The 72,089-nt window shown below is 36.3% G+C and overlaps 4 protein-coding genes and 1 long non-coding RNA gene across 8 annotated transcripts; 2 read left to right on the top strand and 3 right to left on the bottom strand.

The window, feature by feature from the left end:
- Positions 1-3,642: 3,642 nt before the first annotated feature.
- Positions 3,643-6,462, top strand: LOC132604110 (uncharacterized). The gene is made up of 2 exons (XR_009568637.1): positions 3,643-4,304; positions 6,224-6,462. It is a non-coding gene; the product is annotated as an uncharacterized LOC132604110 (long non-coding RNA).
- A 15,710-nt stretch (positions 6,463-22,172) lies between these two features.
- On the top strand, positions 22,173-23,873 carry LOC132604111 (protein MIZU-KUSSEI 1). Its single transcript, XM_060317455.1, has one exon. The coding sequence runs from the start codon at positions 22,367-22,369 to the stop codon at positions 23,171-23,173; it is 807 nt and encodes a 268-aa protein (XP_060173438.1). The 5' UTR covers positions 22,173-22,366; the 3' UTR covers positions 23,174-23,873.
- Positions 23,874-34,717: 10,844 nt separating this feature from the next.
- LOC132604112 (mitogen-activated protein kinase kinase kinase 5-like) lies at positions 34,718-45,765 on the bottom strand. 3 transcript variants are annotated; one of them, XM_060317457.1, is made up of 11 exons: positions 44,409-45,765; positions 42,756-43,364; positions 42,592-42,679; positions 41,438-41,500; positions 41,183-41,346; positions 40,700-40,775; positions 40,308-40,367; positions 40,100-40,225; positions 39,337-39,558; positions 39,082-39,170; positions 34,718-34,979 (listed from the first exon to the last, which is right to left on the bottom strand). In XM_060317457.1, exons 1-11 carry the CDS (start codon positions 44,789-44,791, stop codon positions 34,958-34,960), a joined length of 1,902 nt encoding a protein of 633 aa, XP_060173440.1. In that variant the 5' UTR covers positions 44,792-45,765; the 3' UTR covers positions 34,718-34,957. The 3 variants fall into 3 exon arrangements, with proteins under 3 accessions (XP_060173440.1, XP_060173439.1, XP_060173441.1); XM_060317456.1 differs by lacking the exon at positions 34,718-34,979 and adding an exon at positions 38,458-38,878 and having other exon boundaries at positions 44,409-45,764; XM_060317458.1 differs by lacking the exon at positions 34,718-34,979 and adding an exon at positions 38,710-38,878 and having other exon boundaries at positions 39,076-39,170; positions 44,409-45,764.
- Positions 45,766-47,184: 1,419 nt separating this feature from the next.
- LOC132604113 (pollen-specific leucine-rich repeat extensin-like protein 3) lies at positions 47,185-50,778 on the bottom strand. Its single transcript, XM_060317459.1, has 2 exons — positions 50,639-50,778; positions 47,185-48,572 (listed from the first exon to the last, which is right to left on the bottom strand). The coding sequence occupies exons 1-2, from the start codon at positions 50,668-50,670 to the stop codon at positions 47,402-47,404; spliced, it is 1,203 nt and encodes a 400-aa protein (XP_060173442.1). The 5' UTR covers positions 50,671-50,778; the 3' UTR covers positions 47,185-47,401.
- On the bottom strand, positions 50,299-57,190 carry LOC132604114 (uncharacterized). Of its 2 annotated transcripts, XR_009568638.1 has the most exons (8): positions 57,004-57,190; positions 55,516-55,585; positions 55,240-55,299; positions 54,117-54,231; positions 52,005-52,120; positions 51,616-51,740; positions 50,639-50,818; positions 50,299-50,532 (listed from the first exon to the last, which is right to left on the bottom strand). XR_009568638.1 is itself a non-coding variant. In XM_060317460.1 (7 exons), exons 1-7 carry the CDS (start codon positions 57,078-57,080, stop codon positions 50,695-50,697), a joined length of 687 nt encoding a protein of 228 aa, XP_060173443.1. In that variant the 5' UTR covers positions 57,081-57,190; the 3' UTR covers positions 50,299-50,694. The 2 variants fall into 2 exon arrangements, 1 of the variants encoding a protein (XP_060173443.1); XM_060317460.1 differs by having other exon boundaries at positions 50,299-50,818.
- Positions 57,191-72,089: the final 14,899 nt, after the last annotated feature.

Consider the following 72,089-nt stretch of genomic DNA (forward strand, 5'->3'; position numbering starts at 1 on the left):
CATTAAAAGTATGCCCCCACCGGCATAAACTTGTTAAGGAATTACCAAACTTATGCCGGACCCGACATACTTATGCCTTATGGGCAGACTTGGCATAAGTATGCCGGATCCGCCATAACTTTGGTAATTCCTTCACAAGTTTATGCCGGTGGGGCATACTTTTAATGGGCATACTTTTATAGTATGCCACATAAGGCGGAATTTTTCCTTAAGGCATAACTAAAAGTTTGCTTTATAAGGCAAAGTCTATACCTTAAGAAAAAGTTCTGCCTTATGGGGCATACTTTTGGTTATGCCTTAATTAAAAGTCTGTCCAATAAGACATAGTTCCTTAAGGAAAAGTTTTGCCCCATAAGGCATAACTAAACTATGCCTTGAGGAAAAGTTATGCCCCCTCCGGCATAACTTTAGTTTTTCCTTAAGGACTTTATGCCGGATCCGGCATACACTCCCCCAGCCTTGTCTTGCGAATTTTTTTATTTTATTTTATACCTGAGCGGGGGGTTCGAACCCAGAACCTCAGGTATCCAAGCGAAGGGCAAAATTTAAAGATCACAAATATGAGGGGCAAAATTTAAAGACCACCCCAAAAGAAGGGCAATCCGTGCAAAAAAATGTTTTACCTTCCAGAGTTATTAATGTTGACGGCCCAACAGAAGTCAGTTTGGAGAACACAAAAGCCTCTGACAAATTTTTTGGGCAAGTCCAGCATCTCCTTCCCCTTCCTCTGATGTACTAAAAAAAGTTTGAAAAAAAGAAGATGAATTGTCATTTTAGCCATCTTACTAAGACCCATTTTGAGTTAGTTGATTGTAAATAGTTGATAAGCTTTAAGCGTTAAAAGCATGTTGAAATGTTTAAACAAATTTTATAAATAAATAGTTACGTGTTTGGATAGAAGTGCGTAAACTATTAATAAGCAGTTGATTTGTATGGTAAAAAAACTGTTGGTAAGCTATTTTTTGTTAGAATGACTAAAATATCTTAATTTTTTGCAAAAAAATTATAATTTTAAAAGTATCCGTCAAAGAAAAGGAGAAAGGACATATACGAAGTGAAGATCGAGGAAGTTAGGAGTTTTGTTTTGGGAAATAGTTAAAATACTAGGATAAAATAGTAAAATGCTTATACGCTGAAAAGCCATAAATTGGGGATAAGAACTTTAGTGTTTACCCAAACACATAAATAAGCTAAAAGGTATTTATAAGTCAGTATGACCAATTTATAAGCTTAGCCAAACACCCTCTATCTTGAGAAAGACCTGAATATGTGAAGTTATCAACTTCTCTGAAGGGACACTTTATGTGCGTTTGTTGCAATCAAATTTGTTTTTTTTTTAACCTTTTAGGTTAAATTACCAACTTAATTTTTGTGAGTACTAATATCTTAATAATATGCAGAAAGTTATGATCAAGAAGATGGATATGCAAACAACAAAAAGGTTTCTTGCTGAATTGAAGATTTTGACGCATATTCATCTTGATCTTGGTAAATTCACTACTCATAGTATATATACTATATGTTTTTCCTTGATTGTAACCTCTTTTAGCACCTGCTCTGAGTCTATGGTAAGAAATATCCATATGGATGGTTAAACTTACAGACATTGGCAATCTTTTAACTTATTTGTAGTGCAATTTTAAAAAATTTGGTGAACATTCCATTTTTCAATGATAAACTTCCTTTCCAGATTTTGCATTACTCAATATGCCAATCCATTCAGTGCTCTGAGCCATTTAGCTAGCTAATGTGATACTTTTCCTTATGAAAGTCAAGAATGGGGATTTAGTTCTGCTGTACTTGAGATTTATGGAGAATAAGAGTTAATATTTCACATGTTGAAATCTTTTCGGTACGTTTGATAGGATATTGTACTGAAGGATCCTTGTTCTTAGTATACGAATACGTTGAAAATGTGTAAATTTTCTAAGATTCGTTGCTCAATTTACTGCATGCTCTGCACCTAAAATGAAGAGACTTGCGAAGGCTGATCCGGGTTGGTTGGTCCGGGAAGTCAAGGGGGAGGCAGATCGTGTACAATGTCAATCCTATATTTGATGTCGATTCATCCACACTTCCATTCTCAGTAAAGGAGGGCTAATTGCTTGCTGGTTGGGAGCTGTATGAGCAGTATTGTGCACGTATGATTCCGTGAGAAAGTGACAAAAAACATGGAGAAGAATCTCTACGTTAAAATCAGTTGTAATCTTTTTTAACTAATTTGGATTCTATACCTAGATCTGTTGAGTTAAGCAAACACGCAGTGTTCAAGGATGTTTCCCATCCTTATACAGGAACTAATATAGTTAGCTATCAATGGATTAAATGTATCTACTGTATCTGTTTCTACTGTCATCCGTATCTACTGCTTCATATCTACTGCCTTATATCTGAGATATCATACTTCAACTTATTTTGTCACGTAAGCTCAAATATGTGAGCTGTAGCGTTAGGCCCGTGCATCTGTATCTAGTTTAACTTATAAATCGAGGTTTCATCGGATAATTAATTAAAAGACGATTTATTTTATGGAATTGATTTTCAAATAAAATATTTTATGTGGAATATTTTCACTCGAAACCAAACAAAGTTGTCTCATTTTTTTTTTACGGAAAAATACTAGTCTTAGAGTGTGTTTGGTACGGAGGAAAACATTTTCTAGAAAATGTCTTCTAATTTTTCTATGTTTGGTTGGTCAAAATGTCTTGGAAAACATTTTCTCTAGGAAAATAAATTTCTTAAAAATGAGGAAAATGACTCCTTAATGGAAGTCGGGAAAACAAGCTCCAGAAGTAACATTATGGGTGTGTTTGGTATGGAGGAAAATGTTTTCTTGGAAAATGTGTTTTATGAAAATAAGTGAATTTTTACTTATTTTCTCATGTTCGGTTGGATAGTGGAAAATAGGTGAATTTCATACTTATTTTCTCATGCTCGGTTAGTTGGTAGAAAACATTTTTCGGAAAATACCACTCATGCTCCACCAACCCCACCCCAACCCCACCACCCCATACTACACCAACCCTCACACCCAGCCCACCCCCACCCTCCACCCACCCCAACCAAATCCCACCCTCACTCAACCACGACCCTCCAACCACTTCATCTTCACCCACTCCTACCCTACACCGCCACCCAATTTCGTCCCTCCTTTATTCCTATTTATCCCCTTGGGTTTCCAAATTTATTAATGAGCTAAAATACTTTATTTTCATCACTATTTTAACGCTACTACTATTAATACTATTATTCTTTTTTATTGTCATCTTGACTATTTTATTATCAACGACAATAGTATTATTTTATCACCATTTTAATAGATTGTGGTTATTTCATATCAAGATTCGATTTGTTAAATTAATTATAAATCCATATTTTATTATCTACATACATGGTGGGGTTATAATATTAGTACTTTATTTTCTACATATTGATCGTCGATTGCCATCACATAATAATACGTTGCATTTGCCATTAAATTAGAAACCCAATGAATTTACATGGAAGAGGAATTTCAGCCAAATAAGCGGCCCAAACTTACTCAGCCCACGTTTTAAAATCTCATCAACCCAGCCCAACAACACCTGACCGGCCCACTTCTTATTTAACCCCTAGTGCCCCTAAACCTATTTTCATTCCCAATCCTTTCAAAACGCAGCAACACCAGTGAACCAAAAGCCCTTTAATGGCAAAACGACACCCCAACGTTTATGTCGAGCCCCAGCTGGCAAAAATCCATTTCCGGATAAAATTCAAACATCTTTTATCGTCTCCAGCATATGTTCGGCCATTTATGGAGTTTGACCATTAGCTTAAGCATAAACATCTTTCAAACGGCTCTTGGGAGCCAAAATCTCAGTTCGTGACCCTCTATCTCATCCCTTTCCTCTTCCAAACAAGAAACCATTTTGTTTTCAGCCATGACAGATTTTTGCCTTGCCATTTTATATACGATCTGGTCAACAAATGGCCAAAAACTTTTGAAATTTCTGAAAAGGAGACCAACTTTAAAGATCTGATTCGGATTTCAAACGGATATCACTCCAGATCCCGCCCAAAAACAAGTGGAAAACCCTAGGGTTTGTCTACTATATATACACGGCCTTAAGTCCAAGCAGAGGGGATAGAACATCTGCGCATATTTTTCAAAGTTTTTATCTCCTAAGATTACCCCCCTTGAATCTCGGTTTATGCTTTAGTCGTAATAGAGATTTAGAATGCATTTGGGTTTCGAGTCTTGAATCTAATCATAACGAGAGAGTAGATTCGACGCCGACGACCTCAGTTCACTGCACCCACAATAGGTAATACTCGATCTTGTCCTTCCTTCTTTTTCTGTCGACATTAGTTAGGTTGTAGGGAAAATCACGTCTTTGGATTTTGTGATATGTTTGCATAATATACGTCGGGATTTTGGAGGAGTATGTTTAAGTTTTTTTTTTTTTTTGTGTTTAAATCCATCTGATTTCATACATGTTCAATATATGATCTTTTTGGTTGGTTTAGTTTAGTATGTGAGTTAGTTCACTTTAAGTTGTGAACCCATGTCGCCATAGGAACTGAATAGTCCAGTTCACAGGATTAGTATACAAACATATATACACTGTATATAAAAGCAATATATTATTGTATATCCTGGACCATATTTGTTGTGTTGCTGTTGTTGACTAAACTCAATTTTACACTCTACCTGTTCGACAAAAAGCATGAATCAAAACTTAGTCCATTATATTGTAATGGGTATTTGATAGAAGCAAGAATCTTTATGCAGATTATGTTTTTGTTTTCGGCTGGTTGTTGTTGTTTTTTTTAGCTGGTAAAGTTTGAGTGACTTTGATTGAAGAATTTATTTGGGTAACCAACAAGCTTGATCTTTGCTTCTGACTTGTTAAAATTCTCACAATTCTTGATCAGATATGTTTAAAATTTACCAATGAGGCTGTAACTCTCCTCTCTCACTCAATTAGTTAAAAACCAGCTAGAAGAAGCAGAACATAGTGCAGTGCCAAAATCTGCCCTGTTCCTTCCTTGTGCTTTCAAACAAAGAGGACTTAACTATTTTAACTTATAGGTTTATCATTTGAGATATGAAAAGGGTGTTAACCTTGCTTATGGTTAAATAGCCTGAATTTTCGCTGACTACGATGAGTCCTGCCTAGATTTCATATTTACCAACACTTGGTTTTACCTCGCTTACGCTATGGGGAGTTGGGTTTAGTCTACGGTTGATAATTTGAGTTGGTTAACTAATTGTTTGGTTCGAACTAGGGCCTTCCCTTTATCTTTGGTTATTCACGCTAAAGCACTGGCCCATCACAAAGGATCAGTTCATGGTCTATATTGGGATTAGGATCTAGTTAAAGAGTTTGATAGTGGCTTTTGATTGAAATTATGTTTCCTGTTAGTGGCTTTCGACTGAAGTTCTGTTTCCTTGCATAATCCAGCTTAGATTCTAAAACTGTTTTCAAGTGCCTTTATTGAAAAAAATGACTCCCTACATTCTTTAACTTAATCATGTGTTTAGACAATCCTTAAGAATCCTCCTTATGTCTTTGTCTGCTTATAAGATTGAAGTATGATTCGTAATCCCATCCTTGCTTTCTTTCTCTTATGTGAACTAGCATAGGATGTAACATGGAGACTGTTAGTGTGTTGGGTTGCTTTGATTAGTTTAAATTATCCCTAAATTCATATAAATAAAATCTGGCTTGATTGCGTGTGAGTAATGGGTTTTATAGTTGAAAGATCCTGAGGTCTATTTTTTTTATCCCATCTCTGTCACAAGAATCTTGTCAACATTCGGAATTGCAGTCGCAGGGGTGACCATAATATCTGGCCTTTATACTTCAATCAAGAAATAACATCAGTGGATCACTTAAATGTCTTCTTTCATGTATTTTAGAGGTCATACGTGCTTTTACGTTTAGGTGCTGAGATCGGAACATCCAATTCCTAAGTTTTTCTCTGTACAAAACAATGCTTAACTTTGTTAGTGTTCCTTGAGACGTCGATGCCACTTCGGATATAAAAACTGTACCTATCCTTTAGAATATACGTGATATTCATTTTATGCCAAAACATTCTAGCCATGGTGAACTTGGTGGACATTAACTTGGAATTAATTGTTTGGCGGCATCTATTTTACTTTCCATAGTTTGTTGAGAATTAAATTTCTCTTTGCTAATTCCTCTTATTTTCTGTTCTTTGTTTGCATGAACACCAGAGCCGAAGAGTCTCACTTTGAGACTCAACGACGCCGCTATCACACGGAGCCCGTGCATCCTCGGTCATTTCCAGTTTTACATCGCTCAAAGAGAATTACAAAATAATCAAATCTTTCTGTCGGGAGTTTATTTTGGCTGATTTATTTATTTGTTGATGATACTTGTTTACATGTTTGGTGTGACTAACATTCTACCTAGTTGTGTGGTTATTATAAAATGCTTAATTGCTTTATTTTAACCAAGCCTCATTTAGGATGTCTTAATCATCAACTTAGGTCTTAAATCAAGCGGAGTTCAATTTTTCCTCTTGTGCGTTTGGTACCCTTTTAGTTAGAAAGAAAAGATATGCTTTCAAAATATCACAAATTTTACACACTAACCCTTTTAGTTAGAAAGAAAAGATATGCTTTCAAAATATCACAAATTTTACACACTAACGTTAGCTTGTTTGAGAAATAAAGACAAAGCCAACTAATTTTTATGGATAACTTTTTCACTTTAGCTCTTTTCCAACATTTGAAACATGTATTTGTTAAAACAACCTTTGCACGGTTTATATTGAACTAATAGTCTTTCTAAAACCTTAAAATTTCCTTAATATTAATCTTACAATGACTTTTTTTAATTTGTTAGTTGGTATAACTTATTTTCTCCAAATATTTATAAAACGTTACACCATCCCGCGCTTTCTTCAGCTTATTCATAATTAAACTCTTTTATGCAAATTATTATTTCCTACAAGTTTTATTTTAAATAGCATTCTTATATGTTTATCTATAACTTTAGCAATACTTACAAAGATATTTTCTTAATGTTGTAAAATATTACATCTACATTTTTTTAGCCTTAATTAATTAACATAAGTCCGGTCGGTTAACCATTATTAATGGATTTTAAAAGGTGCCTAATATCTTCCCTTTAGATTAGTTGAACCCTTACTTAGATCTTTTGGTTTCGTAGACATTAAAACGGAGTTAACTTTAGATAATTACTTTAATGAACTTTAGGTGTCCTAATTCACCATAAATAATTAGGTGGCGACTCCTTAACTTTAATTAACCCCGGAATTACCGGAATGTTGTAAACTATTTTGACTCCGGTTAAATAGGGTATAACAACTTGGCGACTCCGCTGGGGATTCACTTAGGTTCTAACCATAACAGACTTAGCTTAAATGGGCTTTGTGTGCTTGTTTTAATTACTTTATTTATTGTTAACTGTTTGTACATGCTATTAATTGTTTGTTTGATATAAACTGTTTAAGTGTTACTGTTTTGATATAAACTGTCATCCCGTTTCACTTTCCTCCACTCCTGGAAAATTCACACAAATTCACACACTTAACGCGGTTTCTCGGTTCGCGGCCGTGCACTATTAAATCACCCTCTAGTTGGATCGATCTTGTGGATTTAGTCGATCGGCGGTGCAGTCGACAACCACGGACTTTCCACTCCCAAGTTGTCCACTTGGGAGAGCCTTGCGTCATAGGAAACCAACTCTTAGTCAACCTAGAGTAAAGCTAAACCAACACCCTTCATTAGGAGCATACATTTCATGACCTAGGAGGTTTAATACCCTTGGTGTATTAAACCCATTAGATGACTTTACCTAAACGTCCAAGTGGGTTCACGACCCCAAGTGACACTAATCATACTTTATGTGCATGTTTGAAGGATTATTGTGCCTAAATATTCACTATTTGCTTTAACTAATTAAACTTTAGGAGGGAGGGAATGACTAACGTTTCTATGGCAGGCATGGATTCTACATTGGAGTATGTCCGCGATTAACGACTGACAAGAACCGAGAACATCGCAAAATGGAGCTAGAAGTTGTATTTACTTTACTTAGATTAGGAAACATTTTATGTTATACTCATTTGATGTGTAATAAATATTACATTACTTTTGTACTTTATTTTCGAAAATAGAACTTGTTTAATTAGTCAAAAGCAATGGGATGACGTATTATGACACACTTTACCCTTCAAACAAACGTTAGGCCTACCTCTGGCGCAAAGAGGTCACATGCATATTAGGACGCGTTACTGTTTGATATACTCGTTTACATTTGTTTGACAACTTGTCTGACTTTATTTGCTACATGACTTACTTGACTCTACGTGATCATGACTTTACCTAGATATGTTAATGAGACTGATATCATTTGCATTTTATGTTTCCTTTTTCTTATTATGTTTCTTTTTATTTTTATTTCCAAAAGAGTTGATTCGTGTTGACACTCGAGCTGGCCGACCATCCTTACCTCACAAGGTCAAAGACGTCATCATTACCTCGACGAAGTTGGGTTGTTCAAGGAAAGGAAAATATTATGTCTGATCCAGCCGCATCTATTTCAACTGGTTTGGAAAACATCGCGATCTCTAGTGATCCCCCCGAGACTTCCGAACATAGAACTACTATTCAACATGATGAACATATCGCCCGCTTGACTCAAGAGATTGAGGACCTACGTGGAGAACTGAATCGGGTTAGGGACTTGACCAATTTGTCCGTCACACTCCAAAGTCCACCCCCTAAACCTAGAAATGTCGCACCAAACCCACCTCGTTTTCCATCACTTGAATCTCCAGTTCTTGAACATTTTCCTCCACGAAATAATGCACCCACCAACAACAACTTTCCTCCAATCACCCTCGCAAATCCACCAAATCCATCATCCGTCTATACCCCTCTACAAAGTCAACCACCCACTTACACTACCTATGCTACTCCTAATCCACCGCTCGTCAACCCACCAAGTCAATCGCTAGTTCATACTCCTTATGTCCCTTTATCCACCAACACTAATCCGCCACCTGCAACTACTCCTCTAAACCCACCAAACCAACTACCTACAAACACCATTTATAACACACCACCCCCAGTCCAAAACACTCCCACCGTCCAAACTTATGCAACCCAGCATATACAAGGGGCACATTTTATCACTCCTAATGCGCAATATGTTCCTCCGGTATATGCAGCGGAAACACAAGCCTTTACCAACCCAGTAACAGTCAGGTTCCAGCCCGAGGTGGATCAATACGAGGAAATGGAAAAGGAGGCAAAAGCAAGGGCAGATGATATGTTGTTAAAAGAGATCCGCAGTCTCAAAGAAGCAATGAGAAACCTTCAAGTTGCTAGGGGAAGCAAGAGTGTAGAATATGAAGATCTGTGTGTTCAGCCTGACGTCGATTTGCCCGTAGGCTACAAGCCGCCGAAATTTGATACATTTAATGGAACAGGCAACCCTCATACGCATTTAAGGGCTTATTGTGACAAATTGGTTGGATAGGTAGAGATCAGAATATAAGGATGAAGTTATTCATAAGAAGCTTATCTGGTGAGGCTCTTACTTGGTATACGCAACAAGATGTCCGTAAATGGCGTGGTTGGAGTGATATGGCACAAGACTTCATGGACCGATTCAGTTTCAACACTGATATCAAAATAGATAGAGTCTACATGACTAAGTTAACTAAGAAGTCAACTGAGTCGTTCCGTGAGTATGCACTGCGTTGGAGGTCAGAAGCAGCCAGGGTTCAACCCCCGATGAGTGATAGAGAAATGACTGCTACCTTCATTTAACGGGTGCAGGGCGGCGGGGGGGGGGGGGGGGGGGTGTCGTAGAAAACCAAAATAAAATAAAAAGAACTTTTCAAAACTTTTTCTTTCAATATTAATTTTTTGGAAGGGTGTTTTGGGGGGGGGGGGGGTGTCGTGGGGGTGGGTGGCGTAAAAAATCAAACAGAAAATCTTTTTCTATTTTTTTTTAAGAAAAAAAAATAATATTTCTTAGAGAGGGGTAGGGGGGGTGTTCCACGAGACGCACAGGACGCGATAGGGAAATTATTTTCCCCATCACCCCCCACCCCTACCCCTTGACCTTCCCATAGTACCCCACTACCCTAAAACCCCCACTCCCCACCCCATACACCACCCAAACTACCCCTCACCCCACACCCCACCAACTAACCACCCCTAAACCCCCGCTATCCCCACCCCCACCACCTCACTACCTTCCTCCCCACCCCTATAAACCACCTACCCACCCCTACCCTAACCCCTACCTCTCACCTCCCTACCACCATCCCTACCTCTCACCTTCCTACCACCACCTCTATCTCTCAACTTTGCAAAGCTAGGCACTTTGTGAAAACAGTAATATTCAAAAATAGCAACTTCACAAAAGTACCAGCTTTTTAAAATATTACTTGCGAAAAGTAGCTACTTTTAAAAAATAGTTGTTTTGCAAAAGTAGTCACTTAAGAAAATAGTCACTTTGTAAAAGTAGTCACTTTTAGAAAATAGTCACTTTGTGAAAGTAGACACTTTTTTAAAATAGTCACTTTTTGAAGTAGTCAATATTCATAAATAGTCATTTTGTGAAAGTAATTACGTTTAAAAACTAATTACTTTGCAAAAGTAGCCATTTTTTAAAAGTCTCTTTGTGACAGTATTAAAATAACCATTTTTGCAATGTATCCTTTCTAAGATAGTGGCCACTTTTGTAAAGTAGCCATTTTTTAAAAGTGACAAAAATGGCCAGGTTTTGAAAAATGATAAAAAAAAGTTGCTATTTTTGCAAATTTACATTTTCAGTCGTTTTGCAAGAAATATATTTCTGCAAAAATATCCATTTTATGTCACTTTTCAAAAAATGGCCAATTACAAAAATAGCCATTTTTTGTGTCACTTTTAAAAATGGCTAGTTTAGAAACATAGTCATTTTCTGGGTTGTCTTTCAAAGTGAAAAGTAGTCCTTTTTAAAAAAGGCCACTTGCAAAGATATGCACATATTTGGTTATCTTATAAAAATAATCACTTTGTGAAAGTAGCATCTTTTTCAAAATGCGGTGTGTGTTTTTTTGAAGGGGGGTGGGGGGTGGGGGGTGGGGGTGTAGCAGGTGAGAGGTAGTGAGTTGGGGGGTTGGAGGTGCGTGTGGTTGGATTGGCATTTCCGTCAAACTAAAGACAAGAAAATAAGTAGAAAAATCAATTGTTTTCCAACAAATCATTTTCTAGGAAAACATTTTCCATCAAACCAAACACCCCCTTAGCCTAGTTGATTTCCTTTTTCTCCTTTTTGGATATGTTGCGGCCTCATGCCAAGCGGAAGCGGAGTTAGAATTTTGAATTTTTGGATTCAGTATACTAAAATAAACACAACTTACTAGATTCTTAATAAATTATTTATACATATTAAGTGAATATTTAAACACAAATATAAAGTTTAAGCTAAAACTACTAAATTTTACCGAACTAGTAAATGGAACCGTAACTGCACCCCAATATCATGTTCTGTGGTTTAAAGCCACATTTTATAGCGGGAAAACATGTACTTACTCAAAATCGTCTATTTACGCCTAACCATTGTCTAGATAATATGTGTTCGTATCAAATTTTGTCACTTATATTCTGGGGCAGAGCTAGTCATGCGTTGGAAGTGGATTCGACATAATTCACCAATTTTGGTTTAAGCTATGTATTTTTCTTAAGAAATATATTTAATATGTATAAATTATTAATTCAGAATCCAGTAATTCAAAACGTTAAAATTTCAAACTAATAAACTTTAAACTCGAGCTCCGCCTTAGCTAATATTGTGATTAAATAATGTACATTCACTTTAATGTTTTACTTAATTGTGATTAATTGATGTAAATATTGAGTGTGAATAATTTTTTTGTCTTCATAATGCTGACCTCAAAGTTCATGTGATTTCATGGCGCAACATTCATGGAATAATAAGGTGGCAGGGCCCAATTCTAAGTGGCAGGGTCCTCATTTTTTGTTTCATTTATTTTTGCTCAAGAAATTACTAATGATGGGATTAGCAAACACATGGGAGCCTCTTTATATTTTTAAAAACTTCGGAGTTCAGTTTTAAACTTTTCAAAAAAGCCCGTTTCTCTTTATCTCTTTCTTCTTCTCCGAAAATCGTTCTTTTACTCACAAATTCTCTCATTCCTTCATCTTTTATGTGTGTAATTGTCGTTGAAAGCTAAAGTTGAAGTATATAGACATTTTGGTTGCTGAAAAACGTGAAAAAGGAGCTAGAAACCATTGACGGCCATTAACAAAGCTTCGAAGCTCTAATTCATAAATGTGGGTTACCGCAAACGAGCATCGTTTTGAGTTAGTGATACCTCAAAAAAATCGGAACATGTAGGAGAATTCATATCTGAAATTTGAAGCAATTTCGTTGAGATTTGACATGATTTTGGATTGATTTTATAACAACTGATTTTATAACAACTCTCAAGGTTGAAGAAGACGATTGTTCAAAATTTGGATTACCGCAATCAAGCTCTATTCCACATGGGTGATATCTCAAAAGAACCGGAACGTGGAAGGGAGCTCATATCTAAAATTTGAAGCAGTTTGGTTAAGATTTGACATGGTTTCGAATCAAATTACAGCAATTGTTCGTCCAAAAAGAAAAAGACGACACTGTCAGAAATAGTCTAGCTGAATCTTTATTCAGGTCTAAAATAGGTTTATTAGCATCTTATAGTTTCTACTAAGCTTCCGCATTGACTATATAGGATGCTAATAAACCTATTTTAGACCTGAATAAAGATTCTCCTAGAATATTTCTAGTAGTGTCGTCTTCTTCCTTTTGGATGAACAACTGCTGTACTTTGATCCGAAGCCATGTCAAATCTTATATATATAATGCATATATACAACAGTTGTTATATGGAATGTAGCAGCTGCCAATGCCTAAAAAAACCGAAACATCGCAGAGAATTCATATATGAAATATGAAGTAATTTCGTTGAGACTTGATATGATTATAACCAATGCAGAAGCTTAGTAGAAACTATAGGATGCTAATAAACCTATTTTATACATGGAGAAAGATTCTGCTTGACTATTTCTGGCAGTGTTGTCTTCTTCCTTTTGGACGCCCAACTGCTGTAATTTGATCCGAAATCATGTCAAATCTTATATATCTATATTATATTAAAAGCATGAATTCCCTAACTTGAAAGTTAAATTACCAAAATATCCTTCTTAAAAATTTAATTATCCTCTTTATTTAACAGAAATTGCCACGCAAAAAACAAAGCTTAACCAACGTGTCCTAACCATTATGAAGAGAAGCCGCCGCTTCATATATACACTATTTTGAAGAAAACGACACATGTTTCATATGGTAGTGGTAGACAACTACTCGCCTGTGCCTCTTATTGACATTTTCTGGTTCATTCTTCCGCATCCGGAATCTGGTAATATGTTTTTCTCTTCCCACCATTTTTAGTTTATTGTTCACGAATAACGCAATCAATAGGGAAAAAATGAAACGATTTACTGCATTTTAGAGAACGTTTATCTAGAGAGTCAAGGGGAAAAACTGGTGTAGGAAACGAAATAAAGTAGCAAGACACGATAGATTAATGAAATTTAAACTGAGCAAATTTTATGGCTTTAGTGTATTAAGAGTGAGTCTATAATCCATTATAAATATTTAATTTGGATCTTTCTTGTGGTTTAACTTTTCTGTTAATTTAACAACAATTCACTAACAATTATGTTACCTACGCTACTTATGCTTGAAAAATATCTCTAGAAGTTTTAAAACCGTCCTCCTAAAGTGTCCTTATTCAGAAGTTATTTTTATGTCAAACTTATTAAGACCATTTATTAAAATCAAAGAACTGAACCTTCATGAATATGCAGGGAAATTTCTAGGTTTCATAATATATCCATACTCATATTTCTTGCGAAAAAAATCCAAACTTTCATAACTTTTATTTTGTGCTACTTAATTCTAGAGAGTGGAAACTTGATGTGCTTTTTGAGAGAGGTATTATTTATTATTTTGTTTCGTTGAAATTCATATTTTATTACAAGGGTAGTCTTAATTTGTTTTTGTAAGAAAAAAGAGGAATTTAGGAGCAGGATACTAACATTGACTTATGATAAAGGTTTAAATTAGGAAAATTATTTTATGTTTGTGTCGAGGAACACCAACAATTCAGTAATGAGCTTTGCAACAATTTTATGAAGAAAAGCTTCAATATTTCTGCTTTGTTTTGGCCAAATTCTTGATGTTTAGTTTCTTTGAATTTTCTTTTGATGATTTGTTTGTGTTTTTCAATTTAAAGAACTTTATTTGGTTATTTGTAGGATCAGGCTTATTATACAACAACCCAGTGTGAACCCACAAGTGGGACTGAGAAGGGTAAAGTGTATGCAAACCTTACCCTACCTTGAGAAGGTAGAGAGGTTGTTTTCCAATAAACCCTCGGCTCAAAGAAAGATGAAAAGGAAAGGTAATAGCAACAAGCAAGCATAAAAGTAGCCAGATAAAAAAAATCTAGGAATGCGAAAATACAAGAATAATATCAACAATCCGGAAATGGAAGGAATCAAGCTTATTATATGATACATAATATCAAACTGCTAAAAGTGTAACTTTTATCGGATCACACTTCTTGCGATACGTATCTTCATAGATTCTGAAAATATCTAATCATCTTAACCTCGACAACCAAGTCATTTTACAATGATCCACATTAATCATCCATATAAACTTGTATTTTATCTTTCATGTACAATTATTTACTCAAAGCTTTATTTTAATAATAGTATTAATATTATTTTATAAAATGTGCACTTCATGACTTGGCATACACGTGCAACGCACGTGCCGAGAAACTAGTATAATACATATATAAAACAGTTGTTATATGGAATGCAGTAGCTGCCAATGCCTAAAAAATGGGAACATCGAGGAGAATTCATATATGAAATTTGAAGCAATTTCGTTGAGATTCGACATGATTTTGGATCGATTTTGTAGCAACACTCAAGGTTGAAGAAGATGGTTGTTCAAATTTTGGATTACCGCAATCGAGCTCTATTTCACGTGGATGATATCTCAAAAGAACATGAACGTGGAGGGGAGCTCATATATGAAATTTGAAGCAGTTTGGTTAAGATTTGACATGATTTCGGATCAATTACAGTAGTTGTTCATCCAAAGAGAAGAAGACAACACTGCTAGAAATAGTCTAGCAGAATCTTGACCAGGTCCAAAATAGGTTTGTTAGCATCCAATAGTTTTTACTAAACTTCTGCATTGACTATATATATAAAATGAGAACTGAAAAGGGTCACATTTTAGCCATTAAGAAGCTATTACAGTTATTATAAGAGACTACGATTTTTGTAAGCAACCTATGGTTTAGATGAAATTATCTTGAAAATTGATGAATTAATTCTTGAAACTTATCATTGTTGGCATTTAAATGAATATTAACAAAATGATAACATCATTGTTGATATAAATACTAATATCAATGAAATAATATAAGTTGTTCGCTATAATTTAAACATTACAAGTTGCTCGCACAATTATTTCACCTATTGCAATAAAGACAAGAACATTTCACCTTGATCAGGTGTAATAATGCTATCAATTTCAATATAGATCATATGTAGTATAGTAACCATTTGCAACATGGCTAAGAAAAATATGTGATGTTCACATGTAGTTATGTCACCATATCCAAATTGTTACATATAGCTATGATCGTCATAACTTTTTCTTCAACAACTATAAACATTACTCATTAATTATCATTATTTTAGATTATTATAGTGTTGTTTCACTAATTTAATGGTGATAACATATTGTTTAGTTACAAATATAAGTTTTATAATCTAAACTTAGTTCACTTCTTATTAAAAAAAATCTGTTTTGGTTCCAAAAACAAGTGTTAGGTTGTAGATTCTAAAAACATGTAGCTGGCTTATCAACAAAGTGCAAGTGTGGTAACATAGTTCTTTTGAGGACCCATTCTCCAGTCCCAAAGCACCTCATTAACTAGCTTATTACCAATCTCCAATTCTTGAAAGGCCAAAAGGAATTGCTAGGATTTGATGTATAATGACATCTTTGTGGTAAAGACATGAGGCAGACTAAGCGGTACAAGACATTCATGAAGGCATAATCATCAGTGAATGTATTTCTGTTGTTAGTCTATGCATAAACGTTACCCTTTTATTTTGCTTTTAATGAATGTCTTCTGCTAATAATAGTTCAATGGTCTATGCATAGACGTTGTCTCGTCTATAGTTTTGTTATAAATCTGAAATGTTCATCTTCAACCTCAACCTCAAATCTGAAATGTTCATCTTTTACTTCTAGCTCAAATCTGAAATTTTATGCAAAATCACCTTTAATCTTCTCCAAATTCCCTTAAATTTGAGATTGAGACTCCTCAAAAGATCCCCAACAAAACCCAATAACACCCGCTTGAAATAAGTCACTCCTTCATAAAACCAAATTTTCAAGTTTGAAGCTCAAGCTTCAACAATGGCTATCCTTAAGGTCAAATCTGAAATTTAATCCAAAATCACCTTAAATCTTCTCGAAACTCTTTAAAATTTGAGATTTAAACTCATCAAAAGATCCCCAACAAAATCAAACAACACCCACTTGACATGAATCACTCTTTCGAAAACTCATTTTTTCAAGCTTGAAGCTCACAGCTCCAACAATGGCTGTCAAATGGAGTATATTCCAAATGGAGGAAAAAACGTGGAAATGAATTGACAGGGGAATATAGTTTTATATTTATTTTTTTATAAGGTAAAAGATATATTTTTAGATTTTTATTTTGGTTTATTTTATTATTTCTTACTTTGGATCAATAGTCTATTTTTTAAAACTTGGGGGCTGGTATAAAAGCTTGGAATAGTTATAATTTTATTTATTATTTTTTTTAAATCGTTGGACGAAAATGTATTTTTTATAACTTGGGGGTTTGTTTTGAAGATCAACTAACTTGTCTCCACTTAATTAGTACTAATCCTAAAAAGAGTCCTGCCACCTACTCCCTCCGTCTCATATTACTTGTCCGCTTTGCCCTTTATACGCCCTTTAAGAAATCATAAATAAAAATATACTTTTACAACATTATCCTTATCTTTCTTCAATAAATTGTACTCTAATTAATATTATTTACTTTAAAAAATAATTATGCTAAGGTCAAAATAGGAAAAACTTTAATTAATTCTATCTTAGTTTTGTAAATGAACAAATATTTAAGGACGAATACTTTTAATAAGGTGGACAACTAATATAGAACGGAGGGAGTAATAATTAGAACTTGGGGTGGGTCCAAATTCCTAAAAAAAAACCCTAGCTTTGGGATCAGCAACCAAACTTCCCCAATTTCCATTGACATTGCCACTTTTTTTGTTTTTTTCAATCTGTCCATGTGATATATGATAAGACTTAAGAGTGTGCCATTTAGTAGGCCATTGTCTGTCCATAATTATATTGCGATCCATTACACTAAAGGAATTTGTGGCCACATTGTCTATATGGTTATATGGACTTATGGTATAGTAGCATCAGCCATCATAATTTTGGTTGAGTAACCAATAAGAGAATCAATTTTAATGGCCTCCATTTTGACATGATGTGTGACTATATAGCATGTAATGGTAGCAGACTGATTATATGAGTTGTGGAAAAATGTCATTGAAAGGGATCTGTCCTAATTTAATGTTTACATTATTAAAATACATTAGTTTTGGTATGCAAGAATGAAAAGCGATTTTGACATAAGTATACGTTGTTACTTGTTATAACTGATTAAGTTACTCCATATTGGAGTGTACATCTTTCAACACTAATTGAACTTTGCAATCATGCATGCTGGACAGTAGGCAATCTGAAGAATTGAAATATCAATAAAATCTAATCTGTTTTAACATGTAAATTGTTTTATATTTTAGGTTACTAGTCCCATTATTAATTTTCTTGTATAGATTATTATCTTTTACTAATATGATATAATAACTTTTTTTTATATACTCAGATGGTAAGCGCCCTCCACTTTCAACCCGAAGGTTGCGAGTTCGAGTCACCAAGGGAGCAAGGAGGGAGCTCCTGGGGGGAGGGGTAAATATATATATATATATATATATTTCACCGAAAATACAAGCATAGCCGACTTCTGGAAAGAGTTTAAGTTGATATGAAATTTGTAATTTTGATAAAGTATGTTACCTGCTATAACAAATAAAGAAGATTTGATAGTGTAACTTTTTGTTATACTGATGATATTTATTGTTAAAGATATAATTAAATAAATAAAAGTGTGCTCTCTCTAATAGCTTAATCTTTTATTGAGATGACCACACAGTTCAATATGGTATCAAATTAAAGTAGGCAAAAGTCCTGAGTTCAACTCTCATCGCCACCCATTATAAAAAAAAATAAAAAAATTCCACATGTTCGGCTCATGAATCAGGCCCAAATGCATGTTGAGGGGCATATTAAGAATATAATTAATTTAATAAAAATATACGTTCTCTCTAACAATTTAAGTTTTTAGATTAGAGAATTATAATCTTCAATTTATATATAACTTAACCTCTTTGAAAATAGAGCTCATCAAAGCACCTCTTTTAGGCTCAGTGATCAGAGTCTTAGAGAGATCATAAAGTGTGAAAGAAAAATTGAGATACATATTTGATGGAGTGATTGAAAAGTATAGTCACTTTACACACACACACACATATACATATGTATCAAATATTAAAGTGAGTATCAAATTGACAAGAGGAACTAGCAATAAGCAAAGTTTGGGGATAGATGAGTTGCACCAATAGTGAAAAAGAAAAGCATAAAGGGAATTGATGTTGATACTCCATGTGACAATCAGAGAGGCACATGCAAATCCCACACTAATTAAGAAAAAAAGAGAGCACCTTTTCATCCTTTTTCTTGAAGTGTTTTTCTTCTCCTTCTCCCCCACCCCACCCCACAATAAATCAATTAATTGGTGGTCCGACCATAAATATATCCTTATCTTATCACGTTCCAACTTCTTTTTAATATTTTTATTCCTCAATGAACTTGGTCACATCAAACATTTGGCTTAGCTATGGACCGTTTTCGTTGCGTTTATATATCGTTTTCAAAAAATTTAATCTCCGTTAGTTTCGTGTAATAATTGTGGCTTGTTAATAAATATAAAGATGAATCCAAAATTTAGAATCACGATGTTTAGAATAAATATGATACTATCATTATATGTATGTACATTTTTCCCCATATGTGTCGATAGTTCCAAGTTGAAAGCAATAGATATAGCTAAAACTGTAAAGTTCATCCTAAATTTGTCTGTGCTTGTTATTAGTCTTCATGGGGGGAGATAAGGAGGCGGAAATGGATTCATCTCAAAATTACACCGTTTATAGAGATTTTTGTTTTTTGTTTTTGTTTTTGTGTATATATATTAGATATTGAATTTCCCTTTGATTTTTTCTCTCATTTACTGTTATTATTTTAAAACTTTCTTGCTGAAACTTATTACGATATTTGTTGGTTCAAAATAATAGTAGTAGTATTTTTTCCTCGGTAGACCATTACTTTAAGTATTCAATTCTCAGACCAAATCCTAGCATTTTAGCAGCAGAATGATAGGAGTAACTATTCGGCAAAACTTTATACAACTTTATTTGTATAAAAATATACTTCTATAAATCTAAATTTTTAATAAATAATGAATAAAGTAAGTTCTTACAATTTGTACATGTACTTTTTATTCTTTTTGTAAAAGGAAATATAGAAATTTGATTGAGATGAGAAGACTATCCTATGATGTTTCCATCCATGTTAATAAAAAATGCTATATTATGATGTCAATGAGAAATCTTTTTATTTATTAATATCGTGTATGTTCATTCGAAATTTTAAACATTATACTATGCAAAGATAAATGAAGACACCCGATAAGATATTATTCGCAAATCGAATACGTATTCCAAAATAGAAAGAACTTATCCCAAGGCCAGAAACAGGCCCCTCAAAATAAAATGTCCCAGGAAAACATTAATTAAAGAGCCCCCTTTTTTCGTCATATAATTTATTCCAACTTAGATTCCGTTTAATTTCATTTAGTGGAATTGTAAATCTGAATAATTCATATTTTAGCACTTGGCCCGTGCTGAGTCCGGTCCCAAATCGACGTTAAAAATTTGTAAATATTTTTAAAAAAATTTTCTGCTCTTACTTCTCTGTTTTTGTAACATCAGTTTGACACTTTCAAAAATGTTATTATATGATGAAATCAATAAAGTTAACTTATAAATAAATATAAATAATTAAAAGTCTTGGTATAATTATAAGATACTTTTGTAGATGTTCTTTCAACTATACAAAAAGAATTTACTGAAAAGTCAATGAACTTAAATTGTTCTTACTTTAAATTTTTCTTTTCTTAATTTAATTAACCATTTTATGAAATATGCATTGTAATAACGGTTTCATGTTGAAGTTAATTATTTTGTCCTAAATTAATATAAGATATTAATATCCAATATTTCACATAATATTTTAATATTAAAATATATACTTTTTAGAATTAACTACAGTTTTTTTTCAAACATTTTTAGAATATATATAAAAATAAAATTTATAGTTCCTATTTTAATATAGTAATTTATTAGATACATTTTATGTTGAAAGTGTGTGCATGTAAAATTTGATTAGTTAACTACAATACTTTGGAATTCATTTTTCGATTGAGACGGAAGGACAATAATTTACATTTTTTATACTTTTTAAAGCATTTAATAATGATATAAGTTATTTGTTTTTATTTTCTTAATTTAAAACTTAATTCTACCTTAAGTGAAATCTTTGTTAATTACTAATATTTGTCAGCATGTACGACACAAAATTACATGAGAAATAAAAAAATATGTTTAATCTGATGAATAAAAGTTTAAAATAACGAATGATAAATGGTAAATAATATCAATAAATAATAAATAATATTATAAGAATAATATTTTAACTCAATCATTAAGCCTATTTTATGATAGAATTTGAATGACATAATAAATTATAACATGTATATAATAAATTCTTAAGAAACATATAATTTAAAAATAAATTTAATATAGTAATATTTTCACATAAAGGACTCAAAAATGCATGAGTTTGTTTGTGGGGGCCACAACCTTTTTCATGACATCATTACTTTTACCGGCATGACAAAAGTCCTTAAAATCTATAAAAATGTGTGAGGATTTGCAAAGTAATTAAAACTTATATTAGGGGTAAAAAAAGACAAAAAATTCATGTGAGGACCGCAAAATTTGAGATCAATAGTAATGTAACCAATTATTTGTTTTGATTAATTCAAATTCTGTGTAGAATCTTAAAATTATTAAAACATTCATGCAACAATTATGTGAGGGTATATCCTATTATCACTAATATATATATATCCATTATCATTGCGCAATTACAACCATCAGCCTCCAAGATAAATTTATCATCGTCAATCATTTACATTGCCAGACACTTTCCTTACCAATCTCCACCACCAACCTCTAATGTGTATACGTACTACTATCATCAACTACCACCATCAATCACCATTCCAACCATTTTTCCGTCACTAGCAACTACCATCATCAAGCAAACGATAATGATAGTATCTTGTTCCTGAATCGGTGACTCACTTTTGCTACCATACGACCACTACCAACAACCATCTTCATTGTTTGCTACCACCGCTCAACTCAACGTAACATTAGACACCGGTCCATAACCTATCATTGCTAGCCTACATGCAGCAACTACAACTACAAACCGATCTCCATCACTCACTATTATCATTGCTATCAACCACTACCGTCACTGGTCTTAGCGTGTGTTTCATAAAGAAAATAATCTCTTACAATATCATGTAGATGAATATTTTCTTATAGATACAATACTTAATTATTCTTTTATTTTAAATATTATTATTAACTTTTTAATAAGCATAAATTATACATTTTCAAAAATATAAAAATAAAATAAAAATAATCCTAATTATCTAGTTTCAAATCTAGATAAAGTATCTTAATTGCTATTGTATCAGATTTAGACATTTCAAGTCTTTAAACAAACAAAACAAAACAGGAGGGGTCCGGCCTTAACCAACTAGGAGGCATGTCTTCCATTCCCCACTTTGAAAAGATCCCAAGAGCAATCTAACCAACAATAAGCCTTTTCCTAACTTCTCTTTTATCCTTTTCCCAAAACCTTACATATACATTTATAAATAACAATACCTTAAAATCATTGATCTCTCATTTCCTCATTTCAAGAAAATGGCCTTCCGATTCAAGAACCAAAAAACTAAATCATCTTCAATATACTCTAGTCCATTCCACCAAATGGAAAACCCTCCCTTATTATCATTGCTCCAACGTACCACTACTCATCACAATTGTACGACAACTACTACTAATACAAATACAAATACAAACACAAACACCAAAAAATCAAGAAAATCTTCTAGTAGTACTAGTGGTGGCATTTTTCGTATGTTTAAACTCCTCCCCATGTTAACAACCGGTTGCAAAATGGTTGCCTTATTAGGTGGTCGTCCAAGAAATAAAATGTTAACCGATAAAGCCACAACAATTACTTTATTTGGTTACAAAAAAGGTAGAGTTAGCCTAGCAATTCAAGAAGACCCTCATAGACCTCCGATTTTCGTGATCGAGCTACCGATGCTCACCAGTGCTTTACACAAAGAAATGGCATCGGATATAGTAAGATTGGCACTCGAGAGTGAAACTAAGACACATAAAAAGAAAGTGTTGGAGGAATTTGTTTGGGCAGTTTATTGTAATGGGAGGAAATTTGGGTATTCAATAAGAAGGACTAAAAATATGAGTGAGGATGAAACTCATGTGATGAAACTATTGAGAGGTGTTTCAATGGGTGCTGGAGTTCTTCCTTGTCCAGTACATGATGAGAAGGAGAATAGAGGTGTTGATGGAGAAATGACTTATATAAGGGCAAGATTTGATAGGGTTGTTGGATCAAAAGATTCAGAGGCATTTTATATGATTAATCCTGATGGTGCATCTGGTCAAGAATTGAGTATTTTCTTCGTAAGAGTTCATTGAAAGTACTTGAGAATAGTATGCATGTCCGGTGCGTTCTTAAACAAAGTCTCAAGTTTGATGTTCAGAAAATGGAAAACGTCTCGGTATGGGACTTTTAACTTCCCGTGGACAGAATTTCCCACATGGATCGGTTCTCAATGGGTGATTTGGTTTTTTATATATGATTTTGGACAATCATCACTTCATGAGCTAGCTTTTTAGGTCTAATTAGGCTCAATGCCCATTTTACATGGTATCAGACCTATTTCTATTCATGATTTATCCGATATTGGGCCCATGTACCATATATGTTGTCCACACTCTAGTTAGCACAGGTCTACTGGTCTAGGCGTGCAGGGTTTCAAAATTTCTCCCATCGATCGGTTCTCAATGGATGATTTGCTCTCTTTATATGATTTTGTGCAATTCTCATTTGATGAGATAACTTTCGAGATTGAATTATGTCCAAGATTAATTTCTTCACACCGTGGACCTACTGAGTGCAATTCCAAATTAATCAAGCAATGAGTTTTAATGTCTACAGTAAAAAAATAGTTTGTACTATATAAGTCTTAAGGTTTAGGTAAAAACATAAAGGGAAAGGTAAATTCTTTTTCCCTTCAATCTGTTTCTAGAGTAGTTATTGGAATACAAGGTGATTCTAATTGGTTTTGACTTGTACTTGTATCGAAAAGAAAAGGGGTAAAATAGTTTATCTAGATCTCTACCCTAAAGTTTGTTATATGGAAAATTTTGCTGTTTTCATGTTTAACGTGTATATATAGTACTTCAAAAAAAAAATTGATGCGCCAATTAAGAAAATTAATGGAGTACATATCAAATTATCGAAACTTGGAATGAAAATGGATAACTATTCGATACGAAGAACAAAAGAAACATCAATTCTCATTAGAAGTTCATTGGATGGTGCTTACTTTGTTCTATTTTGTTATAACATTTTAAACTTGCCAGTAAATTTTATTTAGATATTTGAGTCAGTGGCAGAGAATTTCTATTAAGAAATTTTAAAAATATAAGGAAGTAAATATATGGAGAAGCAGAGGGATCCAACATCTACTATATACACATAAAACATAATTTACAGTGCAATTTTTCGCCGAAAGGGGTTCGGATCCCCCTAGGCTCAACCTTGCTTCGCCCCTGATTTGAGCTGTGACATGTTTTAGAACACAAAAATAAGTGTTCCTATATTAGTCACTTTCGGCTTAAATTTGAAAATTCTTTTTGCAGATGTTATCAAACGTTTATTACGTAAATAAGTTAACTACATAAAATATGTAACCTCCTTAGTTATACACATCAGCCTCAATCGGAACAAACTTGAGGGTTTACGGCTTATTAAGTCTAGTGCGTATAATTAAGGTACGTGATATATTTCAAGTGGTTTACTTATCTACATATTGAGTGCTTGAAAACACACGCAAAAGTTATTTTAAAATTTGAGCCGGAAGTGTTAAAATAGAATCACTTTATCATGTGTTTATGTGCTCAATTAATGAAACAAGTCATAGTTCGAGTCTCTAAATAAAATTTACTTGCAAATTCAAGTACTTTTAATATATACGACCTTTTCTTTTTATGTATGTATAACAAATGATGAATTGCATTCACAAAAATGTTGCTTTCGTCACTACCTGAACATATATAATGGCCGTCAAACTAATAACCCCAACATCAACTCAGTTCCACAAACATGAGCAACCGCCTCTTTTTTGTTTTTGATTTTGGTTTGTTTTATGTGTCTTTTTTGTTTGAACTTTTTACCTCTGCATTACTTGCCCAAAATTGCCGAATGAGTTATTCTGCAAATTTAAATAATGGCAAACATCTTTATTGATATTAATTTAAAACCAGCAGGGGCGTACGTACCATTGTTAGTGCGGATTCAATTGAACTCGTAATTTTTCGACGCAGATCATAAATTTATATATAAAAATTTACTAAACTTGTAATAAATAGTGGACATGAACCCATAACTTTAAACATAATGGGCTCAATATCAAAAAGCTCAATAGATAGGACCCACAAAATTTAAATTCTGAATCCGAATGCCGGAAGTGCTTATAATAATCGCCCCTTCAAAGTAACAAAATAAAAGGTAGAAAGCTGCCGCACTTATAAGAAAATTTTAACTATTAGAAATTGTGTCGATAGACTTACGATTTCTTAAAATTCATGTAAAAGGAAAAAAAACCTATATAGACAAGATTAGTTATTGAGAATTCATATAGCTGATTCAAGTATGATTAATTGAGGCGTATCTTTTGTTCCTGTCTTTATTGTTGTTTTTTCTGTGTATGAGTTGTCATTTCCTTTTAGATTACGTCAATGCCCTGCTTCTTTTTACTGCCACTTGTAGATGGGATAAGTATCTTATAACTTTGAATAATTCCTCCTTTCAGTGATCATCCACATTTCACTTGTATTGCTACTTTTGTTAGCGTGAGTTAAACCCACAATCTTGGTATTGCGAGCTTGGTCCACGCATTGATTCACTTCTTTAAAGTCTTCAAAATTTACTAATCCAACTAATGCAGATATGCTATGTAGAGTGCATTTAAGGCAAAAGTGTAATCTACTAGTGTACGTTTCTCCTTTCACTGATCCGACTAATTCAGATTTATGTTAAATTCATTTCAGGGAGAAATGCTCCCTATTAGGTGTTTATTTTCAGAATTTCAGTGTTCAAACTCTAGACTTATGTTAAAGGTAAAAAAATCTCATCAATTCCAGTATACTCCTTCGTGGTAGTTGATTCACCTTTTTGACAGATACAGGCGGACTAACTCGAATTAAAAAGAAATAAATTAAAATTTATTGGAAATATATTTATAATATTAAGCACCAAAAAGACTTACTACTTTCATACAAAATTTAGCCATTTTACATTCTTCTAACATAAACATCTGATGTTGAGACTACAATATGAGTAAACATTTTGCTCATACTATAGGTGTCAAGACCTCTACATTTATCCAATAAGATTCACCTATCATTCAGATACTTATCCAGCTCGAGATCAATTTTAAATAATGAAACAAGTCTCTACTACGCAAGGAACAAAAAAAGATCTTTACTTGCACGCTAAAAAGGAGATTGCATGTCAATAAATACCCCGTTAGCACTCTTGTTTACCCCGAAATTGGGAAACCAATTGAATTTGTACGCGGGTATAGGATATGTGCTTGGATCTTGATGTATATTTGATAGCGGAAAATAAGCGTGTGAGTATTTGGCGATAAAACGGCTAGTAACGGTGATTTGCTTAATTTGCTACGGACATGAACGTTTAGAAGCCATATTGAATACTTAATGGAAGAAACACAACGTAAATGGAAACAAACGGCCTTGGCCGGATCAGATATTGAGAGAGAGATTGCATATATATTTTTCTATTACAAGTGTTCTTGGAGGATGAAGAAGCCAACCCTTACAAAGGAGGGGGATGTGCTCTATTTATAGTGTGACCTCCATGGGTCTCATATGATGTGAACTAATAAAATAATAGCAACAAGGACAGCTCTGCACAGATTTGGTGGGATTAGACTGACGGCGCCGTCTGACACACGCATGGTGGGTAGTTGACCAGGACAGGACGTTACTGGCGCGTGACCCGCGTGCAACGGCCACCCGGACCAACGGCTACTCGGACCAACGGCCACACGGACCAACGGCTACTCGGACCAACAGCCGTACGGACCGACGGCTATACGGACCAACGACCACGAATGCTCGGGTCACCGGGCTTGGTCGTTCCAATGACGAAGAAGGCAGATCAGTCGGCCCCCTCGCTCCACCGGTTTGCCTCGCATCCGGTTTTTGCCGTATACAGATAGCCCCACACTTCCCGGATCTCTGATCTATCGGAGTAACGGGGAGTGGATAACTTCCGAAACCGGTGGCCCTGTCAGCTCGTCGTTACCTTCTTATTTCTTCGTTTTGAATGTTTGCCATTTATTTTGGTCATGATCGTTGGTCCGTTTTAGGACAGGTCGACTCATAGTCGTTAATTCACCGTGCCCGTGGGACTTATCCGATGCTTCATAAGTTCAGATGTCTCCGAATTACGATAGGCATTTTCTTCAGGGTCGGTATTTTTTCAGCTTTGGCAAAGTTTTTGATGTAGCAGTCCCCGTTTTGGGGGAATTTGCCGAGCTTTGGCTTGGGTCATTGTGACCTTGTCGCCTTTGTCGAATTTCGGGCACAATCCTCGATATAGAGTATGTGAGTGGGGCAGTGCCGGAATACGGCGGTTACCATCGGGGCGAAGTCCTTTTAACAGAAAGACACCCAAGATTTTGTTATACCAGCTTTTGATGACTTTGCGTTTGCAAAATGTTTGTACATATGAGAATTTTAATTCCTTCTGCCTTGTTGTAGTAAATGAAAAATGGGGCACGATTCATTATGATCGTTTAGTCCTTACATCGGAGGTTATGGCCGGTGGCCGGGCCTTAGTTTTGCCGTAGCAAATGTTGAATGGGACACGATTCATTATGATCGTTTGGTCCTTACATCGGAGGTTGTGGCCGGTGGCCGGGCCTTAGTTTTGCCGTAGCAAATGTTGAATGGGACACGATTCATTATGATCGTTTGGTCCTTACATCGGAGGCTGTGGCCGGGCCTTAGTTTTGCCGTAGCAAATGTTAAATGGGACACGATTCATTATGATCGTTTGGTCCTTACACCGAAACCTAATGCAGAAGGTCCGGTCTTGATTTGTTAAGCTCCTCCGTTTTCCATTAACCGGGGTAAACCTCGATGTGGGTATAAGTCCCCTAGTGCTTATCCGAGCGGCAAGATCAGGCGAGCGCTATCAAGCCCCCACTCGTAGGCCGTGACCCCGAGTTCCCGACCGTTTGTCCTTATTTTGTTAAGTAACACGTTGTACTTGTTGCCTCATTAAAAACCTTGTCGAAAAACCCATTTTGGGACAAAACCGTACTAAGGAAAAGAGTGCAACACACGTTTTCAGACCTAGATCCTAACTTTATCCGGTACTTGACTTCCTGCAAAAAAGAAACAGGTTAAACATGAGGTGTCCATACCTTAGCAGTAATATCCCTTCAAATGAGCCACGTTCCGGTTGTTGCACAATCGCTACCGGTCCACGGATTCCAGCTGACACGAACCTTTGCTCGTTACCTTGGTTATCTTGTACGGTCTTTCCCAGTTCGGACCCAGTTTTCCTCCGTTGGAATTCTTGGTGCTCAAGGTATCTTTCCGAAGCACCAAGTCCCCAACTTAGAAATGTCAAAAATTGGTTCTCTGATTGTAGTACCTTCCCATTCTCTGCTTCTGGGTTGCAATACGGACCAACGCGTTTTCGCGAAGTTCATCTGTGAGATCGAGTTTCACAGCCGTGGCCTCCTCGTTTGACTCTTCGGTGGTATACCTGAACCGGGGACTCGGCCCGTTTATCACCCCCACCCGGAGAAATGACTCGGGCCATCCCTTGATTTTTCCGACCTGAAGCTTGGTTTTCGAGAGTATGGCCGATACCTTTCCCTCGATGGTCCGGCCTCCGGTTCGTAATTCTTTCGTGATCTCTCCGAGCTTTTGTCCATTTTTCCGGGCTCCGGGGGAAGATCGAATTGGTCATCCTCTATCCGAATTTTTGACTCGTATCGGTTATGGACATCCGCCCAGGTCACAGCCTCGTATTCTAGCAAGCTTTCCTTTAATTTGAACGAAGCCGTCGAGCTGTGAACATTGAGCCCCTTTGTGAAATCTTGTGCGGCCCATTCCTCCGGAACCGGGGGGAGCTCCATTCGTTCCCTTTGGAACCGGTTGACAAATTCACGCAATAGCTCCTTGTCTCTTTGGGCTATACGGAAAATATCCGTCTTTCGAGCCTGCACCTTTTTGGCTCCGGCGTGTGCTTTTATGAAGGCATCGGCGAGCATTTCGAAAGAAGTGATTGAATGCTCGGGCAGATGATCGTACCAAGTCAATGCTCCTTTTGACAGAGTTTCCCCGAACTTTTTCAGCAACACGGATTCGATTTCATCATCTTCCATATCATTGCCTTTTATAGCACAGGCGTATGAGGTCACGTGTTCGTGAGGGTCCATTGTGCCATCATATTTTTGGATATCCGGCATTTTGAACCTCTTCGGGATCAATTTCGGAGCGGCACTCGGAGGAAAAGGCCTTCGGATGTACCTCTTTGAATCCGGCCCTTTCAAAATAGGCGGAGCCCCCAGGATTTGATCCACCCGGGAGTTGTATGTCTCCACCCTTTTTTTGGTCGAGTCCACCCGCTTCGCCAACGTTTCGAGCATTCTCAGAACCTCGGTGGATGGACCAGCTCCGGAGCCATTGCTTTCAACCATCCGTGCCTCATCTCTTCTGGGTTCAGCAACACTCTTCGCCTTCTCCGGGGTCGTTTTGCCTCTTCCGTTTTGCAGCTGGGCTATTGTGATTCCCTGTTCGGCAATCGCCGCTCTCTGTTCCTGCAACATTTCAAAAATTAAACGCAAGTCAATATTATCATTCGGGGTATCCGGTTCTTTCCGGACTTGTGTCCCGGACAAAGTAATTGAATTGTTAGTATTTAAAGGGTCAGTGGGGTTTGGCAATCCTCGTGGCCCGCTGCCTTCATTTTCGGCCACGATCTCGTTGTTGTTGACGTGACCAGATTGCCCACTGTTAGCCATTTGGTTCGTTTCTTCCGAGACGGACAACAGATGTTTTCGATTTTGATGGGTAAGATAGAGATCAAGATCAAAGACCACTATTATCCTAGCCCCACGGTGGGCGCTGTCACGACCCAGCCCCGTAGGCCGCGACTGGTGCCCTACTTGGACACCCAAACAGACAAACATATCAAATCGTAACATACTTATCCAAATCTAATCACATACAGATAACGTATATAGGCACAAATATCACACGCTGCCTCAAATTATATCAAACTGTCTTAGACATATTTCAAACGCAACCATATGCATATACATGTATCAAAAAGCCGGCAAGGCTGTCGAATGTATCAAAAGCCGACAAGGCTATCAAATGGCACAACGGCCCGAAACATATACAAATGCACGCCGACAAGGCTGCCATAGCGAATAGGATCATACAAACATATCTGAACAGAAGTAGGCACACACACCCACAAATACGTCTACAGACCTCTAAACAGACAAACCGAATCATATGGCGGGACAGGGCCCCGCCGTTCCCCTGAACAAATACATATATACATAGCGAACGAATATATACCAAAATGTGTGCTCTGAAATGAGAAGAGCACTCCAAACAGCAGAAGAGGGTGTCCTAAATGGGTAGATCACCAAATTGTGCGTCTGTACCTGCGGGCATGAAACGCAGCCCCCCGAAGAAAGGGGGTCAGTACGAAATATGTACTGAGTATGCAAAGCAGAATATACAGAAAGCAAATCTGAGACATAAACGAAATGGAAGTACCAAACATAAGTGCAAATCCAACATATCAAAATTTGCTTACTTTAAAAAAATATGTAAGTAATGCATAGGGTACAGAAGAATATGGTCGCCCACCCGTCAATGGCGCCATAACACAGCATAACACCAGAAAGTTTCAAATCTCCGTATCCCCGTCACATATCACATCACAACATAACGCCATACACAGCATAACACCAAATATATGTGGAACCCGACCCTCATTAGCGAGTAGCTCGGAGAACCATAACACAGCATAACTCCGGAGTATATCAAAGTGCGCACGATAACAGAACCGGCCCGGGAACCGGCGAAAGATATAACAGAACGCACGAGCAGAGTCATGAGTAACCATATGCATAAAATCATTATCATAGACTCAAATATAAGTAAATGACCATACTTGAAATTCGAAATGATAATCATACCAAATTCTTTCAAAAGTCGTCCGAATTACATAAAGGAAAGTCGCGGGACCCACGGACGGGTATTGACCCGAGCCGGGCCCGCCTATGGAAAACATACTTATCATACGCCATACAAACTTCTACGAACATATCAAAGCAATCCGAGCCTTTCTGTGAAAGATATGGCGTTCAAAAAAAATTCGAAATTCCTTAAAGTGAAATCTTTTTATGCAAAGTTCGGAAAGCGATTATTTCAAAGACATAATGGTTCATATTTCATCAAATCATACATAAGAGTGCCAAGGGATACATAAGGGTCATAACATGCTCGGATTTCGAATCTTAGAATTTTCCTCAAGGCTTATAATCTAGCCTATTGAAAACTAAGGCATGCCAAAAGAAAGAAGGGTTGCGCTTTACATACCTCGTACGCACTCCAAGATAGCCAATCTAAAGTAAATCCCAATCTACGCCTCGGGCTCCCCAAGGTCTACAAATATGCCAACGAATATCCAATCATTAGCTAAGGGCACTTAAGCCATTCATTCCAAACTAATCAGAAAATTCTACAGAAAATTCGGCAGCACTTCCCCTGTAAATAGGCCATCCCGAGAATTTATCTCGCTCAAAATCAACAACAACAACCACAATAACCAACCTAGTAACATTGATAACCAATTCGAAATGCAAAATAATAATAGTTAACTCTCTTTTACATCATTCAACAACTCTCATAAATTCAACTCGACGACTTACCTTCAAGCCAACATCGATGCTTATATATTTAAATACTAACCCGAATCCATACCAACAATACTTAAAGACATTCTAAGCAATTCATACAACATTTCCAACAATCCAAAAAATTTCCCTTCCTTTCCACATAATGTAACTCTTCCATTCTAACTTCACACCATCCAACTAATATCAACATTTTTCCATATTCATTAACTAACTCAAGATTACCCAAACATATTTCAATAACATTTTAAACAATATCCAAGGATTTGAACCATTCCGCCCATTTCCATATTCCATTCGAAACTTCTACAATTGCAATGAAACCACCAAATCGCATTGTTTTCTTCCAAATTCATTTATAACAACCATAGTTCACATTTAGCATCTTACTTTCATAATTGCATAAAAATTATATAAAAATCACTTAATTTCTCATAACAACATACAACCAATTTCAACACCAACTCAACTCGTTAACCCTTTATCTACGTCATCAATGTCACAACGACACCTCTAACAAGCTAAATAAATTTTAATTCACCATTCTCTTTCATTACTATGGCTCACGGCCACACTCCTCTTCACACACCCACACGACCTCTATAAAGTTTCTAACCATTAATTTCCTTCATTCTCATCACATAACCCATGATAACAACAACAATAATCATATGAACATAATCATACCCTCAATCCTTTCAATTTAGCAAGGATAGCAATATGTCCATAAAACAACACAACTTTAAATTTAACCATTTAATTCCTACATAATGCTACTAAAATCAATTCCTCATTCTTACTCAAAACACCCCCCTTACACGGCTCAATTTATAATTCAACATCAACATACATAACCCGTTTGTATTTAACACACATCTACCAAGCTATACAAGTCTAAACTACCTCCAAAACATGTAGAAAAGAATTAAATCTTACCTTAGAGACAAGCTCTAATTTTTCACCATGAAATGTCTTCAAGAAAGCCATGGCTACCATGAGCTCCATCTTTTTCCTCCTCTTGATCTTCAAATCTCTCCAATTAATTGTGTAGAAGGGGGCAAAAATGGGCTGGCCGTGAACAGTGCCCGTGAACAGTGGCGGCGTGAATAGTAGCGGCATGAACAGTGTGCGTGAACAGTGCGGCGCCGTGAACAGTGCGCCACCGTGAATAGTAGCGCCGGGAACCCCTCTCTCTCTAAGCTTGAGAGCTTCTCTCACTAACTCTACTTTGATGGATGAGTTTTGTGAATAATGGAGGAATATAAGTCATCTTATGCCTTATATAAGTAGCCCTTAACATTGACACATGTCCCACTAATTTACTTGTCTAACTTTAATTAATCAATTTTTGTGATAATCAAAGTTGAAAATTAAAAGCTCTTATTTCATGTCCGAAAATAATTCCTCCTTTAACTTGAGTCGATTTGCTTGCGGATAATTTGTCGTATAAATGTACGGGGTATAACATCCTTCCCCCCTTTAGAACATTCGTCCTCGAATGTTGAACTGATTCTGAATTCTCAATACTTTCTCAAGTGTTCTCTTAGTTAATTATGTCCTTCACATACCTCTTCTGTTTGTCGACTTGCTTTAATCCATTATAACACACTCCAGGTCCTTACGTAGTCATTCATGTAGTATATCCTCTTTCTGTTGCTTCCCGATGTAATAATTCCACGTCATTGCCTTCACTCTCCTCTTACTTCGCTGTCCGTTGTCAGTTGTATTGCGAGCTCTTCCGTTGAAATATTACTTTCTTCCTTGTGCACTTAGTCTTAACTTGACTCCTTCTTCTTCCAATTAACTCCTCCTCTTCCTGTGTTCGCTTTCACTTTCGTTACCACTTGACTTTTATCCTAAATTTTCCCTATAGAACTTTGTAAGTCTTTCTTATTTTATATTTACTTTCCCGTTTCACACTAATCACATCATAGCCTCTAGTTACTTCCTTGCTAGGCTTCACTCAGTTCTATAACAATCCTTATGGTTTTCATATTACATCCTGCGGACTAGGCGTACCTAACCCTTCACCTTTTCTGATTGATCTTGCCCTATCGGTATAAACTTTCAAGGCACATTATGAACCTATATTTCATTCTCCTTTTTACTTATTCCCGGGAAAATTTGGGCAGAGGTTCCTCTGTATTTCTTACTATTCCAAAACCTGTACACAAGAAATACCAACCATGCCTCACAGGGCCAACACATATACGTATTTATATATCATATCATATCACATCGTAGCCACACAGGGCTAACAATTACAAATAAAAGTATACAGATGTCGAGACTTACCTCACATGCCCACCTCAAACGGCACCGGTGACATTTCCCGGTTTATTTTCTTTTCAACCTTCAACTTTATATTTCCATCATACTTCAAATAGCTTCCCCCGACATACATCTTTCATACACTTGTTTACCTGAGTACTGTGCAGCTTTCCATATCATCAGTCACTTTCTTACGTCGATACCATCCTCCAGCTGAAATTAAAGGTTAGCAAAAAGGAATCCATTTCCTACAGCTGGCTCTATCGCACGATCTAAGATTCAAAGAAAGGAAACACCCTAAATGTCCTGTAGCTTCCTGTTTATAGATGTGGTGCACAACACACCGATAAACAAGACTCTACTAAACACGGTCTGTAGACACTCCGAGGAAGGACCGCTCTGATACCACTTCTGTCACGACCCAGCCCCGTGGGCCGCGACTGGTGCCCTACTTGGACACCCAAACAGACAAACATATCAAATCGTAACATACTTATCCAAATCTAATCACATACAGATAACGTATATAGGCACAAATATCACACGCTGCCTCAAATTATATCAAACTATCTTAGACATATTTCAAACGCAACCATATGCATATACATGTATCAAAAAGCCGGCAAGGCTATCGAATGTATCAAAAGCCGACAAGGCTATCAAATGGCACAACGGCCCAAAACATATACAAATGCACGCCGACAAGGCTGCCATAGCGAATAGGATCATACAAACATATCTGAACAGAAGTAGGCACACACACCCACAAATACGTCTACAGACCTCTAAACAGACAAACCGAATCATATGGCGGGACAGGGCCCCGCCGTTCCCCTGAACAAATACATATATACATAGCGAACGAATATATACCAAAATGTGTGCTCTGAAATGAGAAGAGCACTCCAAACAGCAGAAGAGGGTGTCCTAAATGGGTAGATCACCAAATTGTGCGTCTGTACCTGCGGGCATGAAACGCAGCCCCCCGAAGAAAGGGGGTCAGTACGAAATATGTACTGAGTATGCAAAGCAGAATATACAGAAAGCAAATCTGAGACATAAACGAAATGGAAGTACCAAACATAAGTGCAAATCCAACATATCAAAATTTGCTTACTTTAAAAAAATATGTAAGTAATGCATAGGGTACAGAAGAATATGGTCGCCCACCCGTCGATGGCGCCATAACACAGCATAACACCAGAAAGTTTCAAATCTCCGTATCCCCGTCACATATCACATCACAACATAACGCCATACACAGCATAACACCAAATATATGTGGAACCCGACCCTCATTAGCGAGTAGCTCGGAGAACCATAACACAGCATAACTCCGGAGTATATCAAAGTGCGCACGATAACAGAACCGGCCCAGGAACCGGCGAAAGATATAACGGAACGCACGAGCAGAGTCATGAGTAACCATATGCATAAAATCATTATCATAGACTCAAATATAAGTAAATGACCATACTTGAAATTCGAAATGATAATCATACCAAATTCTTTCAAAAGTCGTCCGAATTACATAAAGGAAAGTCGCGGGACCCACGGACGGGTATTGACCCGAGCCGGGCCCGCCTATGGAAAACATACTTATCATACGCCATACAAACTTCTACGAACATATCAAAGCAATCCGAGCCTTTCTGTGAAAGATATGGCGTTCAAAAAAAATTCGAAATTCCTTAAAGTGAAATCTTTTTATGCAAAGTTCGGAAAGCGATTATTTCAAAGACATAATGGTTCATATTTCATCAAATCATACATAAGAGTGCCAAGGGATACATAAGGGTCATAACATGCTCGGATTTCGAATCTTAGAATTTTCCTCAAGGCTTATAATCTAGCCTATTGAAAACTAAGGCATGCCAAAAGAAAGAAGGGTTGCGCTTTACATACCTCGTACGCACTCCAAGATAGCCAATCTAAAGTAAATCCCAATCTACGCCTCGGGCTCCCCAAGGTCTACAAATATGCCAACGAATATCCAATCATTAGCTAAGGGCACTTAAGCCATTCATTCCAAACTAATCAGAAAATTCTACAGAAAATTCGGCAGCACTTCCCCTGTAAATAGGCCATCCCGAGAATGTATCTCGCTCAAAATCAACAACAACAACCACAATAACCAACCTAGTAACATTGATAACCAATTCGAAATGCAAAATAATAATAGTTAACTCTCTTTTACATCATTCAACAACTCTCATAAATTCAACTCGACGACTTACCTTCAAGCCAACATCGATGCTTATATATTTAAATACTAACCCGAATCCATACCAACAATACTTAAAGACATTCTAAGCAATTCATACAACATTTCCAACAATCCAAAAAATTTCCCTTCCTTTCCACATAATGTAACTCTTCCATTCTAACTTCACACCATCCAACTAATATCAACATTTTTCCATATTCATTAACTAACTCAAGATTACCCAAACATATTTCAATAACATTTTAAACAATATCCAAGGATTTGAACCATTCCGCCCATTTCCATATTCCATTCGAAACTTCTACAATTGCAATGAAACCACCAAATCACATTGTTTTCTTCCAAATTCATTTATAACAACCATAGTTCACATTTAGCATCTTACTTTCATAATTGCATAAAAATTATATAAAAATCACTTAATTTCTCATAACAACATACAACCAATTTCAACACCAACTCAACTCGTTAACCCTTTATCTACGTCATCAATGTCACAACGACACCTCTAACAAGCTAAATAAATTTTAATTCACCATTCTCTTTCATTACTATGGCTCACGGCCACACTCCTCTTCACACACCCACACGACCTCTATAAAGTTTCTAACCATTAATTTCCTTCATTCTCATCACATAACCCATGATAACAACAACAATAATCATATGAACATAATCATACCCTCAATCCTTTCAATTTAGCAAGGATAGCAATATGTCCATAAAACAACACAACTTTAAATTTAACCATTTAATTCCTACATAATGCTACTAAAATCAATTCCTCATTCTTACTCAAAACACCCCCCTTACACGGCTCAATTTATAATTCAACATCAACATACATAACCCGTTTGTATTTAACACACATCTACCAAGCTATACAAGTCTAAACTACCTCCAAAACATGTAGAAAAGAATTAAATCTTACCTTAGAGACAAGCTCTAATTTTTCACCATGAAATGTCTTCAAGAAAGCCATGGCTACCATGAGCTCCATCTTTTTCCTCCTCTTGATCTTCAAATCTCTCCAATTAATTGTGTAGAAGGGGGCAAAAATGGGCTGGCCGTGAACAGTGCCCGTGAACAGTGGCGGCGTGAATAGTAGCGGCATGAACAGTGCGCGTGAACAGTGCGGCGCCGTGAACAGTGCGCCGCCGTGAATAGTAGCGCCGGGAACCCCTCTCTCTCTAAGCTTGAGAGCTTCTCTCACTAACTCTACTTTGATGGATGAGTTTTGTGAATAATGGAGGAATATAAGTCATCTTATGTCTTATATAAGTAGCCCTTAACATTGACACATGTCCCACTAATTTACTTGTCTAACTTTAATTAATCAATTTTTGTGATAATCAAAGTTGAAAATTAAAAGCTCTTATTTCATGTCCGAAAATAATTCCTCCTTTAACTTGAGTCGATTTGCTTGCGGATAATTTGTCGTATAAATGTACGGGGTATAACAGGCGCCAAACTGTTTACCCCGAAATTAGGAAACCAATTGAATTTGTACGCGGGTATAGGATATGTGCTTGGATCTTGATGTATATTTGATAGCGGAAAATAAGCGTGTGAGTATTTGGCGATAAAACGGCTAGTAACGGTGATTTGCTTAATTTGCTACGGACATGAACGTTTAGAAGCCATATTGAATACTTAATGGAAGAAACACAACGTAAATGGAAACAAACGGCCTTGGCCGGATCAGATATTGAGAGAGAGATTGCATATATATTTTTCTATTACAAGTGTTCTTGGAGGATGAAGAAGCCAACCCTTACAAAGGAGGGGGATGTGCTCTATTTATAGTGTGACCTCCATGGGTCTCATATGATGTGAACTAATAAAATAATAGCAACAAGGACAGCTCTGCACGGATTTGATGGGATTAGACTGACGGCGCCGTCTGACACACGCATGGTGGGTAGTTGACCAGGACAGGACGTTACTGGCGCGTGACCCGCGTGCAACGGCCACCCGGACCAACGGCTACTCGGACCAACGGCCACACGGACCAACGGCTACTCGGACCAACAGCCGTACGGACCGACGGCTATACGGACCAACGGCCACGAATGCTCGGGTCACCGGGCTTGGTCGTTCCAATGACGAAGAAGGCAGATCAGTCGGCCCCCTCGCATCCGGTTTTTGCCGTATACAACTCTAACGGGATATTAGTATTTCATAAATTTTCAACTAAAATACAATGTTAACGGTAGATGTCATCTTCATGATTCTATTGCCAGTGTGCATAAGCCTTTAATAGCTCAAATAAACATCAATGGTAACACAATTATAGTCGATGTACACAGGATCAATCCACTGCATAACAACTCCAATATGCAGAAACACTGCAACTTGTTATGCCCTTTTTTCTCTATCAAGCTAGCCTAATATGTACACAAGTTTTCATATACACAAGTAATAGGATTGAGATTTCCTTTCCTAGAATCCTGGGGAAATATAAACACTTTCTATTTTCACCAAGGAGAAAACTTATTATTGGGAATATTTGATGAACTAGGATTCAGCTCTGGCGAAGAAATACTAGGAAGTATTTCTAGTGTAGAACGAGGAGAGTGGTGAGAAGCTGCTCCATAATCACACGTTACAGAATGCGATTGGTGACTTGTTTCGCTGAAATAGAAACACAAGTTCCTTTTGTATAAGATAAGCATATAATGGTCAATGGAGCACAAGTCCCAACTCAAACTGACCAATTGGAACAATCAATATTAATATCAAAAACAAGGATGATAGATGATTTCATTAAATATATAGAGTACACTTGACATAACCAAACATTTACAAAAGAAAAAGGACTCGAAAGTTACCATTACCCGTTATGTGGAGATTTTGCGTGCCTAGATGATATTCCTGGTGAAAGTAGATTTAATTCCATAATATGGTTTGTTGAGTCCCTTGGACTCTGCAAAATATCGTAAAAAAGGTAATGAATTGAAAGTTGAAACAACTCGAGTATCAGAATTTAAGTTATAGACAGAAAACAGAGGACGTCTAGCAAATAAAAGTTAGAGAAACAAAAGAGAGATCAATAGCATTATGTTAAGTATTAATCAGCTTGTAGCACTCACATGTAATTTCATCCGAGAAAAATCTTCTGAGCAACCTGAAACGGTCGCACTATGTTCACGCGAATTAGCATTACTTAGGAACGGATGTTCAAGTAACATCAGAGCTGTTGGCCGATCTTCAGGTTTCCTCTGAAAGCAGCACCGGAGGAAATCCTTTCCTTCTGAAGACAATGTTTCAGGTACAGGTGGCGATTTGTTCAGCGCACTGAACATAGCTTTCACCTAAAAAAATGAAAAAAGAAAAAGACACGGTTTCTTTAGACATCATTACTGGAATGACTAAAAATTTGGACTTCCGGCCTCTTCATTGAGATGCCAGTTGACCTTGAGCTATGCCGCTTGGACTCTTCAAAAATACTACGGGATTCACGGGATGCGTGTTAGATCGTCCAAAAGTAGTACATTGTTGGGGATGCGACACGAGTACGGCAACATTTTTGGAGAATCCAAGCAACATAGCTTCTCAGGCTATTGTTCGTTTTTTAAAAGATGGTTCACCAAAAAAGATTGGAAGTAATTAAAATTGTCTCTCAATAATTTTATTAAGCATAGAAGGCTTTAAATAGCCAATCTCAAAAACATAATCTGCAGAAAATCTGCATAGCAAAATAAAAAAAATTAAACTAAAATATCTCAACAAACTAAAAAAATCTAATATAAAATTAAAATTCAAAAGGGTAGATTCATCCTAAAACTAAAATTCAACAGCTATGATGCTATTATGTAAAAACCTAATAGCTCAAAGTTTGTTAACGTGGCGTACCCCGTCTAATCCACTCCAAGGGGGTTCTCCAGTGAACATTTCAATGACGGTACAACCCATACTCCATATATCAATAGCACAGGCAAGCTCTGGATTGGCATCTTTCCGTATCATAGCCTGCATTACCTGCACGAGACGAAAAAGAGAAAACCTTAAGAACAAGCAAAAGAAAACAGCTAGCCAGTATTAGAAAGTAGCTTAATAGTACCTCCGGAGCCATCCAGTGCGGACTCCCTTTCAGAGATAGATTAGTTGCACAGCCCGAGAGCTGAGAAAAGAGAAGCAGAATCATGTTACTGCAAAATAATGCTAGATGACAAAAATAACATGAAACTCAAGAAAAGTAATGCCGTTTTTGCTTTTTCCATTTCCTAAAGGATCCAGTCGCCCCAGTAGCAATTATGCTTCATTTAAGATGAATAATGCTGGAGAAACAGAAGGAAAGCAGTAATTGGAAAGCATTCAAAACTGGCAACCTTACTAGCCGAAACATATACTACTCATTTCATACAACAGTTCACCAGAGAACTCAAAACACTACAACAAAGTAAAGAAAGAGATTAGCATATTCTATTAAGCTTAAGAAATTTCAGGGCGTACATGTTTTGCTAATCCAAAATCTGCAAGCTTGACAATTCCCGATGCGTCAACAAGCAAATTTGCCCCCTTAATGTCCCTACTCAACGAAACCATCCAAGCCGTTAGAGTTACGGTCATATCAGCTAATTAATATATATACTACAAAACAAAAAAAAACTGGTGAACGTCGTCGCTAAATAGCTCATAGATAATATAATTTTTTGACGATCTGTCGCTAATACGACGCCAAATAGGATTAGCGTCAGCTTTTGTTGTTTAGCTACAGAGTTTGACTGTCGCTAATTCCTGTTTTTCTAGTAGGGTTATATAACCGGATAAAGCATTCATTCCAGTCAATAAGAGATCAAGCCAATGAAATTCCTCAATCATATCCTAAAATACAAAACAAAAATTGAAAGAAAGAGCTTTGTAGGCTTTAGTATCCTGTAATGGATCATTAAATAGCAACTAACATTATCACCTTCGTTAAAACAGGCAATTTACCTGTGTATCGTCTTAGTGCTATGTAGGTAAGCCAGCCCTGATACTATATGCCGTGTAAAATTTCGAACTATTGACTCTGTCATAGCTCCACCATGATCCCGGACATACTTATTAATTGATCCTGGATGAACATATTCCAGATATATGCAAAAACTGTCTTCCATCTGAACAGCAATAGCACTTTATCCATTAAAATGTTCGAAAAGAGATACTCAAATAGTTGGTATAAGATGGTACGAAAGAAGATCTTCTTACTATTTCACTGCCGTAATATTGGACGATATTTGGGTGCTTTAAATGCTGGAGAACTTTTATTTCCTGAGGCAAAATCAACAAAACAAATGTATACAATTAAATATATTTCTTTATAGCATATCTCATAGCATAAATTGGTGAAAAGTACTTAATAGCATTTGCTGTTACATACAAAATTCTAACCTTTCAGTGTCAGATAATGCCAAAAATCGTGCATAAGCAAGTAGCATAAAATCATTGCCATTTGAAAAGTCAATTCTCTGAGTCCAAATAAATTTGCGTATTCTAGATCTATTTCCGTTTAATACAAGTAATGAAGTCAAAGAACATTAACATCAATAAAGTTAAAGTGTGTCTGAATGAGTTACAGTACTGATATTGAACTCTCAACAATAGATAATGTAGGAAGAAATTTGTATGACCTTGATTTGATTAAGGAGGTGCTTATATAGCATGCTCAAACAGTTTAAAGTTCGGTTTACTTAATCATAGATTTGGCATCTAAAATATTTTCTCTCCATATCCCGCATCGTCATACAGATGCACCGGTCCGTAGTTGCGAAACTATGGTAAGTGAAGGTGTTAAAAGGGGCCGGGGTAGACCTAAAAGTTGTCTTGAAGGACCTACAAATCCTTGGCAGCACTGCAGACTTAGCTAAAGATGGGGCACAATGAAAGAAAAAGATCCGCAAGATGATGTGAAATGAGATTAATGGAATTGAAAAAAAAAAAAATGAAATGAGATTAATGAAGAAGTAGAATTCATATATAGCTGACTCTGAATTGTTTGGGACTGAGGTGTAGTTGTTGTTGTTGCATATATCTCATAATTTACAGTGTAAAGATATATTTTAAGATTGTATTCTATAAGCAGGACATTAGGAGCCTGTTTGGATGGGCTTATGCCTATAAGCTGTTTGCAGCTTATAAGCTAAAAAAAATAAGTTGGGGTAGTCTAACTTATTTTTTTTGGCTTATAAGCTGTTTTCAGCTTATAAGCTGCTTTAGATAAGCTAAGTCAAATGGACCCAATTATTTTTGTGAGCTTATTTTAAGCACAAAATGACTTTAAGCTGGCCAGCCAAACACTCAAAAAAGCTGAAAACAGCTTATAAGCAACTTATAAGCCAATCCAAACGGGCTCTAGGACTAACCTGTTCTAGCTGTTTTATGCATTCAGCAGATTTAGGATCATCTGGATTGAGATCGACTTCTTTCATTGCACACAAAGCACCAGTTTCACTATAAGAGGAGAAAAGAAAATGTTAAATCGACAGCCAAAGTAGGATCTAGCAAAAAGGTAACTTTAATACAGTACCGGTTAGTAGCTTCATATACACTTCCATAAGTACCACGACCTAAGAGTTTCCCCTTTTGCCATTGACCTTTTACATATGGTATATCTGGTTTATCTATATTGTTCTGACTGGTAGGTAATTGTGGCTGTTGTGAAACTCTGGGTGGAAGGGGTAGCGGGTGCACATTATTGCCTTCGGGCCAATCTACAGGACTTTCCGGGAGTGATTTGTGATGTGAATGCAGAGAACCGTTTTGGTGGTTCCAAATTCTGTTAACTGGATGTAATCTCGGGCTACTAAGGGGAGAATGATCAGCGCTCTGTGTAACCCTAGCAGTTGAAAGTTGGATAGAATAACCTGCATGTCTATCCAAAGAACTGTCGGGGGGCGATGATGCCTGATGAAATGTAGGACGGAAAAGGTCTGCTGTGCCATATTGTTTTGGGCTAAGATTCGGACTTGTAAAACCGCTGCCTGGAGCACTTCTAGCAGGAACGTTAAGTCTGAAATTCTCTTCAACGCCTTCAGAATTTTGATCCTGAGAGAAATGCCGACGGCGATAAGTTGGAGTAGATGATCTTTTATGCTTAGAGTTTCCCGTCTCTACTGGAGTTTGATGAGAAGGATCCCTGCAACATGCAATATATTTGAATTTTGACATATTTCTAATTGGATTTGTTTTTACAAAATCATAATCTCCAAGTTAAAGTGTTGCAATCTAAACACAAAATCAGCAGCCTCCATCATTTGCTATTAAGACTAAGCAGGACTTAGTAGCCTGTTCCTTTGCTTTTGGGTTCCCAGGCGGAGGGGGTATTTATCATTTCTGATTACTTGTCTTCCAAGAGAGGTCAGGCACAAGGGATCAAGAATTCTTCTAATTCGGTTCGACAGGAAACACCAAAACGATGCCTTTGAAAATGTTAGACCAGGTATTTCTCATCATAACTACTGTTTTGAAAGTCATATTCAGCATCAACAACATTCATTATGATAAATCTATAAGCTGTGAGTTACCTCCACAGCTCCACAAGCACAATAATTTGGTGCATGAGCAGATTCAAACATCAACCAATTACCTACAACACACCTTTTGAACATAGCAAGGGTAAAGAAAAGGAAATAAGCTTTTAAACACTACCCAGAGGCGAATCCAGGATTTTAAGAGGATCGGTTCACCATTGCTGCTAAGATTATTTAAAAAAAAAAAAAGACGCAAAAGTGCATTAAGTTGTGTTCGATCCTGCAACCTTAAGGATTAAACCCAGCACTTAACCAGTGTTCCACTCAATCTTGTTTGACCATGTGTTCCTTCAATTAATATTAGATATTTTTTAAGAATTATATACATAAGATACTGAGTTTAGTCGGGTGACCATGTGTTCACGTGACCCATTTTTCCTACCTAAATTCGCCCCTGACACCACCTACCAGAGTTTCACATAGCTAATTTCAGGTCCAGATAAAAGAGGATTATAGTTATAACAAATTGACTATAGTGCCAAACTATTATCAGTTCTAGCACTTCTATCTAAACTCGTAAGAACTTATAAGTATGTTTCATTATTTAATGCTTATCAACTACTTTAATCAGCTAAGTCAAACAAATTATCAAAATTGAAAACTTTTCCTCATCAACAGCAGAAATACCGAACAGAATAAAAGAAACTGACCTTATGACAGCACAATTTGAAGCATCCCCTTGGACTCTGGCAGGCATATTAGCATCACTAGTACTTTGTTTCTGAACAGAATTTAGCTCAGGTAGCGGCAAAGGCTGAGGCTTGACGGATTTAGACCAGTGACAAGGCTTCTGATACCGAGAGGATCGAGACACTGGTGACCCTGAATTCTTATAGCAATCAGGAGAAACTGGCATGGATTGAGAGCCAACATTTGGGTGCAAATCAATATCATCATCATCAACATGTCTCAGTTTACGCAGCCGAGTAAGCCGCCTTTCTCCACCTCCATAACTTTTGGGAGACTCGTGTGAAGGTGAAGTAGATGCAGAGGAACTTGAAAACAGTGAAAATGCTTTTCTTGTAAAAGGCATCTCAATTGTTGAGACGCAAATTCAGAATTTAGAGTCAGCGGATTCAGAATGAGTATTAATATATCTACTTATGGATCAAGGAGAAAATAGAACAACATAATATGCTTCTATTACTAAAAAGATGTCATGGAGAGAAAAATCCAAGAATTGCTTGTGGGGTTGTTTGACTTGTCTTTAAGGTTTTGTTGTTGAAGAACTTAGAACAATATGCTTCTATTACTAAAGACATGTCATGGGAACAAAAATGAGCAAAAATTTTCAAGAATTGCTTGTGGGGTTGTGGGATTTAGGGGTTCAAGAATGGATGATGTGGTTGTGGGGGTTAAAGGGTAGTAGATTTTGTTGTTAAAGAAATTAGAACACTAAGCTTTCTATTAGTACTAAAAACAAGTCATGGGGACAAAAATTGAGAAAAAACAATCAAAGAATTACTTGTGGGGTTCAAAATGAGTATTAATATGGAGCATAAATAAGAATAATAGGCTTCTATTAGTACTAAAAACATGGCATGGGGGCCAAAAATTGAGAGAGAAAATCCAAGAATTGCTTGTGGGGTTGTGGGACTTAGGTAATTGAAACTCTTCAAGTATTGCTTTGTGGGGTTGTAGGGGTTAAAGGGTAATAGATTTTGTAGCTGAAGAAATTAGAACACTATGCTTCTATTAGTACAAAAAACATGCCATGGGGACAAAAAATGAGGAAAAAAATATTTCAAGAATTGCTTGTTGATTCTGGGATTTAGGGAATTGAAACTCTTCAATAATGGATGATGAGGGCTAAAGCCTTAAAGGGTAGTTGGTTTTGTTGTTGAAGAAAACCATAGAGAGTCGTCTCTTGCAGGCATTACACACTAAGAAAACTCAAATTCTTTTTTCTTAATTTTTTGTCAAATGGTTGAATCTCAAAGTTCACTTCTATGTGATTGGAAGTCAGAAACACGATGGCTTATTTTGTTTCTTTTTGGTGAAAAGTCGATTTGTCAGTATAAGATATATGAATACGTGTGTGAACATAACAATTTAAAAAAAAAAAAAAAGAGTTTTCCATTCTACGATGTCAATTGTCAAGGTTGACTAGTATAAATCGACGTGTGAGAATAGAAAAAAGCACACGTACTTTATAAAACGACTTTAAGACAATGAAGTCAGCCAGTCATGAGTCACCGCTGGCCTTTCTTTCTTTTTTTTATTGAACCAAAGGAAAAGGTTCAAATATGTTAGCATTGAACTTTGTGAAATGGTTCAATTTTGTCATGCGGCAATAGTTGGAAGGAAATATGCCTCTACCGTTATAATAATGTTCTAGATATGTTCTTATTTATTAGAGAAAATGAGAACTTTTGTCCTCTTACAATTTGAATAGAAAAAAATGATTTTTTCAGATCTATTATAGATAAAAAATGAAGACACTAGATACTTGAAAACTTCCTCTCTTGAGATGACATCATCGCAAATCTCCCCAATTTCTTGAATGATAGACATTAGATACTTAAAACTTCCTTTCTTGAGATGACCTTCATGCCGAGCCTCACTTATACTCCAGCCTCATGCGTTAAGTCACTAAACTTGCTCTCCAAGTATTCAGTTTTGGTCTTGTTCAACCTGAATTTGAGGGCCAAAAATTAAAGACCACCCCAAGATAGGGACATCCGTTTGAACCTCTTGTTCATCGAGAGGCCCATGGATACACTTCCTTAATTCATATGATTCATAGTGAGGATCCATAATTATAAGCGGATCCAATTTAAATTATGTATTTTTATAGTAACCTCAAGTTAACATATAATAATAATTAGATTTATTCCCACGTATTTATATATATGTAGTAAATATTTTTACATATACAAGGTGTGAGAAAAAATACTAAGTTTCCATGAATCCCCATGTACCACTCTAGATCCTCCCCTGGATCCATTTATCCTCCCAGAAATTAATATGACTCTCATCTACTCCACTGCGGTTTAGCGGTATATCGTCACAATTCCACCAGTAAGTCAGTTTGCATCTTAGTTATAAGGCTTTGCCTCATATTTCAAACTGATATGCACTTTAATTTTTTTTCCAAATAGTGCAAGATTAAACACATAGTGTAAACCATGCATATTTCTGTTAGTTTCTACTATTCTTTTGGTTATTTGCTATTTCTTCCAAAAAAACTTACTGTATGTAATTACGTGACAAAAAAATAATATATATATATATATATATATATATATATATATATATATATATATATATATATATATATATATATATATTCAAAAAAAAAAAACATATATATATATATTTTGAATCTCAATTATACATGTAACCAATATATATAATTTAACTTGTTATAGAAAATTAGTTATGTTTTATAAGTTAACTATCTACGCTTGTAATTGGAGTATTTCAGTACCTGATTGTAGAAAATTTTTATATTTATAATTTCATATACAAGTTCTTCCAGAACAATATTCCTATCAGTTCAAAGAAGAGGTAAAAAAAACAAAGAAAAACATCACCATATATTAGGTACTTCGACAAACAGAAATACAATGATGTAGTTCTACATGTACTAAATATTGTACGTACTAAAAAGGTGAAAACGAGACAAAGCTTCATTGTTTGATTAATATCCTTGGAAGATTGGCGGAGGTGGTGATGCGTAAATTGAACCAATATTTGGTGGAAGGACAACATGTTCGAAAGGTGGAGGCGGGGACAACTTTGGAGAAGGAGGTGGTGGAGATTTTAGTGGTGGTGGTGGGGAGTGGACAGGCGGTGGTGGAGAATGAACTATAGGTGGTGGTGGGGAGTGGACTGGTGGTGGTGGAGAGTGGACGGGTGGTGGTGGAGAATGTACTGGAGGTGGCGGTGGAGAGTGGACGGGTGGTGGTGGGGAGTGGACCGGTGGTGGTGGAGAGTGTACGGGAGGTGGTGGCGAATGTATGGGTGGTGGAGGAGAGGCAACAGGTGGAGGAGGAGAGTGGACAGGCGGTGGTGGAGAATGTACTGGAGGTGGCGGTGGAGAGTGAACGGGTGGTGGCGAGTGCATGGGAGGTGGTGGGGAGTGTACCGGAGGTGGTGGAGAGGAAACAGGTGGAGGAGGAGAGTGGACAGGTGGTGGTGGAGAATGTACTATTGGCGGCGGTGAGAAGACTTGTGGTGGTGGAGAGGAAACAGGAGGAGGAGAAGCCTTCTTTGTGGTGGGTGGTGGAGCATGAGGCTTTGGAGATGGTTTAGGGGTGGGTGGTGACTTGGGGGTAGGTGGAGGATTAGGCTTTGATTTAGGAGGTTGAGATTTTGGTGTGGGAGAAGGTGTTGGTTTTGGTGGCACTTCATTTTTCTTACGAGGAGGAGATTTTGATGAGGGTCCTCCACATTTAGCCTTACTACAATCAATTGGCTTGCTCACAATAGGCTGACATTGTTTTTGAGACTTTTGTTTTGGTCTATCAGGCAAACAATTGTTTGTATCATCGAAAGTCACATCTTTCCTCGTATGTGGTTCACAACTTTTGGCCTCGCCATTGAAGTAATTGAACGAAAACTTGAAATTCTTCAAATTTGATGAACTACATAGATTCTCCGGAACAAAGCCAGTTAAGGAATTGTGCGAAAGATCCAATTCTTCAACATGTGAAAGACCATTAAGGGTCTTTGGCAATATCCCAGAAAGCGAATTCCCAGCAGCATTGAACACTGTTACATTCTTTAACAACCCGACCTCAACAGGCAAGCATCCACCAAGATCGTTGTTTGAGAACACGATCTCATCCAAGTTCGACATCTTTCCAATGCTGTTAGGAATACAACCATGGAACTTGTTATTGGCAAACGTAATAACAGAAACCGAAGAATTTCCAAGAGTCTCGGGGATGGTAGATACGAATCGATTGTCATTCAAGAACAAAGCATCAAGATCTTTGTCAAACAACTGTGCAGGCAACTCTCCTTCAAAGTTGTTAAACCTTAAATCCAAGTACTTAAGGTTAGGCATGTTTAGAACAACCTTAGGAAAAGGACCAACAAGACGATTATTACTAAGATCTAACTCATGCAGCAATGTAAGCTTAGAGAAACTCTCTGGAACAATTCCACAAAATCTATTGGAATTTAGGTGAAACAAAGCTGCATCTGTCAATAATCCTAATTCTACAGGAAGATAGCCTGCTATATCTGCATGATTAAGATCAATCCCAGCAACAACAGTTACATTAGGATCATCTAGAGACGGCGAACAGAACACACCCTTATAGTTACAAACATCTGGACCTTCCCAATTGCTAGTGAATTTAGAAGGGTCAGAATATACAGCTTCTTTCCATGCCTTTAATGCAATGTAGGCGCGTCTAAGCCTGGAATTGGGAAATGTGTATTCTACCTTCACCTCGAATTCATAGTTATCGGGTAAATTACCATTTTCAGGAAGTGTTGAGAGTTGTCGTCGTGCAAGAAATGATGCTTCATGGTCAGAGAGTGCACAAGAGAAAGAAAACAGAATCAAAGAGAGCAACAAAATGAAGAAACATCGATACGCCTGCATTTTTGGAAGGGAATTTCGGACTAACAAGCTGCCTCGGAAGAAGCCCAAGGCTGCCCTATGGAAGATGATTTGCAAAAGAACTATCTGCTAAACACAATAAGAATTATGAAAGATAAAATATGTTCATCATATGAGAAATGAAGATTAATTTTTTCCCTCTTTTGGTGGGAGATAGTGTTGCAGGTTAAGGTCAAATTATGTCAATGCAGTGTTTGAATTGAGTCATTAAAATATTCACTTGCATGAAGACAAGGAGTGTATTTAGGGGGAAAATGGAAGGCCAATGGTGATGAATGCTACAATGAATTTCACCACAAAATAATAGAGGAAACAAAGGTAAACCTTAAATTGCTCTAGGCCGTTGGTTTACAGCTAAAAGTATTAACAAGAAGAAAATGAATGGATCATTTTATAAAGAAGTTTGGAAGTTTATTTTAGCTTAACATGATTTCCTTGGACTACCATATTAATTGATAAATGTTTAAACTTAAATACATTTTTATAGCTGTATCTATGGTGTTTAACATAAGTAAATATTGAGGACGAAATGTTCTTTTCATTCTATATCACATTTGGAGAACTTTGAGAAAGACGACGTAGTCAATGTCTTTTAATGTTGCATCACTTATGTAGCCAAAAAGTTGAATACCAGCAAGGAAGTTTTAAAGTAAAAACAAAAATAAAAGGGATGTATGCTTATAGTTCAATGAGTTGTAAATGATTTTATTTGTCATTTCCAGGTTACGAATCCACACTAAATATATAGAGTTTTCTCTAATTGATGTATAAATTCTCCCAGGGTGTGAAAATTTACGTACTATCTGTATATAAAAGTTAAATCCAAGTTAAAATTTAAAGGTCTATAAACGTACATATAATGTGAGTTCTTTCCAAAAATTCACTCTAACATACTCGTGACAACACATAAACCCATGGAATTTGTGTCAATCAAATGCACAATAGTTATCCATGCCACAAAAGACAACAAACGTCACGAAAATGAATTAATAATTCTATCCATACAGAGCATTTTTGTGCAGTAACATTCGTGAATAATGATGGAGCGCAGAAATGGACTAAATATTCAGACATGCAAATGTCAATGATTCAATATACTCTAATCTTCATAAATCAATACATGTCAAAATTGCTAACCAACGAATTCCCTCCAGGTCGAATTTGTTTGTAAGACATTCCAAGGTTAAGAAGCCTGACTTGCAGAGTGAATGATAAAGGGCATAACGTTGTTATTCAATGAAAAGTGTTAGTCCAAATACCCTCGAAATATCTTGAAAAAGTAAGTTACTGGACAGGACATACTCGTCACTGAAGAATCGTGTGCCAACTTCCATGAGGAAAAGCCATCGAGTAATCCCTCAGTTAGACGGTCTCTGGCATGCAACAAACAACTGCCAACTGATAAAAGCAATCAGCAATGAGCTGAATAGCTCAAAGCCTACCACTTTTGGAAGGTGCCAACCCAAGCCTCGCCTCAGATAACTGCAAACACCATAGTAGTTAGCTTAGCAAGTCTGTTTCTTGAATCAGACATGAAAAATACAACTAAAACATAAGCAGTTATTTTCTTTAAGTAGAAGTCAGATCAGGTTCTCAGCTTGAACATTCAGGTCAAATTAATGCTAATTTTATCAATGCAAACCAACTCCCTGTCCAACCCATTTTATGTCATTTAGTTTCTCGAGCATTAAAAAAAATGTTTCTCCACAAGTATCTTGGGCATTTTCTGATGTTTTAAAATTAAAATTGACACAATTTTACAATTTATGTGCAAAGACAATCCTAATAGCGGCAACTTAATGCAATGGCAAGCTGTCCATTTCAGAAATTGGTCCATTTGGACTGTTACACAAGCTATGTCAATTAATGGGACAAAAGAGATACGTTTGATACGATATAAATTTTGAAAATTCTGTTGAAAAGAGAACTTGAAATATTCCAAACTAGAGTTAGTTTGTATTATAAGACAGACAGTTAATGTAGATTTAAATGGTTTAGTTTGTATTATAAGACAGACAGTTAATGTAGATTTAAATGGTCTTTTGTTTTGGTAGTAAAATGGTCTATGCATAATGTATTTTGCTAATTAGTATCACCCTTATTTCCAGCCATAGCCATTATCACTGTACACAAGAAACTTTTTATTTCTAACGCATTTTCTCCAAGCAATTGAAGTATTTACCAATGCAATCCAAAGTTTGTACTGCTTCATTCATGTGAAGCAGCTACTTAGGATTTGTATTCATTCTGAATTAATTCACTATAATAAGGATATAGACCTGGTAATGGATGGCATTGTTGCCACAATCCCAGCACATGCATATATGATAGGTATCAAAGTCTTGGGTTTGTTTTTCCGAAGCCACATAAGAGAACCCAATGCTGCTAGTGATATACTGAAAACCTGAAGTAAGAAATAAGGCCAAATGTTACAAGTCAAAAAGAAGAAATGATGGGGAAGACATGATAGATTTCATCACAACTCCATAATATGTGATATTAAATAACGAAGTCGATGTTCTCTCTTCTCCCTTCCTTGTTTCCTTTTTGTTCTTTCTCTTGGGCAGGGGGAGGGGGGAGACATGGGGGTTACAGGGTTGGGTATTTTAGGGAAGGAGGTGGTACACTGCAAAGGCTAATAAATTGACCCGGAAGAATAAAACTCTACCAAATTTGCATTTGCTTCTAGGCCTTGTAAGATGTAGTCCCATGTGAACTCCAATCCTCTAGCACCAACCCAAAGAGGTGCCAATCTATGCAGAACAGAATCAGCAAAAGCCCACCCTGTGAACATAAAAACAATGACGTTAAAAGCAAGAAAGTTGCAGCAATTTCAAGAACAAATATTCTTTCTTTTTCTTTTTGATACATAAATTTATTTCAATTGCTGCTCCTTGGTTTAACTTCACAATCATAATAATAATAATAATAATAATAATAATAATAAATGGTCAAAATGTCGACCCCGCCTCTCGTCTAGTATTTCATGTTTATCATAACCAGTATAACAATAAGATCACCATGATGGAACAAAGAAAATTATGTCCAACAAACGAGAAAATACTTTTCCATGTCACACCTTTTTAAGTTACAATACTGTTATTGGAACTCTCATTCTCAACCATACAACTCCTTTGATCAGTTATGCCTGCGGCTCTAGTAAAATTTGAAAAGACGCAATATGACTACCTTTTTCAGGTTTTTTTTTTTTTTTGATAAGGTAAAAGTATTATTAAAAGAAAGGTACCAAGAAGGTACACCAAATTACATCGGAAACAGACAGACCCTACAAGAGTAACATATTACAATTTTCCAAGAGAATCCAAAAAGTCCATATACTGATCCATGTTCTCTAAAATATTCTTCTTACACCATACGAACAGATTGAGTAGACAGAGGTTCTTAATTCTAGAAATATGATTCTTTTTATTGTCAAAGCAAGTACTGTTCCTTTCTCTCCAAATAGTCCAGAAAATACACAAGGGAATGGTCCTCCAAAGTTGCTTCTGGCTCTTTGTTACTTTCTGCCCTTGCCAGCTCTCCCATAGACTTCTAGCATCTGAAGGCATAACCCAAGCTACACAACACAGACTCAGTATAAGTTCCCAGCACTGTTTAGCACAACTTTACAATGGATAAAGAGATGATTGACTGATTCCCGCTCCATTTCACATAAATAACACCTGTCGCTTAAATTGTATCCTCTTCTTTGCAAATTATCTAGAGTCAAACATGCATTTCTAATATCAACCCAGCCAAAACAAGCTACTTTGAGCGGTGCTCTTGTTTTCCATAGCATTCTCCATGGCCAATTTGGTTCAAAATGATCAGAACATTCCTGCAGCAATTTATATCCGCCTTTAACGGAGTATTTCATATCATTGCTCACTGTCCATAACAAAGCGTCCTCTTTATCTTCCTCTACCACTGCTGTATGCAAAAGCTGTAGAAACTGCCCTACCTCTTCCACTTCCCAATCATTAAAACCTCTCCTAAAATGTAATTGCCACCCACTGGAGGAGTAAAATTCTGAAACATTACCTACTTTGTTAACAGAGCAATTATACAGAGTTGGAAATCTGTTTTTCAAGCATTCCTCCCCCAGCCAAACATCAGATCAGAATTTAATCTTAGCACCATTCCCCAGCTTCAGCCTAGTATGTTGTTGAAACTCATTCCACAATTTGCTAATGTTGCTCCAGATACTGCCTCTAGAAGCATTATGAAACAAAAGGAGGGCTCCGTGTATCCTTTCTGGCATATTTAGCATCTATCAAAATCTTCCACAATGTATCATCACATTCATTATACTTCCACAACCATTTATACATCAAATGGCTTGCGCCTTAACAAACTTTGCCACAACAAGAACTAATCTGTCAAGATGAAAGAGGCTAGTCCAATTTCTATTCTTCTTTTTAGAATGGTAGCAGTAAAACTAGTCCAAATTCTATTCACTCGGATATTTCGTATAGCAACCCAATTCAGATTCACAATCCACAAAGCATTACAGAAGAAGTTAAGATAAATGAGGTGGTAAATTCAGCCAATAATACCTATTATCTGCCTTCCATTTTATAAATACGCTTTACCTTCTAAACAATCCAGTGAACCAATTAAAAAAGGCATTCACCAAACTGTGTAGGCCAGCATTTTGAAACAATTCCTAATTCTCAATTGCTGGATTTCCAGCTTACTTGTCAGGCTAATAGGTTTAATTACCCAGTAATCAAAATCTGACTAATTCATGTTATTTCAGGAAAAGTTAAATCATACTCACCTAGTCCAACAGCTTGAAACTTATGATTCTGCGAAATATTTCTGTGTGTTAACTGTGTCAATGCAAAATATAGGCCTGCAACATCTATAAACCCGAATAAAGCTTTCAACAATTCCTACAAAAAGGAAAGGAGCAGTTTATGATCAGCTATTAGCAAATTTTCTCTGAATAAAAAAATAACAAAAAAACATCACCAAATTGCCAAAAATGGGATTTAACTTTCTTTACGACACATCAGTTATTCTCTCCAGCAAATAGAAATGACACCACTGATCAGCCTCCATTGAAAAGCTTTTAGTGCATGGAAGACAAGAAGAGAACATATGGTGACCATTTGATTCATCATTGACCCAAGTTTCTGTAACACAATCAAATGTAACATTGATGCCAAATGTAACATTGATGCTTTGAGTTCCGGTTTGTTTTGGTTATTTGTTGTGCTCAGCACGGATTCAAATTCCTAGGAAAAGAAAACAAAAGAGGCATTCCTCCTACCACTTGAGATAACAAAAAGAAAGAATTGGAAGGGGCAGCTTTGTGGGTTCCAATTGAGTGTTTTTCACCAAGTTCCAATTTCTCAGGTCATACAACTATGCTAGATGGATAAAATCAAATGGTTGGGAAAAACGATGGTTGAAGAAAAAGAAGACTCAAAAGTACTTCAACCCGAGTCTACATCCAGCAAACCTTGAAATATGGGTCATCTATGGACAGATAAATTCAATTGTGCCCGACCCATTCAAATAAGACCTTTATTTATCTGTAGCTGTTGATGAACTAAACCAAAAACTACGGGTTCTAATCAATCGTAATTAAAAAAATCGACAAATAGACGTGACAGTTTATAAGCTGCAGTTCTCAATCTGACTGGAATCTTTCACCATGCCATGCCACCAGTATGATTTTAAGGTAAAACGGAAGGGAAAAAAGAAAGAGGGGACCAGGGTATGATAAAAGCTAGCAATCCTACTTTATTGAAGCTATGACTATTATAGATGAAACATCAAAACAAAGATTGATCCTCGACAGCAAGACAACAGCTAAAATGCCAAAAATAAGATGATAGCGGTCGTCACGGTCATTATGATAATGGAAACATATTAAAAGAGGGATAATGAAATACCTGATATGGATCAAAACTGTCGCTTTCAGATACATTAAGAAATGTTGCTAGACAAACAAGCTGAAAAGGAAAAGAATCTAAATGAGCTCGATGGCGATTCGAATAAAACAAACAAAAGTAACATCCTGGAACTTAAGTCCATATTCTTCGACATTGTTTCTGGTTAAATTGGTACTCAAAGCTAAAACTCAATCCATCTCTTAGCTTCCTTTTCTTCATTTAAGTAAAAGTAGTATGAATCCGTAGTCATGGCATAATCGAGCAGTAATTATTTACCTTTATTAGTGAGGTAACAAGGTAAACAACAGCAGCTCTTATTGAAGTCCATAGTGTATCATACTCGGACCTGCATAAAAACACCTAAGTCTCAATATCTGTTCCAAAATATCCTTTTCAAAAATAAAATTCTATTCGGAATTATAGTATTGGTTTATAGAGGCCATCCTTCCATGTCATGGACATCAAGGTGATAAAAATGTTCTTGATTCTAAAATCACAGATTCAATTAGAAATAGGAAGAAGCATACTAGAACAACTCACTCAAGAAGGACAGAGATTTATCATGCATAACAGCAGTCCAATTTGACTTAACTTTTGAAAGCGGACCATCAAATGATAGAGTAGACAGAATACTATCAAGTATCAGATTTAAATATTAAAGTCTAAACACTGCCACGAAAGCAAACAAGAAGCAAAAAATTATGGTATGCCCTGATACAATTTCCATCACTACTGAACATATTTAGAAAAATTAGGAGCAACCGAAGGAATAAACTATGTTGCTCGGACTTTTCCAAAATGTCACTGTGTGTGTGTCGAATCCTCCAAAAGTAGTGCAATTTTAGAGGATCCGACACTAGTGCGACATCGTTTTTGAAGAGTCCGAGCAACATAGGGAATAAATGCCCAAGAGAGAAGGTCATGATTCCTCTGTTTTGGTTCTTATTAGCAAAAGATGGTAGCTTGAAATGTAACGAGATTAAATAGCTATAGAATACTCCTTCTGTCCCAATTTATGTGATACTTTTTCACTTCACGAGATTCAAACTGCATGAACTTTGACCAATATTTTAAGATGTAATTTTTCACCAAATTGATATAAGAAAAGTTCCAACTTATAGTACCTTTCATGTAGTTTTCAAATATATAAATTTCAATCTTAAAATATTTACTAGTTAATCTAATCTAATTTAGCTTCAAAGTTTAGTCAAATTGACTGTCAAAAAGCGAAAAGTATCACATAAATTGGGACAGAGGGAGTATTAAACCTACATAGCTGCATAAGTAAACTATATACTCGATCCAACATTAATCAGATAAACAGATTGCCAAATTCACTATTCGCTAGAGACGAAGCTAAACCCATCACAATACCATTCTTAAGAGACAGAACACCACAAAATGCTTCATTTTTTTGCATAAGCTTTTTCCATTTAACCATGGTCAAAATACACTTAAAACTTAAAATATAATGATAAAACATCAATAACAGTGTTTAATCAGTACCTATAAAGATAACATCAATTGAATAATTTGACTAATGGAGTATTACCAATCAAGAACTCTTCAAACTGTTCAACATTAATTAAAAAAATACTAAATTCAGTGCAGCTGGCAGTAAATCAATCATAGGACATAATACAGGACACTAAACATGAGACCCCAACTCAACCAAAAAACATAGAAATTGAATCAAAACCCAAATTGGCTATTTAAGTAAATTTGGGCTATTTATGAAAAAAAAAAAAAAAAAAAGGAACGTACAAAGGGGTAGCAGAGTAATAAACAGCATGAGGTCCAAAAGTTAAGATTGCACAGTTAAAGAAGTGGAACACCGTCATCTTCTTCTTCCTTCTTCCTTAGTAGAAGAGAGATCTCAAACCAATGTTGCTGATATTTTTTGTGTTCAGCAAGATGGATCTCTGCTTAATTGGGCTCTTTGATCCACTTTATTGGGCCACTTTTCTTATTTTATTACATGGGTTTTACACTGTTTACCTAGGCTAATTCGCAGAATTGCCCTTTTTTTGGGTGGTCCTTAAATTTTGCCCCTCATATTTGCGGTCTTTAAATTTTGCCTCTCATATTTGTGTTGTTTTAAGTTTTGCCCTTAGCTTGGATACCTGAGGTTCTGGGTTCGAATTCTCGCTCAGGCATAAAATAAAAGAATATTTTCGCAAAGCAGGGCTGGAGGGAGTGTATGCCGGATCCGGCATAAAGTCCTTAAGGAAAAAACAAAGTTATGCCGGAGGGACATAACTTTTCCTCAAGGCATATTTTAGTTATGTCTTATGGGGCAAAATTTTTCCTTAAGGAACTATGCCTTATGGGGCAGACTTTTAATTAAGGCATAATCAAAAGTATGCTTCATAATGCAGAACTTTTCCTTAAGGCAAACTTTTAGTTATGCCTTAAGGAAAAGTTCCGCCTTATGGGGCATACTTTTAATTATATTTTATGGGGCACATTTTTAGTTAAGGCATAACTAAAAGTATGCCCCATAAGGCGGAACTTTTCCTTAAGGCATAATTAAAATTTGCCTTGAAAAGTAAAATAAAATAAAATATATGTCTCAAGGCAAAGTCTGCCCCCTCCGGCATAACTTTAGTTTTTCCTTAAGGATTGTATGCCGGATCCGGCATAAAGTCCTTAAGGAAAAACTAAAGTTATGCCGGTGGGGGCATAACTTTTCCTCAAGGCATAGTTTAGTTATTCTTTATGGGGCAAAACTTTTCCTTAAGGAACTATGCCTTATGGAGCAGACTTTTAATTAAGGCATAACCAAAAGTATGCCTCATAAGGCAGAACTTTTCCTTAAGGCAAACTTTTAGTTATGCCTTAAGGAAAATTTCCGCCTTATGGGGCATACTTTTAGTTATATTTTATGGGGCACACTTTTAGTTAAGGCATAACTAAAAGTATGCCCCATAAGGCGGAACTTTTCCTTAAGGCATAATTAAAAGTTTACCTTGAAAAGTAAAATATATATATATATATATATATCCAAGCGAAGGGCAAAACTTAAAGAACACAAATATGAGGGGCAAAATTTAAAGACCACCCCAAAAGAAGGGCAATCCGTGCAAAAAAAATGTTATTTTATTTAAAAAGAAAGAGGATTGTGCCCTATTTTCGGGGTAGTCTTTAATTTTTGTCCCTACTTCTCATTTAATAAAAATTTATGGATCAAAACATCTTTATCTATGATCTTGATACGCTCAAATTAAACCTTTTATTAGCGTAAAGCAGACGATATCAAATATAGTAACCCAATAAGGTTGGGGTCAAATCCCACAGGGAATATGGTGTGAAAATGTTACTAAAATTGTAGAATGATTTATTTAGGCCTAATGTCTTACTCCGATGATTTTGTAGAAAGTTGGTTGTTTATGACTAATTGCTAACTAATTTCTTTGGATTGTAATATAAAGGTTGTGTCTCCGTCAGATAAAGTGTACAATTACGGGTATTGATCTTGATATACTTCTAATGGATCGTTATATGAATGCACTTAACCTCTATTTGAATCTCTACTGTTTCCCAATAAATAAAGATTATTTCTTTCTACGATTTTCCCAAATATAAGAAATTTGATATGAAGAACGGTTAATTATGTCAAGTAAATTCCTCTTATTCCTAAGTGAATTTATTAAACAAGGATTAACGCCTTGAGTTCTTGTTATTTATTCTTACCAAACCCTAAGTACTTTCCCAAGTTAGATAAAGTTTATGGCTTTAATCAATGTTTGCAACCATTGATTATGAATGAAGAACGAAGTATAAATACACCCTAACAATTCATTATGCATATATCAATCACAATTCCCAATCACAAAATACCCATCTTTGGGTTCACAACCTTAGCAAGGGTGTTTAGCTACTCATGACAAAGAACAAGAAATAAAAGATTAAAGAATTCATAATTGCTTACTTTTAATGAAAACAGAAATTAATGAAAACAGAAATTAATAATACTTGAATTGATGTTAAAAGCTCCAAAAACAAAGAAGTATTCAATGCTCTAAGTCAAGAGTCAAAGTATAACAACTGATAATAATTAAAACTCTACATTGGACTATTTATAGATTTTAAAAATGTAAAATTACAAAATTTGCACTTAAGTCCTAAACGACAACTTATACGGTCCGTATAACATTACATGTCCCATATAAAATTGTATGACCTTTAGTCTTCACTTCCTCAGAGAAAAACACGAGCTCGTATTACACGGTCCATATAAACTTACACAGCCTATATAACTTGGTCGTGAAACTCCTTCTTCAAACACAGCTCTCTGTCTTGTCTTAAATCCTTCAACACGCCCAACTATATGGATGGTATAATATTATACGGTTCGTATCAGTTTCTTGTATTTCAGCATCTTTCAACTTTGACATTTTGTTGCCTTGTCCTTCTTCAATACGACCACAGACACAGTCCGTATAATATTATATGGACCGTGAAAGTCAACTTCTGTGCAATTTCAACAACTTTTCGTTTTTAAACCTTAACTCTATGATTTACCTGAAACACAACAAAAACACATCAAAACAACACATACTTGCCTAAAAACAAGTAAAACTTCTCGTAAAAAGGTATCGAATGAGCCACAATTTCCCGGCACATCAATACCCCTAACTTAAAGTTTTTTCTTGTCCTCAAGCAAGTATTACAACACAACGACTCAACTATCACCCAGATATCACAGAGTAATAATGTCTACAATGGTTTTGACTCCGAACTACAGGCATGCATGCTTTACTACCAAGGAACACCTCACTTTCACTCTCAAAATATGATGCACAACTCAAGAATGCTACGACTCACACGGAAGCTTCAATTTATGGCATTACACTATTGAACATATCATGATGCACACAAATGTCACTTTAGGCGGTCACTTTCTTTTGCACAATTTTCCATCCTTATGCCCTCACATAGACAAAGAATATTTCACACACATATATATAATGAAAAAGGGACAAAAGACTAAAGAGAAGAGAAGACACTCACTCTCACAAAGAATTTCATATCTACACATGCAAATATTATAGGCTTGCCCTTATTTTCTATGCTTTCATCCTTGGTTTGTTTAGTTGTGATCACGTTAAGACTTGTTTTGGCTTGTAATATAGGCTTAGGGACTGGTAGGATACTTTTTAGGTATTAGTGACTCACCCTCTTTGAACACTACATTTCTTTCTTCACCTTTATTCACCTCTTCTTTTCTCCTTTTGTTTTCTTTTCAAATTTTCGACCTCGATGCGATTTATTTCTAATCAAACTTAAACTTACTTTGCATTACAATTTTCTGATTTCCTTCTCTCTCTTTGTTTTGTTTTTTTTTTTCTCTTTTTTTCTTTTTAGATATATACAACCACCACATCGAGTTTTAACTAACACAACATACGTCACTCCCAACATAGGTTCTTAACCTCTGCACCACACTTATCCCACCCCCAACTTAGGCTTTTAGCCTCTTTTATCTCGTAGTATCAAGGAGGAACTGGTGCGAAGCTGGAATATTTTCACAAAGGGTACGGGTTTGTTAACGGCTAACCAAGAAAAAGGTCAAAGGCTCAAAGATATTTACATCATATGGTCAGGCTAATTTAGGCAAAGTGACTATTTATACAAAGAAATCCTAAGATCATCTCACAACCAAACTAACTGTCGAATTCAAACATGACTAACCGGGCAAGTTCTAGATTACACATGTATAGACTGAACACAACTAACAACTCACCACACATTGGCATAAGGATGATTATTTTTACAACTGTGACCTCCTAAGTAATCATTCATCACACACAATACTCCAATAATCATAATATCATACAAAGAATCAATAACGTCAATTAGTAGCTGTTTCTAATTATGCATCTTTCAATTTTTCGAGGGGTCCATACTTTCCAACAAAATCACAAACATGCCATAAGTTTCAGAACACTACCAAATAAGTCAAAACTACTATATTATTATCTAAGCAACATCCTAACACATGCTAGTTTCAACACAACAAAACCCTTCAGGAAAAGAACTCTGGCAAAGAAAAGCTGAGGGAGTTCTTAAACACATATTTACACTTACAACAAAATCTAGTAATCCCCACCCCAACTGAAAATCATGCAATGTCCCCAATGTATCAAATATAAGTACAATAAGGGTAAAGGATACCTGGGTGCCCTAGGCGCTGTGCTCATCAGCTCAGGACCGTGCTGCCTCAATCGCTGCAACATCAGAAGTCGCCTCTCAAGGCTAGTTTCCCGATGCTCCCATGGGATTTGGATAATTCTCACGCAGAGAGTTCAATGCAGCAACCTGAATCATCTCCGCCTCCTCACGGCGCAGCATCTTGTTCGTCTCCCCCGGATCCTTAATTACCTGACCTTCAGTAGCTAGTGGCCATTTTTCCCAAGTCTTTTCCATCTCTTCTTCTTCCTCCTTAGAGTCGAGCAGGTTCTCCATAGGGATCTCAATATCTAAGTTGTCTTGTGGTGTCAGAACAGGTTCCTCTACTCGCTCTTGTGCCTTCAGCACTTCAAACTCAGCCTCCAACTTTGACAACTCCGTATTCAGTGATGCTGAGCCACCCTCGGGTGATGACCTCTCTAAAGCAGCCAATCTCGTCTCAAACCCATTTAATCAAGCCTGGAAGACCTGGTGAGACTGTTGATATTCCTCCCGAATCTCTTTTCTGGCATTGTTAATTTGCTTGTTTGTGTAGGGCTTAAGCTGGGCCAAGATCACCCTGATTTGCTTCATCAGCCTTTAATGTTTTGAGGGCTATTTCTCGGTAACTAGCTTTGGAAAATGTCAATAAATTAATCCCAGACTGTGCTGTCGCCGGTGGAACAAATGAAGTGGTAGCACCCGCAGAAGTAGCGGGCGCAACAGCAGGTGGTGGTGGTATAACAGTAGTGGCAGCCACAACAACAGTAACAGTGCTAGGGTCAATGTTATAGGCTTGAGTTGTAGCATCAGTACTACTAGCTTCAGGAACAACAAGATCAGTAGTAGTAGCATCTCCCATGGCCCTAAAATTCAACTCGTGCTGAGTCTCGTCATCTCCAGTGGGTGGTGACACAAATATCTCTATCGTACCCTCGTTCTTACCCTTCCTCCAATCCCCAAACTGAGTGGCCTTGGTACAGTGGTTCCGGTCTGGAATGTCAATGACCTGGGCTCTTCTGCACAACTCTGTGATAAGACACGGGAATGCCAACGAGGTCTGAGACTGGGGTGCTCTCTGTCGAATCTCATTAGCTATCAAGCGCCCTACATTTACCAGATACTGACTCATCATTGAGGCAAGAGCTATCGCCTAGGAAACCGTGATTGTGTTGTCATTTTGAGTTATCAGTAGTCTATATTTCATCAGGTGCCACCAGAATCGGGCCTCCCTATTGAGTGTATCCTTGACTATCTTCGGGTTGGAACTACTTGCCCATTCTACCTCTGGATGGGCAAGTACCACAGTTGCCCATCTAATCATCGTCCTATGATTTTGGCTCTCTAATTTGTCTAAATACGTTTTCTCATTTTTCGATGCTCGAAAATCATCCCCAAAATAAATTTTGTTGATAGCAGCAGCGGAGATGTCTACTTTTACATACCTTACTTTGATTTCATCAAGCATCGGGAGCTGAGGATTTGTTTGGCTAGGCTTCTTCATTTTCAAAAACTCGACCCCATAATTAGCATAAAATGCTCGCACAATGACTGAGCAATACTCTCCAGGACGCTCAACGAACACCTCCAGCCTATAGAATCGGAGGGTCTCGGTAGTGTTAGGATAAGCCTCGAGACCCTCAAACACGATTTGTCGCCCTTCCTAGATACTTCTCTTCGACTTCCCCCCTCCCCCTCCCCTCACTTGGTGAGAGAGATACCGTCCTGATACAACTTTTTGGACCCTTCCACCCCGAATCGTAATGCATCCTGCGACAGTTTTTTACTCTTCAAAACCAACCTACACCTGCCTTGACTTGACTCCAGGGAACATTCGACATTTGGAACCAGGTGTCTGTAGGCTCAGATGTGCCGCTCTCATTTGTATCTCCCTCATTATCCGAGGGCTCATCTGATGCAGACCCGTTTCCTGCGACCTCTGCACTCTCAGACCCAACTTCCAATGACTTTTCTTCTCCATCATTATCCGAGGTGGAAGGAGTCAAGGTCTCGGGGTAAGGATTTGTACCCCTCCGCGAACCTTCTTTGTTGGTATGAGCTATTTGTCGGAGGTCTTATCTCTCAAGTAATGATCTCTCTCTGGTTCGTCTTGGGTTCGGCCTCAGCCCTTACCAGCTTGGGGCCCAGCACCCTTTCTGACACTATGTTTTTGGACCATATCTGACTTTCTTAGTAACAGGTCTTAGAAATTAAAGTAAAAAAGAAAACAACAAAAATCTTTTTGGTTTTTTTTTTGGAGGTCGTATAAGTCTTTTACGGACGGTATAAAATTATGTTGTTCGTATAAAGTGATGATTGTGTGAGACAGAACCAACAGAAGTTCCATTCAAAGTACGAGCGATTTTCATGGACTGCATAAAATTATACGGTCTGTATAAAACTATACAGTCCGTATAACAACTGATACTTAAATAGAACCCCTGCCCAATTTTTTGCGACCTCAATTTTTTTACGAATTAGTGTTAGTAACATCCAATCATCACACACACATTCTTTCCATGGTTTTAATTCCTACGGGGGTTAGGTTACTCAGACTTCACCCCTTTTTCAAATTTTGACAGTTCATTAGTATTTAATTCGAGCAATTTTGGTGGGCATAACAATATTGGAATCCAAAATTCAAATTCATCAATTGAAATGCCCTCCAACCCATTAGGATGCTGATTTTTCAATCCCATGAATTCACAATAGCTCGTTATACTCATCCCCATTTAGAAAAATCATGAACCATGGAAATTTTCACCAGAACCCTAGGTAAATCAATACCCAACAATTAAATTACACCCATATGATCAAAATTAAAGAGTGAAGCGTCGACTTACCTGTGTATTGATGATATTGAGAAGTATCCTTGAGGAAAAATTAGTGAAAAACAAAGAAAAAAACTAGTGCCTTGAACAGAGCTTTTCAGGTATAGTGAAGATGGGTTTTTTGGTGGCAAACTAGGATGTATTTATGGAGATTTAAGGTGGAATTGTAGTGGGTTAATATAGTATGGTCGTGGGTAGTAATGGAGAGGAGTGGGAGTTAATGGAAGAAGTGGGGAGGAGAAAAGGCAGGCATGTGCGGTTTTATTTAAAACCCTCTGTTTTTATTTTTTATTTTAGAAGTTATATAGGCCGTATAAAATTACACGGTCAGTGTAACTTCAAGTTCTCATACATCCCACTGTTTGAGTACATCATTTTTATACGATCACTTATACGGTCTGTGTATACGGTCCGTGAAAATGATCGTATTTGAATGATGTCCTCAGACAGCATTCTTGCCAATTTCCTTACCTTCCATGACTGAATTATACGATCCGTATAGTATTGTACGGATCGTATAAGTCCAATTTCCTCTGGTTTTTCTGCACTTTTCATCCTGCACCAAAACAAATGTTACCCTATACACAGACTATCCAAGTTACAAAAATTCAAAAACAACAAAACTTACACATGGGCTACCTCCCAAGAAGCGCTTGATTTAACGTCGCAGCACGACGGTGTCACCCAGTTACTCTTGGTCAGGATTCTGTGGGTCAACATTCGTTCCCAGATGCTTCAACTGGTACCGAGTAACAATTTTATCCCCATCAATGCAACCATGGTAGTGCTCCACCCTCTGCCCTTCACCTTGAATGTCCGAGTTCCATCTCTGGACTTTAATTCAATCGCCCCATGGGGTGAAACACTTACCACCTCAAAAGGACTGACCACCTTGAGTTTAACTTGCCCGGTAGCAGCTTCAACCTAGAATTAAACAGCAAGACATGATCACCCTTATAGAATTCTCACTTTAGGATTTTCTTATCATGATACTGCTTCATCCTTTCTTTATACAATATTGCACTTTCATAGGATAGCAGAACTCATCCATCTCATTGAGTTGAAGCAACCAGAGCTTAGCTGCTGCTTCCCAATCCATGTTTAACTTCTTCACCGCCCACATAGCCTTGTGCTCCAGTTCAACGGGTAGATGGAAAGCTTTGCTAAAAACTAGCTTGAAAGGCGAAGTCCCAATCGGGGTCTTGTACGCAGTCCGGTAAGCCCATGGAACATCATTAAGCTTTCGGGACCAGTCAGTTCTGTTCGCATTGACCATCTTGGCCAAAATACTCTTGATTTCCCTATTTTAGACTTCAACTTATCCATTTGTCTGAGGGTGATAAGGAGTTTCCACCTTATATTTCAGACCATACTTCTCTATCAACCCCGTGAAGGCTTTATTGCAAAAGTGAGAACCTCCATCACTGATTATCGCCCTCGGGTTACCAAATCAAGTAAATATGTTTTTCTTTAGGAACCCCATGATACTCTTAGCTTCATTATTAGGTAAATCCACTGCTTCTACCCATGTCGACACATAATCCATAGCGACCAAGATATACTTCATGCCACAAGAGCTCATAAGGGGCCCCATAAAACTAATACCCCAGACATCGAACACCTCTACTTTCATCACAAAGTTCATTGGAATCTCTTGCCTCCTTCCCATACTCCCTTGTCTCTGACACTGATCACAAGACCGCACCAACAGATTTGCATCATGAAATAAAGTAGGCCAGTAGTAACCGCATTCAAAAACTTTAGTAGCAGTCCGGTTACCATTATGATGACCAATCGGGGAGTCGTGGCATGCCTTCAGAATCGCCATCACTTTACTTTCGGGAATACAACTCCAAATGATGTTATCAGTGCATGTTCTGAACGAGTATGTGTTATACCCCATTTAAACCGGGTTATATTAGAGTACAACATTTTGGTGATCCCTATTTGTTTATTTTAAAGAGTCGCCACCTAATTAGTTTTAAGGTGAATTAGGGCACCTAATTATTAACTAAGGTAAAGTTAACTAAACCTCCGTTAATAGTCTGCTTAATCAGCATGATTCTAGGTAAGGGTTCTATATTATCCTAAAGGGAAGGAGTTAGGCATCCTCTAGAAACCGTTAACTACGGTTATCCGGCCAAACTTAGGTTAATTAATTAAAGTTAAATATAATGCTTAAATTTTAAGAAAATAGCTTGTACATATTACTAAGGTTTTAAAGGAAATATAATAATGCCATTTAAACTAACTTGTAGAAAAATATAGTAATTTGCATAAAAAATGCTTTTAAAAATGAAACTTATAAATGCTGTTAAAACTTTGAATAAAATTGTAATGCTATTTAAAATAAGACTTGTAGACAAATATAATAATTTGCATAAGAGAAAATTTTAAATGCTAAATAGAACTTAAAGATATTGCTAAGGCCTTAGAAAATATAGTAATGCTATTCAACATAAGATTTGTAGAAAATAGAATAATATGCTCATGAATAATAGCTTTTTAAGAGAAGATCTAACAAACATGAACTTTAGATAAAAATTATATTTAATGAATATTGCGATGTAGAAAAGCCTAAACTTATTTTAATATGATAAAAAGGGCGTGAGTTTCTTTCTCTTTTATTAACTTTTATTTAACTATATTCGACTAAAATATGTGAAATCGGATTAATCTAAATGTTTATAAAATTATACTAGGATTAATATTTACATATTAGTGACGCGTTGAACACTTTTAAGATAGTAAAATAAAACATGATTCCCTTAACTCAAAATAGGTAGCCATGTTATTTTTGAAAATCAATTATTCTAATGAAAATAAATATTATGGATATTATAAATGATTTTAACATAAAAAGGAAGAAATGAACTTTATGGAATTAATTATTAGTTTCCCTTAGATTAACTACCCATCATTCTAAAACCAACCACACTAATTCCCTATAATTCATCTAAGCTAAGAAAAACAAACAAAGTAAAGGGTTAGTTACATAATACAAGTTAGATGCATAAGAATAAAATAAAGGGGCAGATAATATTAAATGGGTTCAGCCCATTTTTAGGACTGCTGCAATCTGTTTGCTATTTGGGCTTCGGCCCAGTAATTTCTTTACTTAGGCTGCTGCGGCTGTTCTGTCTATTGGGCTTGGCCCAGAATTTGTTTTTTTTTTTGCTGCGGACAGGGGCTGGACCGAAAATGACTCGGGAGATTTCGTTGGGCTTTTAGCCCAACACCTAATGCGGGAGAAGAGCGAGTCCTTCGGACTCGTATGCGGTGGTCATGTATAAAACGAAAGGAAAAAGATTAGTACGTGATCAACAAACAAAGTTAAAATATATAATGCAAGTTCAAAACAGACTAGTGGATTATGCGTATACTATGTATATTTAACGTATACCTCATGTATACACGTTCATAAGGATATATAGAAGGTTAATATTGGAAAGCTTTCGCCCCCGCCTTCCCGATGTTGCAAAAGTTCCAAGGGATTTCATGAATCCCAGGCATGGCTAACACCGGGGAGGGTTCAAGCTTGATCCATAATGACCCAACTAACCTCCCTTCAACGTATTAAATAAAGGTATGCCAGTAATATACATAATATACATAACCAACTGAAATATACTTGCGACAAGGCACAAAATTTAACAACACCAACTGATAACAAACTATACCCAAGACTTGCTAATGTATGTTTACTCATACGAAAAGGCATATGATCTAGACTAAGCATATCTACAATATTCAAACATTGGAAGAATTTAAATCAGACATTTTGACACATATAGCACATGCACAGTTTTAAAAAAAAAGTGGGCTGCCAACGCATACTAAGTCTAAACACGGCAGGTTTGTGACATACAAAACATCTACTGAATTCAGGAGGGATATTCATGGTATTCAGGCACTTTTTTCAGTCCATATTCTTTCTATTAACAATGCAAAACACTAATAACTATATCAAAATATCACCCAGGGCAGCAGCTCGTAATTCATCTCTAAGAAGAGGATTTTCAGCCCAGTAGCCATGAAGCGACTTAACAGGGTCAACAACATGACTCAAACTAAATTTCACATACTTAAGTCTTTCCCTATGATGCCATCTACCTGGTATGAGGGGCCTTCATCATAGACACAGGTTTAACAAGAATGACAACAAGACCATACACTAAACAAATGAAAGACCAGAACTTAAACTACTCCCTCATTTAGCAGCCCGGTTTGAAAATACACCCAGAAGTTATTGAAAAATGGGCATTCAACTGCCTCTTAATAGGGTAAACATATATTTATGACCACAACACATTTGGCACAAATTTGTAATGACATAGACTTAAAGGAGTATACTTGATCACGCAAATTGAATCAAAGGTAAAATCATATCTGTCTAGGACTGCTTTAAGCTATGATAGCGCGTAAGACGTGACCAACCTTAATGGCATAGGGAATCATGCAGGAAACAGGCCTATTAGCGCACCTAACTTATTTGTTCCAAACTGCAACATTATACCTGTCACACCCCATTTTAACCTGGGTTAGAGCGGAGTATAACATATTGGAGATTCCTATATTGCTCGTTTTAAGGAGTCGCCACCTAATTGATTTTATGGTGAATTAGGACACCTGATTATTAACTAAGGTAAAGTTAAAATTAAACCTCTGTTAATGGTCTACTTAACCAGTGTGATTCTAGGTAAGGGTTCTATATTATCCTAAAGGGAAGGGGTTAGGCATCCTTTAGAATCCGTTAACTTACGGTTATCCGACCAAACTTAGGTTAATTAATCAATGTTGGATATAGTATTTAAATTTTAAAAGAAAGCTTGTGCAAATAAGACTTGTAAAAATATAACAATTTATGCAAAAGAGGATTTTAAAAATGTCATTTTTTTTTATAAAAGAAAGAAGACTTCAAATAATAATACTGTTAAAAAATGGGACTAATAATTCGCATAAGAGAGGATTTTAGAATACTATTTGAAATAGAAGTTTATAAATGTTGCTAAGATTTAAAATAAAATACTAATAAAACTTATGGAAAAGAAGATAATAATTTGTATAAAAGGAGACTTCAAATGCCATAAAATTTAGAAAATATTGTTAAGGTTTAAATAAAAAAAAGTGCTGTTTAAAATGAAATTTGTAGAAAATATAATAATTCGCATAAAAAAGAAACTGCAAATGCCATATAAAATAAACTTATAAATATTACAAAGATTTTAAATAATGATGCTAATTAAAATAAAAACTCGCATGAAATGTATAAGCAAAAGAAGACACGGGTTTGCATAATGCCTTAACAAATATTTGAAACAAAATAAACGATGATGTATTGATTGACTTTTCGTTTTAGAAGTTCAAAGTATTCTTTAATTCCTATTTGCATGTTAGTGATGTTTCAAAATTCTCAAGATAACAATATGTGAATCCTTTAATTTAGAATATGTATGGTCATGTCATTTTTTTTTTTTTTGCAAATTAATTATTTCAAATAAAAAGCATGAAGAGAAGGGAATAATTTGTGAAATTGATTGTTAGTTCTCTCTTAAGTTAACTACCCATAGCTAAGGTTAATCCACTAATTCCTCTAAAGTTCATCTAAATTAAGAAAATAACACAAAAAAAGAGTTAATCATACAATACAAATTAAATGCACAAAATAAATAGAGGAATATATAATTTAAATAGGCTCGGCCCATTTTGAGACTGTTGTTTGCTGTTGGGCTTCGGCCCAGCAAATCTTTTATCACTGGGCTGCTGCTGCTGCTGTTGGGAATTGGGCTTGGCCCAGGATTTATTTCTTTAAACTGGGCTGCGGACAGAGATAAGAGTCTTGTTGGGCTTTTAGCCCAACGCCAAATGCGGAGAGGGACGAGTCTCTTCTTTGGGCGCAGCGAAGTGAAGCTTCGAGTCTCCGATCTACCTCGAATTCGCGAGGTATTGAGATCCTCTTTTAGTGTAGTATTCGTCTATAATGAGGTCGAATCCTCGTTTCTAAGGCTACGAACTTACTCAAACAGAATGAAAACAAAACAAAGAAAGGAGATCCACAAAGGATCGAACTTGACAGAAATTATTGCGGCTAAAAGAAACTTCCCTTTTTTTAGGGATTTTGGGTTCAAGATCCGTTTCTTGTGTGTAAAGGAATTTTTATTTTTTTCTTCTTCCCCCTTTCGACGATTCCTGTGTCCCTCTTTATAGGGTTTTGCTCTTTTTTTTTTTTTTTGTTGAAGAAAAAGGGAGGAGCGGGAGAGAGAAGAGCGGGGAACAGGGCTAAGTGGGGGACAGGGCATGGTGGGGGAAGCGGAGAAGAAGGAGGAAAAAGGGGAAGTGGGAGCGGCGGAGGAGAGGGAAAGGAGGAGAAGAAGAGGGAATGGGAAAGAGGGGGTGCGGCGGTGGAAATGAGGAGATGAAGGGGAAACCCTAAAAAGGGTTTCCCTTATTTGGACGAAAAAAATGGATCGGAACCGGGTCAAATTTTAGACTGGGTATTAAAAAGATGGACTAGTGAATTTAAACGTGGACTGGTCTAAAATTGAGATAAAAAATATGGTCTAGTCCAAAAAATATTAGGAGTTAATTGGACTTTGATTTGGGGTCCGGTAAGTCAAAATACGGACCGAGTGCAAGAAATAGTTTGGCTTCTAAATTTGCATAAGAGGCCCATTTTGATTAACGATGTACTAAGGGTGCCAGAATATCACCTAATACGGAAATATGTAATTATAAAAGATCCGGATAATAAAATTATATGATGTTGCAATGACCGTGCAATAATATTTAATAACAAACGCTATCATTAAAATGTGCGAAATAAATGCGATGTGTATGCGCCAGTTGGCAGAACGTTGAGAAATGCAAGTTTCAATAATACTAAATAATAGCAGCAAATAAATAGCGGTAGTAATACTGCTAATAATGATAACAATAATGACAATGGTAATAATGATAATGCTGATGATAATGGTGATAAAAAATAATAATAGATATAATAACAAATATGATAATTAATAACAAATAACAATAAGGATAATGATAATAATTAATAATAATAATAATAATAAATATGGTAGTGATTAATAATTAAAAAAAATGACAATTATTGATAATAACAAAAAATGATAATAAATTAATAATAATAACAGTAATAGTGGTAATAATAAAATAATAATGATAATAATAATAAGAAATAATAATGATGATAATAATAATAATAAATAACAGTTATTGATAAAACAATGATAATAATTAATAATAAAAATAACGATGATAATGATGATTAATAATTAACAACAAAAATAACGCTGATAATAATGATTAGTAATTAATAATAATAATAACAATAATAATAATAATAATGGAAATAACAAGAATAATAATAATTAATGATAATTAGTAATAAATGATAATTTAAGAATAATAATAATAATAATAATAATAATAATAATAATAATAACTGCAGTGGAATAATAAAACGGGGCGTTAATAAAAGACTAATAATTATAGTAAAATTAAACTGCATATTTTTTAATTTCTCAAAATACCAGAGGTATAAATAGGTATTTCGGGGGAGAGGCGGGACAAAATTGGGTGTCAACAACTTGTCCCTCTTTGCCTGGTAATGATGAAAGAATTTTCGGGCAAAGACGTTGACTTAGTAGCCTATTTTGTCCCGGCTAAAGGATTGTGGAGGACTAAGGGTAAAGAAAATTACGGCCGAACTCTGGTCTCTGAATCGCCGACATATCTCGGGTTGCACGAGAATCAGGCCGTGTGTAGTTCTGGGAAGACTACGACACCTATGACTGGTAACTCACGATTTGATGCGAATCTTCGCAAAAA

This window comes from Lycium barbarum, chromosome 7 (genome assembly GCF_019175385.1).
Source record: "Lycium barbarum isolate Lr01 chromosome 7, ASM1917538v2, whole genome shotgun sequence".
NCBI lineage: Eukaryota > Viridiplantae > Streptophyta > Magnoliopsida > Solanales > Solanaceae > Lycium > Lycium barbarum.

Excerpts from the sequence above, each read along its gene's own strand:
- LOC132604111 (XM_060317455.1), top strand. The coding sequence starts at position 22,367 with ATGGCCTTCCGATTCAAGAACCAAAAAACTAAATCATCTTCAATATAC.
- LOC132604112 (XM_060317456.1), bottom strand. The coding sequence starts at position 44,791 with ATGCCTTTTACAAGAAAAGCATTTTCACTGTTTTCAAGTTCCTCTGCA. Across the intron at positions 41,347-41,437 it reads AATATTACGGCAGTGAAATA|ATGGAAGACAGTTTTTGCAT; the intron begins GTAAGAAGATCT and ends ATTGCTGTTCAG. Across the intron at positions 38,879-39,081 it reads GCAAAATCTCCACATAACGG|CGAAACAAGTCACCAATCGC; the intron begins GTAATGGTAACT and ends TTTCTATTTCAG.
- LOC132604113 (XM_060317459.1), bottom strand. The coding sequence starts at position 50,670 with ATGGAAGTTGGCACACGATTCTTCAGTGACGA. Across the intron at positions 48,573-50,638 it reads ACACGATTCTTCAGTGACGA|CATTGGAAAGATGTCGAACT; the intron begins GTATGTCCTGTC and ends TATTCCTAACAG.
- LOC132604114 (XM_060317460.1), bottom strand. The coding sequence starts at position 57,080 with ATGACGGTGTTCCACTTCTTTAACTGTGCAATCTTAACTTTTGGACCT. Across the intron at positions 52,121-54,116 it reads GTTTCAAGCTGTTGGACTAG|GGTGGGCTTTTGCTGATTCT; the intron begins GTGAGTATGATT and ends TTATGTTCACAG. Across the intron at positions 51,741-52,004 it reads TAGAAGCAAATGCAAATTTG|GTTTTCAGTATATCACTAGC; the intron begins GTAGAGTTTTAT and ends TTCTTACTTCAG.